This window comes from Rutidosis leptorrhynchoides, chromosome 6 (assembly GCF_046630445.1).
Source record: "Rutidosis leptorrhynchoides isolate AG116_Rl617_1_P2 chromosome 6, CSIRO_AGI_Rlap_v1, whole genome shotgun sequence".
Taxonomy (NCBI): Eukaryota; Viridiplantae; Streptophyta; class Magnoliopsida; order Asterales; family Asteraceae; genus Rutidosis; species Rutidosis leptorrhynchoides.
Window position 1 is genome coordinate 406,781,413 of NC_092338.1, and position 72,089 is coordinate 406,853,501.

The following is a 72,089-nucleotide window of genomic DNA, read 5'->3' on the forward strand; positions in this document are numbered from 1 at the left end:
CTATGGTCATGGTGAATCGAGTTAGGAATTCTTTCGGATTGTTTGGTTTTGATGAATAATGGTGTTACCGGTATTTGAACTAATGGTTGAATGTAATTTTCAGAATGGCTATTGTATCGCCAAACCGAGGTCAAGATGAGGATGATGAGTACGTCCGCACCCCATCCACGGAGTCTATAGAAGACTCTCAAAATGAATCGGAAGAAGTTAACATGCCAAATGACATTTCGGGGCAAATAGGGCAAGCTTTGATACGTTATACTCCAACTTTGTTAGAGAAGATTAAGACGTTGATCAATGATCAATTAGATGAGAAGTTAAAGACTTTTGTTGCTAATAACCCTACCTTAAGAGGTGAAGGGGGAAGTGGAGTAAGGCAAGAAGAGGTAGAAGCCCCGAAAAGAAAGGATGACCGTTTTGAATATAAGAACTTTGCAAATTGCCATCCCCCGGAGTTTCATGGTAAGGTTGACCCTATTGTTAGCCAAAGATGGATTGATGAGATTGAAGAGACTTTCATGTTGTGTGAATGCCCCGAGCATTTAAAGGTGATCTATGCGGCTCATCAAATGAAGGGTAGTGGTTATGAGTGGTGGAATTTTATAGTTAAGTCTCATGGGCGAGACGTGGCTACGAGTTTCTCATGGGACAAGTTCCGTGAAATGTTTATGACCCAATTTGCTCCACCCGCCGAGGTTAGTAGGTTGAAATCCGAGTTTATGAATATAGAGCATGGAAGTAAGTCGGTGACCGAGTTTAATGCCGAGTTTAATGATAAGTCTCGTTTTTGTCCGGACTTCGTGTCAAGTCCCAAGTTGATGATGGACCATTATCATGAAAAGTTGAATCCCGAAATAAGTGAGTTTATCGATAAGAGTACTTATAAGACTTTAGCCGAGATGATGAATCGAGCACTTGTTAGAGAACATGAACTTAGGAAGAAGGCGGCGTTCAAGCGGAAGTTAGACCAAGACTCTAAGGCAATGCAAAATGTTAGTCCGAAGAAGGGTAAGTTTGGTTCCGAATCCCCGCACAAGTCAAAAGGGGGTTTTGTGTCGGGTAAGAGCGGTGGGAAAGAAGCCAAGTTGTGTACTAGATGTGGTAAAAATCATACGGGTGAATGTAAAGCAGGTACCTCCGATTGTTACTCTTGTGGGAAGCCGGGACATAGGGCCGCCGAATGTCCCAAGAAAGGTAAGCAATGTTATTATTGTTTTGAGAAAGGTCACTTTCAAGCCGAATGTCCAGAATACAAGAAAGATTTAGCTAGTGGTAGTGTTAAGAAAGAGGTTAAGACGGAACCGAAGACTAGTGATAGCCGACCAAGGGCCCGAGCTCATCAGATTACCGCACTCGAAGCGAAGGAGTCCCAAAATGTGGTGTCAGGTACCTTTATTGTAAACTCTTTACCTGCGCATGTTTTGTTTGATTCCGGTGCTACGCGGTCGTTTGTATCATATTCTTTTTGTAAGCATTTTAATATGACCCCAAGTATGTTAGAACACCCATTAGAGGTTGAAATAGCGGATAATAAGACTGTGATGGTGTATAGTATCATTAAGGGGTGTGAAATTATTTTGGATGATGAAAAGTTTGTCATTGATTTAATACCCATGCATATGGGGGAATTTCAAGTAATAGTGGGCATGGATTGGCTAGACGACAATGAAGGAATAATTTTGTGTCGTAAGAAAATTGTGTTAGTTCAATCACCTAGTGGGAAGGTTATATGGATTTATGGGGAAAGAGCTAGGCGTGCTATTCCTATATGCACGTATGCTAAGGCTAAAAGGTTTTTGTCTCACGGGTGTTGTGCGTTTTTGGCACATGTTGTGGATAATTCGAAAAAGATTGTTGATTTAAATGATGTACCGATAGTTAACGAGTTTCCGGATGTGTTTCCAAGTGAATTGCCCGGTGTACCTCCCGAGCGTGAGGTAGAGTTTAGAATAGATTTGATACCCGGGGCCACGCCAATTGCCAAAGCTCCATATCGATTAGCCCCATCGGAAATGAGAGAAATGATGACTCAATTGCAAGATTTGATAGATAAAGGTTTTATACGTCCTAGTAGCTCACCTTGGGGAGCTCCGGTTTTATTTGTGAAAAAGAAGGATGGAACTATGAGAATGTGATGTTTGATTGGTAACATGCTTGTTTTAGAAAAGATGAGTTCAAAGTTAGAAAGTATGAATGAATGTATGTTGTGATTAGGGGGTAAAGTGTAAGTGTAAGTATGAATGACGTAATGATTCAAGAAAGTTGTGATTTTGATTTAGTTATGTGATTAATGAGATTAGCTCATGTATAGGTGCTAATCAAGGAAAAGAAGTTACAAGTGACCAAGGAAATTCAATTAAGCAAGGTGAGTTTATAGGGGGTAATATGGGCGGGTCAAGAGTGGCTTAGTGTTCTCGGATTGCATCCGTGCAAGAGAGTAACGACTAAGTGCACTAGTTACGTAGCTTAGATAGAACTATTGGGTTAGCTCAATAGTTGTGTCTATGGATGATGCTTAGCTTAGGCAAGGTTATTACATTGCTAGTAATCTTGCCTATGGTTCATGTTAGCTTAGACACTTCGGGTGTCTATGTATGAGATGATGATAGCTTAGGCATATTTAGTATGTCTATGGTTAGCTTAGACATGATTATTAGGTTCGGCCTAGTAAGTCATGTCTATGGTATGAATGATTGGATCCGAAAGTATGCAAGCAACCTAAGGGTTGAAGGATAAGTGTTTCGATTATGCCCAAATGATTTATGTTTATGTTTTATGTTTGTTGCTTTCCTATAACTCACTAAGTGTAAAAGCTTACCCCCATGATGTTTTATGTTTTAGGTGCTAAGGTTCATCGAGAAGGTAAGGAACCCGTGTGAAGAGCTGGAGGAGTATTGGCATTGGTGTAAGTGGTATTGCAAGTCCCTATTTGTAAACACGCTCTACGGTTACCGCTTATCAACGCCTAGTATTTTGAATGTGTCATGTTTGTTATATGTCAAGTTTTGGGACAAAAGTATGGTTTAGATCATGAAAATATGTTTTGATGTTTAAAAGATGTTTGTGAATGTTTAGTGGTATTTGAAACGGATTTCTTAAGTTTGTGTACGATTTATGCAGTTTTGCTTGTGTTTGAAAATGAGAAAATGTGTAAAAATTTGGTGTTAGTAAAATGTTGCAGGTAGGGTCCTGGACCCGTGTTATGTCGCGCCGCGGCCAGGGGCTCCGCGCCGCGGCAATGCACTAAGGTTGATAACAGAAGCTGAGTTAAGAAACATAAGTTTTCCCGTGTTGTACCGCGCCGCGACAAGGCTCGCCGCGCCGCGGCATAAGCCTTGTCCAGGCAGTAACTTAACTTTTCAAAAAAAAAAAAAAAAAAAAAAAAAAAAAAAAAAAAAAAAAATTTTACTCGAATCAAGGCGTTAAACAAGGTGAGTGGAATAAGTATACATGTACGTATATGATGTGTTTACTTGTAGAAATGGATATGTGTTGTCCAAGTTAGTGATATATGCATTGTACGCTGACGTTTTTAAGAACGGATATATGTTGTCCAATTTAGTGTTATATGTGTTGTACACTAATGATTTATGAATGGATATGTGTTGTCCGATTTAGTGTTATATGTGTTGTACACTAACGATTTTATAAATGGATATGTGTTGTCCAAGGGTTAGTGATATATGTGTTGTGCACTAACGGTTGTTGTGAACACCAATGGGAAATTAGAGTACCATTCCTTTTACGATTTGGTTAGCCATGGTTGTATGAATTGTGCATTAGCATACTTAAATATGAACTATATGCTTTTGTTATTGCTAGCTCAATGTGAATTGCGGTTATTGGTATATGCATAATGTTTTGCATGGTTGTCGAATTGCTAGCTTGTGTACGGTATTGTGTAAGTGTTTGCAAGTAGATATATTATATATGTGTGTATGTATAATTATTGCATTCACTAAGCATTAGCTTACCCCTCTCGTTGTTTATCCTTTTAGTTGCAGGTGCGGATAAGGGCAAAGGGGTTATCGGGCACTAGGTGGCCTTTGATGATGTTTTGTTGAAGTTTGAAAGTTGGCCTAACGTTTTGGGTAGTTTAGTCCCAAACCATGCTCAAAGGGTCGTTTGGATTATAAACTATTGTTGTAGTGGGTCAAACTTGTATTGAACTTAATTAATGGCCTTCGTGCCTTTTGTAAATATTTAAATTGTTGAACGTTTAAATGGAACTTGTGGATTGGTTTACATATTTTATTGGCGCGTAAATGTGTAGTATATAAAAAAAAAAAAAATTATCGTATGGAATACGGGTTGGGGTGTTTCAAGTGGTATCCGAGCATGGTCTAAGGGATTTAGGAGACTTGAGATAGGTGCCTAGACTTAGACTTTATAGTGCATGCGCTTTTATGCGGGACTTGTAGGACTTTGGGTCTAATCGGGAATTGTTAGTGCTTTGGTTTATGTGAACTAACCTGGTGCTAATTGTTTTGTGTTGTGTTAAGCAATCATCAAGCAAGACGGACGTTGTACTAGCAAGTTAATGCGACGTGTTCGCGTAACAATGATTAGCTACCATTGTTACGGGTGCAAATCGTGTCAAACAAGTAATGTACGACGATTGTTGAGTAAGATGGAGTAGTGTGGGGTATACGTATATGTATACGTGTTATGTCCTTTTGTTTCGTTCGTTGTTTAATCTTTTCCGTTTTATAGAATGAAGATGAGAAACGGACACGACACCGAAAAAGGGGGTACGAGTGAGGACGTTGAGTTCACGGCCAAAGTTGAGGCCATCTTTAAACGTCAAAAGGCGGAGTTCCTCGAGGATGTTAAGAAAATGTTTCTAGATACGATTGACGAGCAATTAGTCAATGTAGTCAAGGAGCAAGTGAAGGCCGTTCATCAAGAGGATAATGTGGGGAGACGGGACTTCTTTTATAATAATTTTAAGGATTCTCAACCTCCCACCTTTGAAGGTGAACGAGACCCTCTCAAGAGTGGCCGATGGATCTCCGATATGGAGGGGGCTTTCTGTACTTGTGAATGTCCTCTTGATAAGAAGACAATGTATGGTTGTAGCATGTTAAGGGGTGACGCTAAGCTATGGTGGGATGCGAAAATCCAAGTTTATGGTGAAGGACAATGCATGGATTTTACTTGGGATGAATTCAAGGTAGAGTTTTTCGATGAGTACCGAACTTTGGCCGATCTAACTGAAATATCCCGTTCTTATTGATTAAAAACGTTCCATATTAATTGATTTCGTTGCGAGGTTTTAACCTCTATATGAGACGTTTTTCAAAGACTGCATTCATTTTAAAACAAATCATAACCTTTATTTCATCAATAAAGGTTTAAAAAGCTTTACGTAGATTATCAAATAATGATAATCTAAAATATCCTGTTTACACACGACCATTACATAATGGTTTACAATACAAATATGTTACAACAAAATAAGTTTCTTGAATGCAGTTTTTACACAATATCATACAAGCATGGACTCCAAATCTCGTCCTTATTTAAGTATGCGACAGCGAAAGCTCTTAATAATCACCTGAGAATAAACATGCTTAAAACGTCAACAAAAATGTTGGTGAGTTATAGGTTTAACCTATATATATCAAATCATAATAATAGACCACAAGATTTCATATTTCAATACACATCCCATACATAAAGATAAAAATTATTCATATGGTGAACACCTGGTAACCGACATTAACAAGATGCATATATAAGAATATCCCCATCATTCCGGGACACCCTTCGGATATGATATAAATTTCGAAGTACTAAAGCATCCGGTACTTTGGATGGGGTTTGTTAGGCCCAATAGATCTATCTTTAGGATTCGCGTCAATTAGGGTGTCTGTTCCCTAATTCTTAGATTACCAGACTTAATAAAAAGGGGCATATTCGATTTCGATAATTCAACCATAGAATGTAGTTTCACGTACTTGTGTCTATTTTGTAAATCATTTATAAAACCTGCATGTATTCTCATCCCAAAAATATTAGATTTTAAAAGTGGGACTATAACTCACTTTCACAGATTTTTACTTCGTCGGGAAGTAAGACTTGGCCACTGGTTGATTCACGAACCTATAACAATATATACATATATATCAAAGTATGTTCAAAATATATTTACAACACTTTTAATATATTTTGATGTTTTAAGTTTATTAAGTCAGCTGTCCTCGTTAGTAACCTACAACTAGTTGTCCACAGTTAGATGTACAGAAATAAATCGATAAATATTATCTTGAATCAATCCACGACCCAGTGTATACGTATCTCAGTATTGATCACAACTCAAACTATATATATTTTGGAATCAACCTCAACCCTGTATAGCTAACTCCAACATTCACATATAGAGTGTCTATGGTTGTTCCGAAATATATATAGATGTGTCGACATGATAGGTCGAAACATTGTATACGTGTCTATGGTATCTCAAGATTACATAATATACAATACAAGTTGATTAAGTTATGGTTGGAATAGATTTGTTACCAATTTTCACGTAGCTAAAATGAGAAAAATTATCCGATCTTGTTTTACCCATAACTTCTTCATTTTAAATCCGTTTTGAGTGAATCAAATTGCTATGGTTTCATATTGAACTCTATTTTATGAATCTAAACAGAAAAAGTATAGGTTTATAGTCAAAAAAATAAGTTACAAGTCGTTTTTGTAAAGGTAGTCATTTCAGTCGAAAGAACGACGTCTAGATGACCATTTTAGAAAACATACTTCCACTTTGAGTTTAACCATAAGTTTTGGATATAGTTTCATGTTCATAATAAAAATCATTTTCTCAGAATAACAACATTTAAATCAAAGTTTATCATAGTTTTTAATTAACTAACCCAAAACAGCCCGCGGTGTTACTACGACGGCGTAAATCCGGTTTTACGGTGTTTTTCGTGTTTCCAGGTTTTAAATCATTAAGTTATCATATCATATAGATATAGAACATGTGTTTAGTTGATTTTAAAAGTCAAGTTAGAAGGATTAACTTTTGTTTGCGAACAAGTTTAGAATTAACTAAACTATGTTCTAGTGATTATAAGTTTAAACCTTCGAATAAGATAGTTTTATATGTATGAATCGAATGATATTATGAACATCATTACTACCTTAAGTTCCTTGGATAAACCTACTGGAAAAGAGAAAAATGGATCTAGCTTCAACGGATCCTTGTATGGCTCGAAGTTCTTGAAGCAGAATCATGACACGAAAACAAGTTCAAGTAAGATCATCACTTGAAATAAGATTGTTATAGTTATAGAAATTGAACCAAAGTTTGAATATGATTATTACCTTGTATTAGAATGATAACCTACTATAAGAAACAAAGATTTCTTGAGGTTGGATGATCACCTTACAAGATTGGAAGTGAGCTAGCAAACTTGAAAGTATTCTTGATTTTATGTAACTATAACTTGTAGACTATATGAAGAACACTTAGAACTTGAAGATAGAACTTGAGAGAGATCAATTAGATGAATAAAATTGAAGAATGAAAGTGTTTGTAGGTGTTTTTGGTCGTTGGTGTATGGATTAGATATAAAGGATATGTAATTTTGTTTTCATGTAAATAAGTCATGAATGATTACTCATATTTTTTGTAATTTTATGAGATATTTCATGCTAGTTGCCAAATGATGGTTCCCACATGTGTTAGGTGACTCACATGGGCTGCTAAGAGCTGATCATTGGAGTGTATATACCAATAGTACATACATCTAAAAGCTGTGTATTGTACGAGTACGAATACGGGTGCATACGAGTAGAATTGTTGATGAAACTGAACGAGGATGTAATTGTAAGCATTTTTGTTAAGTAGAAGTATTTTGATAAGTGTATTGAAGTCTTTCAAAAGTGTATAAATACATATTAAAACACTACATGTATATACATTTTAACTGAGTCGTTAAGTCATCGTTAGTCGTTACATGTAAGTGTTGTTTTGAAACCTTTAGGTTAACGATCTTGTTAAATGTTGTTAACTCAATGTTTATAATATCAAATGAGATTTTAAATTATTATATTATCATGATATTATCATGTATGAATATCTCTTAATATGATATATATACATTAAATGTCTTTACAACGATAATCGTTACATATATGTCTCGTTTAAAAATCATTAAGTTAGTAGTCTTGTTTTTACATATGTAGTTCATTGTTAATATACTTTATGATATGTTTTCTTATCATAGTATCATGTTAACTATATATATATATCCATATATATGTCATCATATAGTTTTTACAAGTTTTAACGTTCGTGAATCACCGATCAACTTGGGTGGTCAATTGTCTATATGAAACATATTTCAATTAATCAAGTCTTAACAAGTTTGATTGCTTAACATGTTGGAAACATTTAATCATGTAAATATCAATCTCAATTAATATATATAAACATGGAAAAGTTCGGGTCACTACAGTACCTACCCGTTAAATAAATTTCGTCCCGAAATTTTAAGCTGTTGAAGGTGTTGACGAATCTTCTGGAAATAGATGCGGGTATTTCTTCTTCATCTGATCTTCACGCTCCCAGGTGAACTCGGGTCCTCTACGAGCATTCCATCGAACCTTAATAATTGGTATCTTGTTTTTCTTAAGTCTTTTAACCTCACGATCCATTATTTCGACGGGTTCTTCGATGAATTGAAGTTTTTCGTTGATTTGGATTTCATCTAACAGAATAGTGAGATCTTCTTTAGCAAAACATTTCTTTAAATTCGAGACGTGGAAAGTGTTATGTACAGCCGCGAGTTGTTGAGGTAACTCTAGTCGGTAAGCTACTGGTCCGACACGATCAATAATCTTGAATGGTCCAATATACCTTGGATTTAATTTCTCTCGTTTACCAAATCGAACAACGCCTTTCCAAGGTGCAACTTTAAGCATGACCATCTCTCCAATTTCAAATTCTATATCTTTTCTTTTAATGTCAGCGTAGCTCTTTTGTCGACTTTGGGCGGTTTTCAACCGTTGTTGAATTTGGATGATCTTCTCGGTAGTTTCTTGTATAATCTCCGGACCCGTAATCTGTCTATCCCCCACTTCACTCCAACAAATCGGAGACCTGCACTTTCTACCATAAAGTGCTTCAAACGGCGCCATCTCAATGCTTGAATGGTAGCTGTTGTTGTAGGAAAATTCTGCTAACGGTAGATGTCGATCCCAACTGTTTCCGAAATCAATAACACATGCTCGTAGCATGTCTTCAAGCGTTTGTATCGTCCTTTCGCTCTGCCCATTAGTTTGTGGATGATAGGCAGTACTCATGTCTAGACGAGTTCCTAATGCTTGCTGTAATGTCTGCCAGAATCTTGAAATAAATCTGCCATCCCTATCAGAGATAATAGAGATTGGTATTCCATGTCTGGAGACGACTTCCTTCAAATACAGTCGTGCTAACTTCTCCATCTTGTCATCTTCTCTTATTGGTAGGAAGTGTGCTGATTTGGTGAGACGATCAACTATTACCCAAATAGTATCAAAACCACTTGCAGTCCTTGGCAATTTAGTGATGAAATCCATGGTAATGTTTTCCCATTTCCATTCCGGGATTTCGGGTTGTTGAAGTAGACCTGATGGTTTCTGATGCTCAGCTTTGACCTTAGAACACGTCAAACATTCTCCTACGTATTTAGCAACATCGGCTTTCATACCCGGCCACCAAAAATGTTTCTTGAGATCCTTGTACATCTTCCCCGTTCCAGGATGTATTGAGTATCTGGTTTTATGAGCTTCTCTAAGTACCATTTCTCTCATATCTCCAAATTTTGGTACCCAAATCCTTTCAGCCCTATACCGGGTTCCGTCTTCCCGAATATTAAGATGCTTCTCCGATCCTTTGGGTATTTCATCCTTTAAATTTCCCTCTTTTAAAACTCCTTGTTGTGCCTCCTTTATTTGAGTAGTAATGTTATTATGAATCATTATATTCATAGATTTTACTCGAATGGGTTCTCTGTCCTTCCTGCTCAAGGCATCGGCTACCACATTTGCCTTCCCCGGGTGGTAACGAATCTCAAAGTCGTAATCATTCAATAATTCAATCCACCTACGCTGCCTCATATTCAGTTGTTTCTGATTAAATATGTGTTGAAGACTTTTGTGGTCGGTATATATAATACTGTTGACCCCATATAAGTAGTGCCTCCAAGTCTTTAATGCAAAAACAACCGCGCCTAATTCCAAATCATGCGTCGTATAATTTTGTTCGTGAATCTTCAATTGTCTAGACGCATAAGCAATCACCTTCGTTCGTTGCATTAATACATAACCGAGACCTTGCTTTGATGCATCACAATAAATCACAAAATCATCATTCCCTTCAGGCAATGACAATATAGGTGCCGTAGTTAGCTTTTTCTTCAATAACTGAAACGCTTTCTCTTGTTCATCATTCCATTCAAATTTCTTCCCTTTATGCGTTAATGCAGTCAAGGGTTTTGCTATTCTGGAAAAGTCTTGGATGAACCTTCTGTAGTAACCAGCTAGTCCTAAAAACTGGCGTATGTGTTTCGGAGTTTTCGGGGTTTCCCACTTTTCAACAGTTTCTATCTTTGCCGGATCCACCTTAATACCTTCTTTGTTCACTATGTGACCGAGGAATTGAACTTCTTCCAACCAAAATGCACACTTTGAAAACTTAGCGTACAATTCTTCCTTCCTCAATACTTCTAACACCTTTCTCAAATGTTCACCGTGTTCTTGGTCATTCTTTGAGTAAATAAGTATGTCATCAATGAAAACAATGACAAACTTGTCAAGGTATGGTCCACACACTCGGTTCATAAGGTCCATGAACACAGCTGGTGCATTAGTTAAACCAAACGGCATGACCATAAACTCGTAATGACCGTAACGTGTTCTGAAAGCAGTCTTTGGAATATCATCTTCTTTCACCCGCATTTGATGATACCCGGAACGTAAGTCAATCTTTGAATAAACAGACGAGCCTTGCAGTTGATCAAATAAGTCGTCGATTCTCGGTAGTGGGTAGCGGTTCTTGATGGTAAGTTTGTTCAACTCTCGGTAGTCGATACACAACCTGAATGTACCATCTTTCTTCTTGACAAACAAAACAGGAGCTCCCCACGGTGATGTGCTTGGTCGAATGAAACCACGCTCTAAAAGTTCTTGTAATTGGCTTTGCAGTTCTTTCATCTCGTTGGGTGCGAGTCTGTAAGGAGCACGAGCTATTGGTGCAGCTCCTGGTACAAGATCTATTTGAAATTCAACGGATCGATGTGGGGGTAATCCCGGTAATTCTTTCGGAAATACATCGGGAAATTCTTTTGCAATGGGAACATCATTGATGCTCTTTTCTTCAGTTTGTACTTTCTCGACGTGTGCTAGAACAGCATAGCAACCTTTTCTTATTAGTTTTTGTGCCTTCAAATTACTAATAAGATGTAGCTTCGTGTTGCCCTTTTCTCCGTACACCATTAAGGGTTTTCCTTTTTCTCGTATAATGCGAATTGCATTTTTGTAACAAACGATCTCCGCTTTCACTTCTTTCAACCAGTCCATACCGATTATCACATCAAAACTCCCTAACTCTACTGGTATCAAATCAATCTTAAATGTTTCGCTAACCAGTTTAATTTCTCGATTCCGACATATATTATCTGCTGAAATTAATTTACCATTTGCTAATTCGAGTAAAAATTTACTATCCAAAGGCGTCAATGGACAACTTAATTTAGCACAAAAATCTCTACTCATATAGCTTCTATCCGCACCCGAATCAAATAAAACGTAAGCAGATTTATTGTCAATAAGAAACGTACCCGTAACAAGCTCCGGGTCTTCCTGTGCCTCTATCGCATTAATATTGAAAACTCTTCCACGGCCTTGTCCATTCGTGTTCTCCTGGTTCGGGCAATTTCTAATAATGTGGCCTGGTTTTCCACATTTATAACAAACTACATTGGCATAACTTGCTCCGACACTACTTGCTCCGCCATTACTCGTTCCGACACCATTTGTTCCTTTCGTTCTATTAGCCCCTGGTCCGTAGACCTCACACTTCGCCGCGCTATGACCATTTCTTTTACACTTGTTGCAAAATTTGGTGCAGAACCCCAAGTGATTCTTTTCACACCTTTGGCATAGCTGCTTCTGATTGTTGTTGTTGTTGCGGTTATTATTGTTGTTGGGATGATTGTTGTAGTTGCTGTTGTTGTTGTTGTTGTTGTTGTTGTTGGGCCGTTTGTTGTAGTTGCGATTGATGTTGCGATTGTTGGGATAATTGTTGCGATTATTGTTGTAATTACTGTTGTTGTTGTATTGGTGATTCTTATCACCGTTTTCCTCCCACTTTCTTTTGACTTGCTTCACATTGGCCTCTTCAGCAGTCTGTTCTTTAATTCTTTCTTCAATCTGGTTCACTAGTTTGTGAGCCATTCTACATGCCTGTTGTATGGAGGCGGGCTCGTGTGAACTTATATCTTCTTGGATTCTTTCCGGTAATCCTTTCACAAACGCGTCGATCTTCTCTTCCTCATCTTCGAATGCTCCCGGACACAATAGGCACAATTCTGTGAATCGTCTTTCATACGTGGTAATATCAAATCCTTGGGTTCGTAACCCTCTAAGTTCTGTCTTGAGCTTATTGACCTCGGTTCTGGGACGGTACTTCTCGTTCATCAAGTGCTTGAATGCTGACCACGGTAGTGCGTACGCATCATCTTGTCCCACTTGATCTAGATAGGTATTCCACCATGTTAACGCAGAACCTGTGAAGGTATGCGTAGCGTACTTCACTTTGTCCTCTTCAGTACACTTACTTATGGCAAACACCGATTCAACCTTCTCGGTCCACCATTTCAATCCGATCGGTCCTTCGGTTCCATCAAATTCCAAAGGTTTGCAGGCAGTGAATTCTTTGTAGGTGCATCCTACACGATTTCCTGTACTGCTAGATCCAAGGTTATTGTTGGTATGTAGCGCAGCCTGTACTGCGGCTATGTTTGAAGCTAGAAAAGTACGGAATTCCTCTTCATTCATATTCACGGTGTGTCGAGTAGTCGGTGCCATTTCCTTCAAAATAGTTAAATGGAACAAGTTAATCATACAGAATATTAAGAGTAGTTAATAGTATTTCGTAGCATAATATGAACTCATTTATAAAAGCTTTTTCTTTATATTAGCGTTTTATAAGTTTAAATTCGGGTAGTACCTACCCGTTAAGTTCATACTTAGTAGCTAATATACAATTCAACTACTACAATTCTATATGAAAAACTGATTGTAATAATATTTCGCGTTCAAACTTTTATACAATATTTTACAAACTTACAATACCGCTTATTTTACATAAAGCATGAAATATAGCACACAATAACTTTGATACAAGATAGTTGTGAAACAATTCTAGCTAGTACACAAGTCGTTCGGCAAAGGCAATAAAGACACGTAATTCATACGTCCAGAAACAAGTCATGCATTCTGGTTTTACTAGGACTACTTCCCATCCTTGGTCTTGTGCAACATAACCGTTATGGCCATTGATAAGACAGCGTGTTGTAACGTCATCAAAGGGACGAGGGTTACGTAATGTCCAACAGTCCCGTAATAATCTAAAAACCTCATTTCTTACCCCAATTACCGACTCCGTCACTTGTGGAAACGTTTTGTTTAATAGTTGTAGCCCGATGTTCTTGTTCTCACTTTGGTGAGAAGCGAACATTACTAATTCGTAAGCATAACATGCTTCTTTATGTTGCATGTTAGCCGCTTTTTCTAAATCACGAAGTCCAATATTCGGATATATTGAGTCAAAATAATTTCTTAACCCATTGCGTAAAATAGCATTTGGGTTCCCCGCAATATATGCGTCAAAGTAAACACATCGTAACTTATGGATTTCCCAATGTGATATCCCCCATCTTTCGAACGAAAGCCTTTTATAAACCAAGGCATTCTTGGAACGTTCTTCGAATGTCTTACAAACTGATCTCGCCTTAAATAGTTGTGCCGAAGAATTCTGACCGACTCTAGACAAGATTTCATCAATCATGTCTCCGGGTAGGTCTCTTAAAATATTGGTTTGTCTATCCATTTTGTGTTTTTATACTGTAAAATAGACAAGAGTTAGATTCATAAAAAAAATACTTATTAATACAAGCAATTTTTACATATATCATAAAGTATAAGCACACTATATTACATATATTACACCACACGAATACAACTATCTTATTCCGACTCACTTGTTTCTTCTTCTTCGGTTTTGGTTCGTTTTGCCAAGTTTCTAGGGATATATGATGTTCCCCTAATACGAGCCGTCGTTTTCCACATTGGTTTAGAAAAACCTGGTGGTTTAGAGGTTCCCGGGTCATTGTTACAACTTAAGGACTTCGGGGGTTGACGATACATATAAAGTTCATCGGGGTTGGAATTAGATTTCTCTATTTTTATGCCCTTTCCCTTATTATTTTCTTTTGCCTTTTTAAATTCAGTTGGGGTAATTTCTATAACATCATCGGAATTCTCGTCGGAATCCAATTCATCGGAGAATTGGTAATCCTCCCAATATTTTGCTTCCTTGGCGGAAACACCATTGACCATAATTAACCTTGGTCGGTTGGTTGAGGATTTTCTTTTACTTAACCGTTTTATTATTTCCCCTACCGGTTCTATTTCTTCATCTGGTTCCGATTCTTCTTCCGGTTCCGATTCTTCTTCCGGTTCCGACTCTTCTTCCGGTTCCTCTTCGGGAACTTGTGAATCAGTCCACGAATCATTCCAATTTACATTTGACTCTTCATTATTATTAGGTGAGTCAATGGGACTTGTTCTAGAGGTAGACATCTATCACATAATATCAAACGCGTTAAGAGATTAATATATCACATAATATTCACATGTTAAAAATATATAGTTTCCAACAAAATTTGTTAAGCAATCATTTTTCAAGTAAACACGGTCGAAGTCCAGACTCACTAATGCATCCTAACAAACTCAATAAGACACACTAATGCAAAATTCTGGTTCTCTAAGACCAACGCTCTGATACCAACTGAAATATCCCGTTCTTATTGATTAAAAACGTTCCATATTAATTGATTTCGTTGCGAGGTTTTAACCTCTATATGAGACGTTTTTCAAAGACTGCATTCATTTTAAAACAAATCATAACCTTTATTTCATCAATAAAGGTTTAAAAAGCTTTACGTAGATTATCAAATAATGATAATCTAAAATATCCTGTTTACACACGACCATTACATAATGGTTTACAATACAAATATGTTACAACAAAATAAGTTTCTTGAATGCAGTTTTTACACAATATCATACAAGCATGGACTCCAAATCTCGTCCTTATTTAAGTATGCGACAGCGGAAGCTCTTAATAATCACCTGAGAATAAACATGCTTAAAACGTCAACAAAAATGTTGGTGAGTTATAGGTTTAACCTATATATATCAAATCATAATAATAGACCACAAGATTTCATATTTCAATACACATCCCATACATAAAGATAAAAATTATTCATATGGTGAACACCTGATAACCGACATTAACAAGATGCATATATAAGAATATCCCCATCATTCCGGGACACCCTTCGGATATGATATAAATTTCGAAGTACTAAAGCATCCGGTACTTTGGATGGGGTTTGTTAGGCCCAATAGATCTATCTTTAGGATTCGCGTCAATTAGGGTGTCTGTTCCCTAATTCTTAGATTACCAGACTTAATAAAAAGGGGCATATTCGATTTCGATAATTCAACCATAGAATGTAGTTTCACGTACTTGTGTCTATTTTGTAAATCATTTATAAAACCTGCATGTATTCTCATCCAAAAATATTAGATTTTAAAAGTGGGACTATAACTCACTTTCACAGATTTTTACTTCGTCGGGAAGTAAGACTTGGCCACTGGTTGATTCACGAACCTATAACAATATATACATATATATCAAAGTATGTTCAAAATATATTTACAACACTTTTAATATATTTTGATGTTTTAAGTTTATTAAGTCAGCTGTCCTCGTTAGTAACCTACAACTAGTTGTCCACAGTTAGATGTACAGAAATAAATTGATAAATATTATCTTGAATCAATCCACGACCCAGTGTATACGTATCTCGTATTGATCACAACTCAAACTATATATATTTTGGAATCAACCTCAACCCTGTATAGCTAACTCCAACATTCACATATAGAGTGTCTATGGTTGTTCCGAAATATATATAGATGTGTCGACATGATAGGTCGAAACATTGTATACGTGTCTATGGTATCTCAAGATTACATAATATACAATACAAGTTGATTAAGTTATGGTTGGAATAGATTTGTTACCAATTTTCACGTAGCTAAAATGAGAAAAATTATCCGATCTTGTTTTACCCATAACTTCTTCATTTTAAATCCGTTTTGAGTGAATCAAATTGCTATGGTTTCATATTGAACTCTATTTTATGAATCTAAATAGAAAAAGTATAGGTTTATAGTCAGAAAAATAAGTTACAAGTCATTTTTGTAAAGGTAGTCATTTCAGTCGAAAGAACGACGTCTAGATGACCATTTTAGAAAACATACTTCCACTTTGAGTTTAACCATAAGTTTTGGATATAGTTTCATGTTCATAATAAAAATCATTTTCTCAGAATAACAACATTTAAATCAAAGTTTATCATAGTTTTTAATTAACTAACCCAAAACAGCCCGCGGTGTTACTACGACGGCGTAAATCCGGTTTTACGGTGTTTTTCATGTTTCCAGGTTTTAAATCATTAAGTTATCATATCATATAGATATAGAACATGTGTTTAGTTGATTTTAAAAGTCAAGTTAGAAGGATTAACTTTTGTTTGCGAACAAGTTTAGAATTAACTAAACTATGTTCTAGTGATTACAAGTTTAAACCTTCGAATAAGATAGTTTTATATGTATGAATCGAATGATATTATGAACATCATTACTACCTTAAGTTCCTTGGATAAACCTACTGGAAAAGAGAAAAATGGATCTAGCTTCAACGGATCCTTGGATGGCTCGAAGTTCTTGAAGCAGAATCATGACACGAAAACAAGTTCAAGTAAGATCATCACTTGAAATAAGATTGTTATAGTTATAGAAATTGAACCAAAGTTTGAATATGATTATTACCTTGTATTAGAATGATAACCTACTGTAAGAAACAAAGATTTCTTGAGGTTGGATGATCATCTTACAAGATTGGAAGTGAGCTAGCAAACTTGAAAGTATTCTTGATTTTATGTAACTATAACTTGTAGAATATATGAAGAACACTTAGAACTTGAAGATAGAACTTGAGAGAGATCAATTAGATGAAGAAAATTGAAGAATGAAAGTGTTTGTAGGTGTTTTTGGTCGTTGGTGTATGGATTAGATATAAAGGATATGTAATTTTGTTTTCATGTAAATAAGTCATGAATGATTACTCATATTTTTTGTAATTTTATGAGATATTTCATGCTAGTTGCCAAATGATGGTTCCCACATGTGTTAGCTGACTCACATGGGCTGCTAAGAGCTGATCATTGGAGTGTATATACCAATAGTACATACATCTAAAAGCTGTGTATTGTACGAGTACGAATACGGGTGCATACGAGTAGAATTGTTGATGAAACTGAACGAGGATGTAATTGTAAGAATTTTTGTTAAGTAGAAGTATTTTGATAAGTGTATTGAAGTCTTTCAAAAGTGTATAAATACATATTAAAACACTACATGTATATACATTTTAACTGAGTCGTTAAGTCATCGTTAGTCGTTACATGTAAGTGTTGTTTTGAAACCTTTAGGTTAACGATCTTGTTAAATGTTGTTAACTCAATGTTTATAATATCAAATGAGATTTTAAATTATTATATTATCATGATATTATCATGTATGAATATCTCTTAATATGATATATATATACATTAAATGTCTTTACAACGATAATCGTTACATATATGTCTCGTTTAAAAATCATTAAGTTAGTAGTCTTGTTTTTACATATGTAGTTCATTGTTAATATACTTTATGATATGTTTTATTATCATAGTATCATGTTAACTATATATATATATCCATATATATGTCATCATATAGTTTTTACAAGTTTTAACGTTCGTGAATCACCGATCAACTTGGGTGGTCAATTGTCTATATGAAACATATTTCAATTAATCAAGTCTTAACAAGTTTGATTGCTTAACATGTTGGAAACATTTAATCATGTAAATATCAATCTCAATTAATATATATAAACATGGAAAAGTTCGGGTCACTACACTAACTAGGCTTAAGGACGAGTTACGTTCCTTGAGGCAAGGGTCGATGGATTTGAACACTCTCAAATCCGTGTTTTTGTCCAAGACCCAATTTTGCCCGGAGTATGTCGGGAATGATAAAATGTTGAAAGAAGATTTCTATCGAATCTTGAATGATAACTATCAAGAGAAAATTAGTGTGAACGTGGTGAAGAGCTTTGATGAATTGTTCAATATGGCGAAGGGTTTTGAGGCGCTTGCGTTGAGAAAGAGTAGTTTTACTTTTGGTAAGAGGAAGTTCGAGAATTCGAATCAATCGAGCTTTTCCAACAAAAAGAACAAGAAGGGCTCCGAAAGTGTTAACAGTGTGAAGAAAGGTGGCTCTGGTGGTCATGTACCCACTTGCTATACTTGTGGGCAAAAAGGTCACATCTCTCGTGATTGCCCTAACTCACCTTCCACACCCAAATTTACTTGTTTCAATTGTGGTAAAGAAGGGCACAAGAGGCCCGAGTGTCCCGAGTTGTGCAATGATAATGTTAAGCGGTTAGAAAAGGCGGCGGGTACGGTTAGGGGTCGAAATTATTTGATGACCAATGATGAAGCCAAACAATCGAACGAAGTTGTCTCAGGTACTTTCATGGTTAACTCTAATCCAGCAACGATTCTATTTGATAGTGGCGCAAATTTGTCTTTTGTGTCACCTCGATTTGTACCTAAACTTAATAAGCTATTAGCTAAGTTAAGTCGTCCGGTAGAAGTCGAAATAGCGGACAGCAAGACGGTGCTAGTGGTTGACGTATGTAAAAATTGTGATGTTGTGTTTGGTGCCGAAAACTTTAAAATTGATCTCATTCCTATGACTTTGGGCGATTTTGATATCGTTGTGGGTATGGATTGGCTCGATCATAATAGAGCCGATATTGCATGTCACGAAAAATTTATTCGTGTAAAGGCCCCAAGTGGGGGAGAGTTAATTATTCACGGCAATAAACGAAGAAGACTTGTGCCGATATGTTCTTTTGCACGGGCACATCGTTTTCTTGTTAGTGGTGGCATGGCTTATCTTGCCCATGTTGTGGATACTCGTGATGAGCCACCACCCATTCATGAAATTTCGGTGGTTAGTGAATTCGAAGATGTTTTTCCGGACGAGTTACCGGGTGTTCCGGCGGAAAGACAAGTAGAATTTCGCATTGAGTTGGTTCTGGGGGCTACCCCCATTGCTAAAACTCCTTATCGTTTAGCACCGACGGAAATGCAAGAGTTGTTAAATCAAACCCAAGAGTTGCTTGAAAAGGGTTTCATTCGACCGAGCTCCTCGCCATGGGGTGCTCCGGTCTTGTTTGTGAAAAAGAAAGATGGAAGTATGCGGATGTGCATTGATTATCGGGAGTTGAACAAAGTGACGATCAAGAATCGCTATCCATTACCTAGGATCGACGATTTGTTTGACCAACTCCAAGGTGCAACGTATTTCTCTAAGATCGACCTACGGTCCGGCTATCACCAAATGCGGGTCCGTGAGGAAGATATTGAGAAAACGGCTTTTTGAACGCGTTATGGGCATTTCGAGTTTGTAGTTATGCCTTTTTGGTCTTACGAATGCACCGGCGGCATTCGTGGATCTTATGAACCGAGTGTACCAACCTATGTTGGACAAGTCGGTGATTGTGTTCATTGACGACATACTAGTCTACTCGAAAAGTATGAACGAACATGAACGTCAATTGCGTGAGGTATTGAAGACATTACGAAAGGAGAAGTTGTATGCTAAATTCTCCAAATGTGAATTTTGGCTAAGGGATGTTCAATTCCTTGGCCACATTGTGAACAAGGACGGTATTCAAGTAGATCCGGGGAAGATAGAGACGGTGAAGAGTTGGAGACGACCGAGTACGCCTACGGAAATCCGAAGTTTTCTCGGATTGGCCGGTTATTATCGTCGATTTATCCAAGACTTTTCTAAGATCGCTTCTTCATTGACGAAATTGACAAGGAAGAACGCGAGGTTTGTTTGGGAGATTGAGCAAGAAATTCTTTTCAATTGTTAAAAGAAAAGTTATGTCAAGCTCCGGTGTTAGTGTTACCGGAAGGGGTGGAAGACATGACGGTTTATTGTGATGCTTCGTTAAATGGGCTTGGGTGTGTTCTAATGCAAAGGGGTAAAGTCATCGCTTATGCCTCTTGACAATTAAAGGAACACGAGACGAGATATCCGACTCATGATCTTGAGTTGGCGGCGGTGGTTCATGCGTTGAAAATTTGGCGCCATTACTTGTATGGTGTCAAGTGTACGATTTATTCGGATCATAAGAGTATGAAACATCTCTTTAATCAACGAGATTTGAATTATCGTCAACGTAGGTGGATGGATGTGGTAAAAGACTATGATTGTGAGATACTTTATCATCCAGGCAAGGCAAATGTGGTCGCGGATGCGTTAAGTCGAAAGAGTCATCACCCGACGTTACGATTGGGATTGTTACGTATAATTATTACTAACGATTTTCTTGAAAAACTCGGCGTGATTTAAATAGAGGCTTACGTTCACAACAAGCATGCGGAGCGAATTGTGGGACAATCGGAGTTCATTACTATGGGCTCGCGTGGTTTGTTGTCGTTTCGAGAAAGAGTGTGGGTACCTAAGATAGGTGGTAACCGATAAGTGCTACTTGATGAAGCACATAAGTCAAAGTATTCCATTCATCCGGGCGTAACGAAAATGTATCTTGATTTAAAGAAAGATTATTGGTGGCCGGGCATGAAACGTGATGTTGTGAAGTATGTTGAGCAATGCGTCACGTGTTTGCAAGTTAAAGCCGAGCACCAAAATCCGTATGGTAAGTTACAACCGTTAGAAATCCCGAAATGGAAATGGGAGCACATTACCATGGACTTCATCACAAAGTTACCTAAAACGGCGAGAACCCAGTTTGATTCGATTTGGGTTATAGTTGATCGACTGACGAAGAGTGCTTTGTTTCTTCCCATTAAGGAAGCGATATCGTCGGAGACCTTGGCTAAGTTGTTTATCAAGGAAGTCATCTCTCGACACGGTGTTCCTATATCTATTATTTCGGATCGAGATACTCGTTTTACATCTCGGTTTTGGGAAAAGTTTCATGAAGATATGGGTACGCAATTGAAGTTGAGCACGGCGTATCATCCTCAAACGGACGGTCAAACCGAACGTACGAATCAAACTTTGGAGGATATGTTACGAGCATGTATTATCGATTTTGGTGGTAGTTGGGACGAGAATTTGCCTTTGGTGGAATTCTCGTACAATAATAGTTATCATACTAGTGTTGGGATGCCACCTTATGAGATGCTTTATGGGCGTAGGTGTCGAACCCCGATTTGTTGGGGTGAAGTGGGACAAAAGGAAATCGGGAGTACCGATTTGGTTTTAGAGACGAATAGCAAGATTGATGTGATTCGAGAGCATTTGAAAAAGGCTCAAGATAGACAAAAGTCGTATGCCGACAAGCGTAGACGAACGATCGAATTTCAAGAAGGTGACATGGTGATGCTTAAGGTTTCGCCATGGAAGGGTATTATTCGATTTCGAAAATGAGGAAAGTTAGCTCCTCGGTTTATTGGACCATTTAAAGCTTTAGCTCGTGTTGGTGAAGTCGCGTATCGTTTGGAATTACCCAAAGAGCTTGCGGGGATCCATAATACATTTCATGTTTTCCATCTCCGTAAGTGTCTCGCAGATGATTCATCTTGGGTGCCATTAGACGAGATCGAGCTAAACAACAAGTTAGAGTATATTGAGGAGCCGATTGCTATACTCGATGAGAAGGTCAAAAGGTTGAGACATAAAGAGGTAAGGACTTTTAAAGTCCAATGGCGTCGTAGTAAAGGTTCCGAGTTTACTTGGGAGCCCGAATAATTCGTGTTGGTTTATCTTCCTTCTTGTCATGCGGCTTGGATCGCGAGGACACGCTCCAATTCAAGTGGGGGAGAGTTGTAACACCCCATTTTTCCTGTATGTATCGAAAGGTACATACTTAATCATTTATACGTTTGAAACTCGCTAGTTTATACGTAATTGTATAGATATGTGTATATATATATATATATATATATATATATATAGTTGATAATGTGTGCGCATACAAGTTTATGCATGGGCCTTGATAGCGTTAAGTCTTAGGAGACTATTATTGAAGGTTAGGCGAATGTAGGAGGCGGGATTTAAGTGTACGAATTAAATAAAATCAAATTTTGTTTAAGGTTGTCGAAGTGTCCAGGTGACGGCCAATGCCGCGCCGCGACAAACTGGGCCGCGCCGCGGCATATAACGCAAATCCAGGTCAGAATGTGGGTTAAGAGAGGTTGTTTTTCCTTCGTAATGTCGCGCCGCGACATATAGCGCCGCGCCGCGGCATCTCTGCTTTTCTGACTCCGATGTTTACTCTATTTGAAAGGGTTTTAGGGGTAATTTGGTCTTTTCGAGTATAGATCAGATTTGAGCATTTAATCACAACCACTTGTTCATTTAATGTAATTTCTTTTCTCTTTTCTTCCCAATTTCTCTCCCAAAACTTAAAACCCATTTGGATTAAAAGTGAGATTTGGAGTTGGAGAATTGTGAATCAAACCTTGGAGCAAGATTTAAAGTTGTTCCTTGTATCTCTAGCTACGCGTTGATAGTCTCGGTAAGTTCTAACTCTAAGTTTTGAGTTTTAATTGATTAATGACTAGGGTTTGGTTACTAGAGACTTGTATGACCCATTTAGGGGTAAAATGGGTGAAATTGGGTTATGTTGTTGTTATAGAACCCTAATAACCATAATCTAGGGTTTGGTTTAATGAAATGGAGTTTGTAGGTGTTAATGGTATTGTCAAGCATTAAACACTTGTTAAAATGTTGTTGAAATGGTAAATAGGTCATGTTTGACAAGTTTGGTAGTGAAAGTGTTAAATGGATCCAAAATGGGCTAGTTGACCTAGTTTGGGCGAAATGGGTATAAATTACCCTAAGTTTGTGTTAATTGAGGTTAGTAGACTTTAATGCACTAGCTTTAGTGGTTAAAGTCGGGTCTTGGCCATTTAAGGGCGGTATTGGTGTGGTTGAGTCATTTAATGCGAATTGGGTCATTAAATGCTCAAGTAAGTGTAATGTGGTTAATTCCACTAGTTGGTGTATTGAATGTGCACTTAATGAATTAGGTACATTGCCTTGAAGTTCGGACGTGCATAATTATCATCCTTGTGTCAAGGTGAGTGGAATAAGTATACATGTACGTATATGATGTGTTTACTTGTAGAAATGGATATGTGTTGTCCAAGTTAGTGATATATGCGTTGTACGCTGACGGTTTTAAGAACGGATATATGTTGTCCAATTTAGTGTTATATGTGTTGTACACTAATGATTTATGAATGGATATGTGTTGTCCGATTTAGTGTTATATGTGTTGTACACTAACGATTTTATAAACGGATATGTGTTGTCCAAGGGTTAGTGATATATGTGTTGTGCACTAACGGTTGTTGTGAACACCAATGGGAAATTAGAGTACCATTCCTTTTACGATTTGGTTAGCCATGGTTGTATGAATTGTGCATTAGCATACTTAAATATGAACTATATGCTTTTGTTATTGCTAGCTCAATGTGAATTGCGGTTATTGGTATATGCATAATGTTTTGCATGGTTGTCGAATTGCTAGCTTGTGTACGGTATTGTGTAAGTGTTTGTAAGTAGATATATTATATATGTGTATGTATAATTATTGCATTCACTAAGCATTAGCTTACCCCTCTCGTTGTTTATCCTTTTAGTTGCAGGTGCGGATAAGGGCAAAGGGGTTATCGGGCACTAGGTGGCCTTTGATGATGTTTTGTTGAAGTTTGAAAGTTGGCCTAACGTTTTGGGTAGTTTAGTCCCAAACCATGCTCAAAGGGTCGTTTGGATTATAAACTATTGTTGTAGTGGGTCAAACTTGTATTGAACTTAATTAATGGCCTTCGTGCCTTTTGTAAACATTTAAATTGTTGAACGTTTAAATGGAACTTGTGGATTGGTTTACATATTTTATTGGCGCGTAAATGTGTAGTATATAAAAAAAAAAAAATTATCGTATAGAATACGGGTTGGGGTGTTTCACAATGTAAGCTATGTTCTCCTTTTTAAATTAATGTCTCGTACTTAAGTTATTATTATGCTTATTTAAGCCGAAGTAATCATGATGTTGGACTAAATATTAAAGACGGGGTTATTGGGCTTTGGACCATAATTGGGGTTTGGACAAAAGAACGACACTTGTGGAAATGGGACTATGGGTTATTAATGGACTTTATATTTGATTAATATAGAGATTTACAATTTGACGTAGTTACATATAACCACATACGCTCGATCGGATACGATGAGCGGGATATTTATAAATACGAATTATTGTTCATTTGACCGGACAAGGGGATGAATTAATAGTCACTGGACTCATTAAAACAGGGGTGGATTACATTCAAGGGTAATTGGTGTAATTGTTAACAAAGTATTAAAACATTGGATTACACACAGTCGATAACCTGGTGTATTCATTAAACAAAGTATTAAGACCTTGTTACAGTTCGAATCCCCAATTAGTTGGAATATTTGACTTCGGGTATAAGGTTAATTTGGCGAAGACCCTCGCACTTTATAATTATGACCGATGAACTATTATGGACAAAACCAGATGGACTTATCGAATAATTCAGGACAAAGGATAATTAACCCAGGGTAATAAATTAAAACGTCAAACATCATGATTACGGAAGTTTAATTAAAGCATAATTCCTTTATTTTATTTCTTATCGCATTTTAATTTTCGCTACTTTAATTATCGTCATTAATATTTTGCATTAGGTTTTAATTGTGGCTTAAAATATAAAATCGACAAACCGGTCATTAAATGGTAAACCCCCTTTTATATATTATTACTATATATAATATATTTTGTACAAATATAATTGTTTAAAAATATAGTGTAAAATAAGTCGTCTCCCTGTGGAACGAACCGGACTTACTAAAAACTATACTACTCTACGATTAGGTACACTGCCTATAGTGTTGTAGCAAGGTTTAGGTATATCCCATCTGTAAATAAATAATTAAAACTTGTGTAATTTGTAACGTATTTCGTATTTAAAATTTATAGTATTTCGTACCCCACCTCGCACACATCAGTATGCTATTTGACTTTAGTACACGTTGGATTGCGTGTATTGTACATGTTGGTTGCATGTATGTTAAAACAGGGGTACTTATTATAACGTTAAAGTTTAGTTACCAGGGTGCTCAATCTTGTAGAATAATTTGATAAACGTTTCGGATGAAACAACTGAAATCTTGTGATCCACCTTTATATACAGATTATGCGCAACATTAAAACTATGAACTCACCAACCTTTGTGTTGACACTTTTAAGCATATTTATTCTCAGGTTCCTAAAAGTCTTCCGCTGTTTGCTTATACGTTATACAAGCTATGTGCATGGAGTCATACATGCTTTATTCGAGAAAACTTTGCATTCACAAAATCATCACCATGTATCTTATTTGACTGTATTGTCAAAGGATGTATTGTTAGAAACTATTATATACGATGATTATCTATACATAGAAATCATCAAACGTCAAAAACCTTGGATTTATATATTCATTTATGGTGTACCTTTTCAAAAGAATGCAATGTCTACAAAACGTATCATATAGAGGTCAAAACCTCACTATGAAATCAATGAATGATGTATTCGTCCAAATGGATTTGGACGGGTCATCACAAATGTCGAACATTATTGTGATAGTTTCTACGTTGATGTTTGGATATTGGTTGTACTTCTTTAATGTTTGATCAATTATCAAGGAGGCCATTGGTCAAATGTTAAAACCATCAGTCGATGGTAAGTGACCATCGATCGAAGGTCCTACACTATCGACCGATGGTCACTGCAGTAGGCTATATATATGGATTACAGGTTTCTTTGTGAGGTTACACACCCTACACATACCCTAGTTGCGTTTTATCGTCTGTAAGTCGATCATAAACGTACTCAACCGAATAACAACACTAGACATCGATCCAATCTCTTGTAGGTTTGATTTATCGATTCCGGAAATCTAAGTTTATTCGATTAAGCTTATTCTAATGTATTTCGCCTCTAGAATGAGTCTACGTTTGTTCTAAGATCTGTTTTGGTGTCAACAGTCTCTACTATTCACTTATTTTATAATTTTTTCCTTTTCGATTTTGTTTTCCAATTTATCCAGCACCTACACACCGCATCTTGCTTGCCTGTTAAATTTATGTGACATGGATCTTCCCTGTCCTCTACGTGTTGACACTTTGATTTCTGAGTATTCTTATATCCTTTTTCAAAAACCTAGCATTCAAAACGAAGAAGATGTTAACGGTGACTATGAAATTGGATATTAAGACTGATTCTAATGGAGCATCAAAAAAATCGGCCAAATGACATGGAATCCGATGTGGCACTAGTTTGACGCCCTTGATGCCTCTAACGGGCCATCATATTTTGACGCCAAGGGCGTCAGTCATAAATTTGACGGAAGAAAAAAAGTGTGTCAAATATTTTCCAGCCAATCAAATTTATATATTTTTAATTAATATATTTTATACCAAGCTACCGATAATATTTTTACCACATCACCACCACAATATTTAACACTCAAATTTAACAATTTCCTTTAAGAAACTTCATCTGTTGACCTTGCCACATCACCAAAAAGTACATCACTTGCTTTTGACGTCACCGCCACGGTTAGAAACAGTCTAATAAATCTATGTGTGAAATTGAAGGTCCGAGATGTCCTGAACCTACTCGGTTCGCCGATTAGGAACGGAATGATCGTTACTCTATTTAGAGATCACAAATTTGTAGCGAATAAAGAGGTTAGGATTTATATTTATTTAATTTGCTTGTTTAATTGGTAGATCTTTTTTCCCATTATGTTACAGTTTCGGCTAGCCATTATTGTTTTTGCTTTTACCGGGTAATATTTAGCTTTTAATTTGACGTCATGTTTGTTAGTTGTTTATGAAGTTGCTTGCTTCCTTTTGTGTGCGTGTTTTTTCTTTCTTTCTTTTTATTTTTTTTTTATTTTTTTTTGCAGTGATTTTTTGTGAAATTAAATGGATCTCTATCCTTTTGAAGGACATATTTTATGCTGTATTTGGGGTTTTCAAGTTGATTATGGATGTAGTTTGTGCTCGTCTTTAGGGATTCAGGGTTTAATCGTTTTGGGGTTTCACTTTTTTTTTTTTGGTGGTGGTGGTTGCAGGTCTAGGATCCTTCGTTACGTTTTGTTCGTTTCCTCGATTTAGGTAATGTTTTGTTTTTTTCTATTGTTTATGTTATGTTGCTCTTTTTCGTTGTTGCTTATGCTCATTATGGTATGCACATTCAATCAAGCGAAAGCAAAATTGTAATAATCGGTAGAATGCTCAGGAATTAAGTCAATGACGATGCTCTTTCATCGAGATCAAAGTGAATCAATAGACCATGCTACTTGTAATCCAGTGTGTTTCGTATGTGTTTAAATGGTTATCGTTAACCATTGTTGTTTGTTGACGTTGGTTACTTGAGTTTTTTCTTCCTACAACTTTCAATAGTAAGTTTTCTTTTTGATTTAATTTTTTTTCAAAGAACAATTAACTCATGGAATCCATTCAAGCGCACGAAACTAGTATTAATTATATTGCTAAATATCACAACGACAACTAGAAATAGGCGAAAGAAAGGTAACACGAGTAATGATGTATGTGTCTTCGATGCCTCGATTGAGGTTGCTGATGATATGTGTGAGACTTCTTTTTCTACAAAGCAATGTGCTGCAACACATTAGTTGTCTTGATTTAATGTGCCGTGCCTCGGTTAATGGTTCCTCATCGCGTGCTACTTCAATTGTTCTTATTGCTTTTGTTGGGAAGCTATCTCATATGAGACAAAACTAATGTATGCATATAAGTTTAAGGAAAAGTCCCTCTATCACGAATTGGTTATAGAAAAGGATGGACTCTTGAGCATATATTGTAAAACATGTTGTTGGGTTGGGGAAGTTATCCTACATCGATAATGAGACAAAACAAATGTATGCACATAAGTTTAAGGGAAAATCCCTCTATCACCCATTGTTATCAATTTTGTCAGCTTTATTATGTGACTGTTTCTTTTTATATATGTATATGTATTGGTTGGTAGTTGAAGCTAATGGCTTCCATTGTATTAGTTAAGGGTTAATAAATGAAAATAGTGAATCCAGAATGATACGATGTCAAAGGACTGGGTTAGTGAGTTATGATATTTCTTCCATGATTTGGTAAAGATTTTTATATATGTATTGGTTGGTAATATCAAGAATGATGATGAACGTTTTATTGTTTGAGATAAATAAGTATGATTTTATAGAAGATGTTGCAAGAAAATATATGGTACTGATACAAAACTAATGATGGAAAACCGTGTGTACTTTTACATTCAGATTAACGCAGCGGATAGTTAAAATAAACTTATTTTACATTATAAAACATGCACACGATTGACGGTTCCAACAAGATCCAATTACACCACTAATAATTGTCAAAATATATAAATTCACAAAGTGAGTAAACGATATACCTTTTCTGAAGAAACGGATTGTAGGAGAGAAACTTACGATCAATGGTATGACCGTCTCTTTGGATAGTCCACACTACACTTCAAACAACCGTCAATGGATGCTAGTCCAGACCCCAAGTAACTTATTATAATAATCAAATTATTATAATAACTAAATAAATATACTCCGTATATGTTACGTAGTATGTGTTAGTCTTCAAAGAAATCAAAAGAAAAATATGGATTGATTTTGATATTCATGCGGCAAGTTGAAAACAATTCCTTTGAAGGTTTTTCAGTAGTTAACTTACACACCCTCTCCTACTGACATTAGCCAAGACAATATATATATTGGTTTTTTTTTCACTGACTTTTCAATCATATTCAACTACTACCTCACTAGCTTCAATATCTATATAATAATACTTGGTAATCGACATCATCATTTCCTCCACAATTTCTCAATTATTCCTTCACCACTTGCACATAATATTATACATGTATCTTTTAAAAAGCAGATTTCAGAATCATATTTATTAATTAACTAATTGCTCAATTTACTAATTAATTTAAGCTAAGTGTATTAGTTTGTTTTGTTACTCGGGTAATATATATACATCATATATATACGTTTGACGTCTAGGTGTATATGTGTGTGACCCCGAAGGCTCAAAAGAATTTAGCCATATAGTTTTATGTTGTACCTTGCACATTAATCCTACAGACTCCCACTTGTGCATGGTACAACACCAGGTAACTATACAAACAATGGATAGCGTCTAGCAACACGTCATTGTCTCCAAATTCATGTGAGGGTAGTTTCTCAATACTGCTTGTAGTAAGTGTTCAATGTCATTCGTCCTTTTGTTTCAAATACTTTAGTTAAACTTGAGATATGGATCATCGGTCATTCTCATTCATTTAACAATTTTATTTCTCGATCTTAGAACTGAATTAGATCACCAAATTAATTAAGTATCATCTTAATTACATCTGGGTGCGGCCACACAAATATCTTATTCATTCATCGAGGAGCTCAAAAGTATCTAACTCCAAACATTTTGGAGGAACAAATCCTATATTGCATACACGTGTCTCTCACGAGCTTTACATTATACCCAATAATGTCCTTTATTGCAGCCTTATTCAGGACAGCATTTAACCATATCAAAGTACAATATTTCACACATCAAAACCGGCGTGCATCTCAAGTCTAAGGACATAAAAACATAATCACTAAAAGATTCACTACTGACAACCATCCATGTAGTGATATCTCGGTTGGGTCATTCCAATATTCATCATCAATGAATACATATGAATTTTGGTCTCTACAAGTTAACTATTTATCATCAATAAATATAAACCAAAACTTCATATTAATCTTAATTCATGTTATTCCCATAACATGATCGATTATGGAGATTTTGAATAATCAACAATTACTCATGGATTAAACATGCTAATATAGAACATAGTGATATAAATGAAAATGATCATACCATCAATATATCAATTCATTATGATAAAACTGTTTAATGTTCCAAAAATATCCAAATACTAAATTACAAATTAAAAAGATCAGCAGCATAACGAAGTCCAATACTACTAGCATGATCATCATGCTTGTTGTGTGTCATGGGCTTCGTGAACGGGTCAGCCACATTATCATCTGTATGAACCTTAAGAATACTAATATCATTCCTCTCAACGACTTCTTGAATGTAGTCAAACTTTCGAAGAATGTGTCTGCTACCTTTACGTACACGTGATTCTTTCGCAAGTATAATAGCACTTGAATTATCACAGTACATTTCCATAGGGGATTCAATGCTGGGAACTACTCCGAGTTCAGCAATAAACTTCCTAATCCAGACAGCTTCTTGAGCAGCTTCTGAGGCAGCAATGTATTCTGCTTCCGTTGTAGACTGTGCAACTGTGGTCTGCTTTGAGCTTCTCCAATCAACTGCCCCGCCATTCATGACAAAGACATACCCTGACTGGGATCGGGAATCATCTCGATCAGTTTGGAAGCTAGCATCTGTATAACATCTAATACTCAACTCTTCTTCCATACCACCGTAAACCAAGAACATATCTTTAGTTCTCCGCAAATACTTAAGAATGCTCTTAACAGCAATCCAATGTTCTTCACCTGGATTCTGTTGATAACGACTCGTCAAACTCAAAGCTAACGAGACATCAGGTCTAGTACATAACATAGCATACATAATGGATCCTATAGCCGAAGCATAAGGAACACATTTCATTCGTCTTATCTCATCAGGTGTGATAGGACTTTGAGACTTGCTCAAGGTTATGCCCTTTTGCATGGGCAATGCTCCGCGCTTGGAGTTTTGCATGTTAAATCTTCGTAAGATTTTGTCAATGTATGTACTTTGACTCAAACCAATAAGCCTTTTGGATCTATTTCTATAGATCCTGATTCCTAAAATATACTTAGCTTCTCCAAGATCTTTCATGGCAAAACATTTTCCAAGCCAAGATTTGACATCTTGCAAAGTTGGAATGTCATTTCCAATAAGTAGTATGTCATCAACATACAAGATCAAGAAGACAACTTTGCTCCCACTAGCTCTAATGTAAACACAGGGCTCATCTTGGTTTTGAGAAAAACCAAACTCTTTGATTTTCTGATCAAACTTAAGATTCCAGCTCCTGGATGCTTGCTTTAATCCATAAATGGATTTTAGAAGCTTGCATACTTTATTAGGATGCTTTGGATTTACAAACCCTTCCGGCTGAACCATATATACGTCCTCACTTAGGTCGCCATTTAGGAAAGCGGTTTTCACATCCATTTGCCATATTTCATAATTATGAAAAGCTGCTATGGCAATAAGTATCCTAATTGACTTAATGCTCGCGACTGGTGAATAAGTTTCCTCATAATCAATTCCTTGAGTTTGAGTATAACCTTTTGCCACCAATCGAGCCTTAAAAGTGTTTACATTACCGTCCATGTCAGCCTTCTTCTTGTAGACCCATTTACACCCAACTGGTTTACAATTGGGTGGAAGATCAATCAAGTCCCATACTTGATTTTCTTTCATGGACTGCATCTCTGTATTCATAGCATCTCCCCATTTTTCAGATTCTAAACCTGATATGGCCTCACGGTAGCTAGAGGGTTCATCATAATCCCCTAGATGAGATTCATCTGAATTAATCAGAAGATTTAACTTCTCAGGTCGATGAGGAGTTCTACTAGATCTACGAATTATAGGTGCAACACGTTCTGGCTCATCAACAATGTGCTCAGCTTCAACGTGTGGATAACTAGTGCCTTCAAAAGGTATGTTACCTTGTGATTCTTGAATTTCTTCAAGATCTACTTTACTCCCACTGACTTCTTGTAAGAGAAGATCTCTTTCAAAGAATTCAGCAAACCGAGCAGTAAACACTTTGTTTTCAGCTTGGTAGTAAAAGTAGTAACCCATTGTTTCCTTTGGGTATCCCACAAAGTGACATTTGATACCTCTGGGTTCTAACTTGTTTGAAGTGTCACGTTTCACATACGCTTCACAACCCCAGACTTTCAAATAAGACAACTTAGGACTCTTTCCATGCCATAACTCATATGGTGTCTTATCTACCTTCTTGGTTGGAACCATATTGAGTATGCGTGCAGCAGACTCTAATGCATAACCCCAAAAAGACATCGGTAGAGTAGTTAGACTCATCATAGATCGAACCATATCAAGTAAAGTTCGATTCCTCCGCTCCGACACACCATTGTGCTGTGGTGTATAAGGTGGAGTGAATTGTGAGACAATCCCACAATTCTTCAGGTGGTCCAAAAACTCTTGACTCATATATTCCCCTCCCCGATCAGAACGAAGGGCTTTAATGGTCTTTCCAAGTTGATTCTCTACTTCATTTTGGAAGATTTTGAACGTTTCAAAAACTTCATGTTTATGTTTCAGCAAGTAAACATAACCATATCTACTATAATCATCAGTAAATGTAACGAAGTATGTTTCACCATTTCTAGATATAGTTCTAAAAGGGCCACATACATTAGTATGTATCAGTCCTAAAAGATCTTTAGCTCTTTCACCTAAACCGGAGAAAGGAGCCTTTGTCATCTTTCCACATAAACATGACTCGCATACATCAAATGACTCAGAGCCAGTTGATTCCAAAATCCCATCAGATTGGAGTTTTGAAATGCGTTGTTTGTTTATATGACCAAGACGACAATGCCATAGATAGGTATTATTCAAGTCTTTCTTGACTCGTTTGGCAGTACATGTATATACATAATTATTATTTGAAATTACACCATGCATATCAATTTCAAAAATACCATCACGTGGAATAGCATTAAAATAAAATACATTATTCTTAGAAACTGAAATACCAAAGTGCGTAAATGTAAGTTCAAAACCAACATTTTTCAAAAGAGAAACTGAAATTACATTGCTCGTAATACTAGGAGCATAATGACATTGTTCCAACAAAACAATAAGACCACTAGGTAGAGTAAGCTCATAGGTGCCAATAGCTTCGACTGCAGCTCGAGCCCCATTGCCCACTCTTAAGTATAGTGTGTTGTTCTTCAGTCTCTTACTTCTTCTCATTCCCTGCATATTGTTACAGATGTGAGTACCACAACCAGTATCAAAAATCCAGGAATCACTAGAAAAAGTATATAACTGTATATGAAATATACCTGATTTGCTAGTCTGGCCAGCTTTGCCTTTTCTCAACTCAGATAGGTAGGAAGGACAGTTCCTCCTCCAGTGGCCAACTTTTCCACAGTGGAAACATTCGGCGTCTTTCGCTGGGTTTTCTTTCTTGGGAGGTGGTGGAATCTTTTTCTTAGCAATTGACTTGCCTTTTCCTTTTCCCCAAGTTTTTGGCTTATTCTTTCTCACTCTACCTTCCCTAATCATAAGGACACCTGGATTGGAAACCTTATATGGAATATCCTGTTCAGCAGTTTTGAGCATCGAGTGCACCTCTGCCAGAGATTTCTCCCAACCTTGCATATTGTAATTCATCACAAATTGGTGATACGATTTTGGTAGTGAAACCAAAACCGTGTTCACGGCCAAGTTAGGCGGCAAGGTAGTTCCAAGTTTTTCCAATCGGTCAATGTAGCTTTTCATTTTTAAGACATGAGAACTTACTGATTGACCCTCCTCCATTTTGCATGTTTGAAGAAGCTTATAAGTTTCATATAACTCTTGACTAGCCTGTTTCTGAAACATATTTTTCAGCTCAGTCATCATATCATATGCTGTACGATCTTCCATTTCCTTTTGGAGGTCAGAAGTCATACTAGCAAGCATGATTAAAGCTATCTTCTCTTGCTCATCAAACAACTTCTGATAAGCATTCTTTTGAGCAGCAGTAGCTGTCTCAGGAGGAGCTTCGGGTAAGGGTTCTTCAATTTTGTTCAACTTCCCTTCAAATTTGAGAACAATTCTCAGGTTGCGGTGCCAATCGAGAAAGTTTGAACCATTAAGTTTCTCCTTCTCCAACAAAGAACGGAGGTTGATTTGGTTTACGTTTTGATTGTTTGACATCTACAAGAGAACAAGATTCAATTTTAGTATTTTCGATATTGTACTTTAATAAATTAATTACCCAAGTTTTAATATATTTAAAAACAATTAATTTACGAAAGCCTAAGATCCACATAGAGGTTCCATAACTACATCTGTTGATCAGCTAGCAGTTATAGAGTCTACTGGTAGGTAGCGAGTACCAATTGCATCACAGATGCAACTCTTAGATCTTTATGGGACCCTGAGATATGTGTAGTCTAACAAACCACTATTATCTATTGGCATGTTTGTCCCATCCTTGCCTCGATCTCAGGTCTCACCGTGAATACGATTAAGTCGTCCAATTTGGAAACAGTGGAAATTCAGCCTAGTCTCACTCGTAACTGAAAATTCACCTCGTGGCTATAATTCGATTAGGTCTCACCGTAATCAAAAAATAACGAGGAGTGTTTGCAAGCTCATTGGATGGCATGACTTAAATTTGACGGGTATTTTAAAAATGTTTGTGTTAACGAATAATGCATGCACACAAGATTCGCTACAATTTGTTAAAAAAAAACATTTTAACCAATTTTATATATGTCGATCGTGTTTATGCGTCAAGTTTGTTATTTTATTTTATATAAAAAATAACAAATACACACTGTGTATCATTTTAAAACATTTTTAAAAGATGTTGCTCATATATATTATTTGAGTTTCAAAAATATTTAACTTTAAACTCGTTAGAGTTTAACTTTTTAAAATCATCAATTTTAACCTTTGAAACTCGTTACTAGTTTTATTTGATGTTTTCATCAAAAAACATTTAGCATATATTATAATCAACAATTAAATATAAATGCGTAAAAATAAAACACAACCATACCATGCATCACACACACATAGCCTAGCCCAAAAATCCTATGCTTGATCCCATGAGCCGACATGGGATCAAGAGGTCAAACTAAGGGTAATATCGTAGCTCCCACTTGATTCAAGAATCAAGTGAAAACTTGACAAACGCCATTGTTGTCAACTTGACCTGTTCGCCATCTTCTAAGCCAAAAGCATGTTGTATTTTATCTTCAATCTTCATCTTGTTACATTTATTTAAATTTGAAAATACAACAAAACTAGTACTTTTATAAATTGAAATAAACTTAAATACAATACTATGAAAATGGAAAATAAATATAATACAATTTTGGCTTCAAAATGGCCTTATAATACAAATAATCAACATGACACAATATTGCTGTAATCAACAATCACAACAATCATACATAGGCCGGGGCATTATGGGCTATGTGTGCAATCACAATTCTAATAACTACATTATTAAAAACTACATATGGCTTGTCCATGGTTACAATGCATGTGTACAACTATGGAATGAAATAAACAACAATTATTCAAGCCATAATAAATAAATTCAAAATTTATAACAGTGATATTTTTCAGATCTTATTTGTGCGTCATGAGATTTAATTTAAAACAAACATGTTGAAATTGTAAAAAAAAAAGTTTTTACTTTTTACCATCTCACAAAACTAGATCTGAGAAAATCACGTGACAATTAAAATGGTGTAAAAGCGGCTCGGATACCACTGATGGAAAACCGTGTGTACTTTTACATTCAGATTAACGCAGCGGATAGTTAAAATAAACTTATTTTACATTATAAAACATGCACACGATTGACGGTTCCAACAAGATCCAATTACACCACTAATAATTGTCAAAATATATAAATTCACAAAGTGAGTAAACGATATACCTTTTCTGAAGAAACGGATTGTAGGAGAGAAACTTACGATCAATGGTATGACCGTCTCTTTGGATAGTCCACACTACACTTCAAACAACCGTCAATGGATGCTAGTCCAGACCCCAAGTAACTTATTATAATAATCAAATTATTATAATAACTAAATAAATATACTCCGTATATGTTACGTAGTATGTGTTAGTCTTCAAAGAAATCAAAAGAAAAATATGGATTGATTTTGATATTCATGCGGCAAGTTGAAAACAATTCATTTGAAGGTTTTTCAGTAGTTAACTTACACACCCTCTCCTACTGACATTAGCCAAGACAATATATATATTGGTTTTTTTTTCACTGACTTTTCAATCATATTCAACTACTACCTCACTAGCTTCAATATCTATATAATAATACTTGGTAATCGACATCATCATTTCCTCCACAATTTCTCAATTATTCCTTCACCACTTGCACATAATATTATACATGTATCTTTTAAAAAGCAGATTTCAGAATCATATTTATTAATTAACTAATTGCTCAATTTACTAATTAATTTAAGCTAAGTGTATTAGTTTGTTTTGTTACTCGGGTAATATATATACATCATATATATACGTTTGACGTCTAGGTGTATATGTGTGTGACCCCGAAGACTCAAAAGAATTTAGCCATATAGTTTTATGTTGTACCTTGCACATTAATCCTACAACTAAGACTATCAAATTATGAATTCCCTTAATGGAAATATTTTATTAAAAATAACATTCGTTGTATCTTATTGACTTTGCGAAAGCTGCTACCGAACCAGAAGAACCATGTAAAAGTTTTATCAACAGTTTACGAAAAATAATGCAAGTTTCCTCAAAAACTCGCCACTGTTATTCAGTTATAATTACACATCTGCTCTCATCTGCTATATATAAAATACACTAACCACATACGCTCTCTATTTTAAATCACGTCTTACATTTATCTATTAAGGTATCAATCCATTCGCAAGAAACTACTAGAAATAAGCTTCTTCCACAATCAATCGGGGGCTTCGTATGGTGAGCTAAAAGATAAGACTACCGGTGACAGTGGGACTAACTAACCGTAGTATAGACCTTCATATTGTTCGTTTCCCGATGTGTGCTGAAGATGTGGAATCGATTTGACCATTCTTCGGTGCTATGCAAGTATGCGTTCAAAGTATGAGAGAGAGTTTATCGATGGTGGGGTATTAAGAACTTCTCTATTACAAGCACAAATGATTTATTTAATGGAAATGTTAGCAATTTTCGAGATGCGGAGGGCAAATTGATATGACAAGCTGTTGAATGAGTTTGTGGGTACTTGTTGTGGAAGAACCGAAATCAAAAAAGTTTCCAAAACACATTTCATCCGGGATCTACGCTTCTCAATAATATCCAAATAAATTTTTTGTAAAGGATTTCAAAGAGATCTAAGAAGCGTAACATTGAGTGACAACAATGGTTGACAAATCCCTCTTTCTATGTGTGTGATAACATTGCTAGGACAGAAGTCGGTTGAGTATGTCAACTTCTTTGATTATCAATCTCCTAGTGTATCATGTATATTAGCTAGTATCCGTGATATCTGATATATACTCGTTGTCGATAAACCTAGGTTGTGGGTTTTTTGCTTGGCTTCCAAGTTGCTGGTGTACCTCTTGTAATTCTTTCTGTTAATAAATAATAATTTTTGGCTTTTCAGAAGAAAAAAAAAAGTTAGAAGTAGAAGCAGAGGGCGTCGTACTGAAGAAAAAGTAAATACGTAAAAGTATTATATTGTAAACACAAAATACATCTATGTACCAAGTGACACCAAACAAAATGTAGCCAACTAAATAATGCAAAACACATGCATTCCTGCTATTAGTTACAACAACCTCATTCATCTATGTTTGTTTGGTCTTATTCGCCCAAGACTTCACCTCGTAGCGGGATGTAGTAACACGACGAGTCTGCTAAACACTTCATTATATGCTATTGGTATTAACATCACCGTTATTGTAGGTTGTAATAACGTGATAATTTGTAATAGCAGCTACGAATAATTAATAAGTAAAAAACGCAGCATGAGTATACACCTCGCAATTTCGCACAACGTAGCGTGGCTACCCCATCTATAGTTTTATCTATTACCAAAAACATATACACTCACAAGCTTCAAATGAGACTCGAATTCACAACTACTTACTCCGTAATTGACAAGTACCTATGATATAACTAGGCCAAACAGATTATATTAATATTCTAATAGACAGACTGTGCGTACCGTTCAATTTGGAGTTTATTGTCATCTCACATTTACTTATTCTTAATCCAGAGATTTAGATTAAACACAACTTTCACACACCACCACTAAAATTGATCCATCGCCGCTCCACCTCTAGCGACCTCCATCCACCACTAAAATTGATCCATCGCCGCTCCACCTCTAGCGACCTCCATCGCCGCCGCCGATTGCACTGTCATTGGATTTGAACTATTCCAAGTAAGATTGACTAGATTTTCAAAACATTGTCACCAATTCAAACCCATGTATAAACATCGAACACATCGAATTGTAAGTTTACATACTGAAATTCCATTGCCTCACTCTTTGGGGTCGACACTAAAGAAAAAAATTAAAAACAAATGAAGAAATAAATAAGAGAAAATTAACCAAAACTCCTACTTTTTGAACAAACTATAACGCTACGCCTAAAAGGTGCAAAAGTGCCCTCTCAGCTTGCATGGCACCTTGCGATTTCGCAAGATGGGCTTGCGACTGACCTGTACAAGGCGAACTCAAAACTTTGAAAAGTAATAATTTTTTATCTGTAGCTCTGATTTAGGCACCATCTTTTTGTCCCAACAATATTTTTACAATTCGGTCTCGAAGACTTTCAATTTTTCCATTTTTTGTTGATTTAGTTTTTTAAACGTACTTTAACTACTCATAACTTGCTATAGAAGATTCAAATTTGTGATTTGTTTAATTCTACACCATTATTGACTAAACCTAAAGTGTAGTTTGTTTTTTAAGATGTTGTCTGAAGATCGGCGAGCCATGTCTGTAGAGAAGATGTTGTCTAAAGGTCTGTATGCTGAATATTGAAGACTGTTTCTTTTTATGTCTGCAGAATAATCTAATTCTGTCTGCAACACTAAACATATTTCTAAGTAAGCGAACTTTCAGATATAATAAGAAATTATTTTGTATCATGTATTTAGAAAAACGAACAGTATGCAGTAAAAATGTCTACGGGCACACAAACATAAGAAATAATAAGATCTGTAGACTGAAAAACAAACACCACCTAAACACCACCTTGTGTTGTAGCTCATGTAGTAGTGGTCTGCCTCTCTTAGCGAGAGTTCATGAGTTCGACTCCCGTGGAGTGGAACATTGCACACAAGGTTGCCCCTTAACCCTTGAATTCCACCCAAGGGTGCCTTCAGCACATCGCGTTGCGGGGCAACGGGGGAGGGGGTTTTACCGCCCATGCACTCGGATTAGGTTGAGTTTCCTCTTAGACAGCAGTTGTAAGCGGGTTATGCAACTACGGGATATGAACGCATGGGTGGTTTAGTCCCCCTGGGTGATCCCGAACTGCTGTTAAAAATAAATTACACAACAAATCGCAAATCACTATATGTGGTCGATTTTTAAATAAAAATCGGGACTTCGGTTTTAATTAAGACTTATATTTCTTTTAAAAATACATACGTTTAAATAAACGATGCAAAAATATGAGCTGCGGAACAAAACATATCGCGATCTGAAAATTTTCGTTCGTGCCATATTTAGCCCAGTCACAATCGCAGGGTCACAATATATCTTGTGACTTAGGGGGGGGGGGGGTCATTTTTGTAAAATAAAGAAAAAAGGCTTATCGTAATAATTTTTTCTTTTAAAGAAATGGGCATTTTGGTTAATATCCTAATAAAGAATATGAATCCCAAATTCAATTATTCATACGGGCTCAGAATTGGGCCATTGGCCTATGCTAAGTTGATACTATGTCCACTCTTAGTATTGGGTTAACGGATCAAGTTCATAAGACTCATCCCATTTTAGCAAGGGCGTTAAAATCTGATTCTGATTATTTATTACGAGTAAAAATTAGTTAAATTTTAAGGAGTATTAGATTATTAAGGATTCAAAAATTGAAGAACATGGCCATTTACCATAGTTCAGTTATATATTAATTTTATATCTATATAACTATTTTAAGTGAAATTGATCGCATATAATTAGACATGTTAGTTATTGTTTATGTATCGTGAATACATTTAAAATAAGACGGGCATCCCGACTTAGGCTAGTTGCGGATCAAGTAGATAAATGAGATAAGCTTGTCCGAAAAACTTGTAGTAAGCTTGGAGAGTATAATTAGCAATCCTCTACAAAAATAATTACGAGTATGATTTAGCTAACTTCTTTTTAGCAGTGTTTTGACTACCTTTGAATTAAATCATTTAGCATTGAATCCATAACTATTTAATATTCAATGTGTTTGTTTGTTTGTAATCTTTTCTATACCGTAATAAATTATACTAGTTTAATGACTCGTGAAATTACGGGTTTGTTTAAAAAAATCATTTAAAATACTAATTATAGAATTGTAATAATAAAACATACATTATCATTTATCATTAAAATTTATAAGTGGTGTGAAAATATAATACCAATATACTTTACTACAATAAACAATACAAACTATCAAAACCTTGGTAGCACTTCTTTATAGAATACATTGTACTGTAGTACTACTAAGATCATTATCACATATAAATATTTTTGATTCCTAGTTACTTTTTACTCTTGAAAAAGCAAACATGTAGCTAACCATAAGTAAAAATACGACGGAGTAAAAATAAACCTACCTAACATATATATGATAGTGATTGATTATGAATTGAAAATCACATTGAAATTGAAATTTGTAAATATCTCAAATATAATCATATTTTTCTCTCTATTGTTTGATATCAGTAAGGAAAGTTGTCAACATCATACGACAATGGCAATTTCAAGTTTTTGAGCCATTTACCTACAAATGGCCAATCAATATGGGCTATGTTATAACCGACAATGGCTAATGAACAATGGATCAAACAACTTATTATAAGAGATTTTAACAACTAATAAAAGTGACGGGTAAAATTGTTTGAAAAAATTCAGCTGGTTACAGAATCCAAAATGTATTCAATGGCATATCTTTTTAAAACTATTTCTTAAGAAATGGCATATTCTCTTCACTTGATAAATGTAAGCAATCTATCAACTAAACAACCAATTTACCTGAGCGTTGATTTTCACACTAAAATTACATTCGCAAGAACCCTTCCAATAAGCTCCAACGTTAAAATCCATCACATAAAAAAAGAAGTTGTTGAATTAAGTAAATCAATGACTACAATCAATAGTTAGTTAATACGTAATGCATTATATATGTTTGGATCAACAAATTAGTACCAATGTCATAATTTGTAGCAGGAGCTTTAATACTTCGAGCTGATTAAGGAACATAAGGAACATCAGTAAGTTCCATTTTCATACTATACTGCATAGTATACTAATTAGTATAAATAAATTGATTGTATATATAAGAATATATTTTGTTCATTTGTCACATGTGATCTAGGTGAAAACTTGTGATTGAGTCTTTTAGTAAAAATCAACACGCATCCCTCACAATAATCAAGACCAGATTTTCGATGTTGAACCTCCCAGAATTTAATCGATAAGAAGTCTAAATGAAAACATAAAAGGGGTTTAATTTATATAGTTTTTTCAGTTTAACACAAGCTACAACATATTCAATCTTGTTGATTGGTACATCACTTTGATTGAAAAAAGAAAATCTCACAACTATAATAGTTATAACAAAAATAAAAGTTGTGTATTAGTATTAGGAGACATACCAGTAATGTATATTAAAGACACCATGTTATTTCTTTGATTCAATATAAAAAATGCATAATCAGCTAACATTAATCAATTTCATCTCTGTCATTTTATCAAACACCTTGTGTGCGTCAACCATAGCATTTTTTCTTCATCTAGCTCCTGCATCATTCGTGTACCGAACACGTTAATTCATAAAACTTAAAAAATACTAACATCGACCTTCCTTGAATATACAACACGAATGATTAATCTCTAACTAATAAACCTAAATCAAAATTGTAGAATAACACCATCATCATAATCAACAAAGTTGTCAATTAACATTTTGAAAGAAAAGAAAGATGATGAATGTAGTGACCCGAACTTTTCCATGTTTATATATATTAAATGAAATTGATATTTACATGATTAAATATTTCCAACATGTTAAGCAATCAAACTTGTTAAGACTTGATTAATTGAAATAGGTTTCATATAGCAATTGACCACCCAAATTGACCGGCGATTCACGAACGTTACAAATTCGTAAAAACTATATGATGTTATATATATAGACATATATATGGTTAACATGAAATTATGATAAGTAAGTATCTCACTAGGTATGTTAACAATGAGTGATATACATAAAAATGAGTTTATTGAATTAAGAAACTCGAAACGATATATATAACGATTATCGTTATAACAACGTCTTACTAAATACATATGAATCATATTAAGATATTGTTACACTATGTTTAAATATGATAAATGATAATTAAATATATCATTAAGTGTATTAACAATGAACTACATATGTAAAGACAAGACTACTAACTTAAGGATTTCGAAACGAGTCATATATGTAACGATTATCGTTGTAACGACATTTAAATGTATATATATCATATTAAGATATATTCATACATCATAATATCATGATAATGTAATAATTTAACATCTCATTAGATATTATAAACAATGGGTTAACAACATTTAACAAGATCGTTAACTTAAAGGTTTCAAAACAACACTTACATGTAACGACTAACGATGACTTAACGACTCAGTTAAATGTATATACATGTAGTGTATTATGTTGTAATAATACACTTTTGCAAGACTTCAAGACACATATCAAAGTACTTCTATTTAACAAAAATGCTTACAATTACATTCTCGTTCAATTTCATCAATAATTCTACTCGTATGCAACCGTATTCGTACTCGTACAATACCCAGCTGCTAGACGTATATACTATTGGTATATACACATAATAATTCAGCTCTTAGCAGCCCTAGATAGTCAACAAACATGTGAAACCAACAATTAGACAACTAGCATGACTTATGAGAAAGGAAACAAAAACAAGAACTCCTTTTAACCCCACTCACCTTCACCACTCACCACCTACTCCATTTCACTTCCAATTTTCTTCCCAATTCTCTCTCAAAACACACACACTCTTCCATGAACGTCTAAGTTACTATTTTTCTAGCAAAAATCATCAAATACAAGCTTTTGTTATTATCTATAATCATCATAAAAATAATTACTCAAGAACACATCAAGAACACTTCCAAGTTTACAAGTTTACTTCCAAGTTTCCTAATCCATTCCAAGCAATCATCTAAGATCAAGAAACCTTTGTTATTTACAGTACTTTATCTTTTTAAATCAAGGTAATATTCATATTCAAGCTTTGATTCAATTTCTATAACTATAACTATCTTAATTCGAGTAATAATCTTACTTGAACTTGTTTTTGTGTCATGATTCTATTTCAAGAACTTCCAAGCCATCAAAGATCCTTTGAAGCTCAAGTTATTTTTTCATCATTTCCAGTAGGTTTACCTACTAAACTTGAGGTAGTAATGATGTTCATAACATCATTCAATTCATATATGTATAACTATCTTATTCTAATATTTGAACATGTAATCACTAGAACATAGTTTAGTTAATTCTAAACTTGTTCGCAAACAAAGTTAATCCTTCTAACTTGACTTTTAAAATCAACTAAACACATGTTCTATATCTATATGATATGCTAACTTAATGATTTAAAATCTGGAAACATGAAAAATACCGTAAAATCGGACATACGCCGTCGTAGTAACACCGCGGGCTGTTTTGGGTTAGGTAATTAAAAACTATGATAAACTTTGATTTAAAAGTTATCCTTCTAGGAAAATGATTTTTCTTATGAACATGAAACTATATCCAAAAATCATGATTAAACTCAAAGTGAAAGTATGTTTTTCAAAATTGTCATCAAGACGTCGTTCTTTCGACTGAAATGACTACCTTTACAAAAACGACTTGTAATCTGTATTTCCGACAATAAACTTATACTTTTTCTGTTTTGATTCATAAACTTAAGTTCAATATGAAACCATAGCAACTTGAATCACTCAAAACGGATTTAAAACGAAGAAGTTACGGGTAAAACAAGATTGGATAATTTTGCTTGATGTAGCTACGTGAAAATTGGTAACAAATCTATATTAATCATATCCTAGCTAACTTATATTGTATCATACATGTATTCTAATATATTATGTAATCTTGGGATACCATAGACACGTATGCAAATGTTTTGACATATCATATCGACCCATGTATATATATTATTTGGAACAACCATAGACACTCTATATGCAGTAATGATTGAGTTAGCTATACAGGGTTGATGTTGATTTCAAAAATATATATACTTTGAGTTGTGATCTAGCCTGAGACGTGTATACACTGGGTCGTGGATTAATTCAAGATAATATATATTGATTTATTTCTGTACATCTAACTGTGGACAACTAGTTGTAGGTTACTAATGAGGACAGCTGACTTAATAAACTTAAAACATTAAAACGTATTAAAAATGTTGTAAATATATTTTGAACATACTTTGATATATATATGTACATATTTGTTATAGATTCGTGAATCGACCAGTGGCCAATTCTTACTTCCCGATGAAGTAAAAATCTGTGAAAGTGAGTTATAGCCCCACTTTTAAAATCTATTATTTTTTTGCGATGAGAATACATGCAATTTTATAAATGTTTTACAAAATAGACACAAGTAATCGAAAATACTTTCTATGTTGGATTATCGAATCGAATATGCCCCTTTTTAGCTTGGTAGCCTAAGAATTAGAGAAATGGCCCCTAATTGACGCGAATCCTAAAGATAGATCTATTTGGCCCAACAAGACTCATCCAAGTTACGGATGCTTTAGTACTTCGATTTATCATATCCGATGAGAGTCCCGGAATGATGGGGATATTCTAAATGCATCTTGTTAAGGTCGGTTACCAGGTATTCAACATATGAATGATTTTTATCTCTATGGAGTTTGCAAAATGCCTGATATGAGATGTGTTATAAAAATGAAATCTTGTGGTCTATTATTATGATTTGATAATATGTAGGTTAAACCTATAACTCACCAACAATTTTGTTGACATTTTAAGCATGTTTATTCTCAGGTGATTATTAAGAGCTTCCGCTGTTACATACTAAAATAAGGACAAGATTTGGAGTCCATACGTGTATGATATTGTGTAAAAACTGCATTCAAGAAACTTATTTTGATGTAATATATTCTTATTGTAAACCATTATGTAATGGTCTTGTGTAAACGGTATATTTTAGATTATCATTATTTGATAATCTACGTAATGCTTTTAAACCATTATCGATGAAATAAAGGTTATGGTTGTTTTAAAAATGAATGCAGACTTTGAAAAACATCTCATATAGAGGTCAAAACCTCGCGACGAAATCAATTAATATGGAACGTTTATAATCAATATGAATGGGACATTTCAGTTGGTATCCGAGCGTTGGTCTTAGAGAACCAGAATTTTTACATTAGTGTGTCTTACCCAGTTTGTTAGGATGCATTAGTGAGTCTGGACTTCGACCGTATTTTTCTTCAAAAACGATTCCTTAACATTTTTTGTTGAAAACTATATATTATTAACATGTAAATATTATGTGATATAGTAATCTCTTAACGTGTTTGATATTGTGTGATAGATGTCTACCTCTAGTACAAATCCCATCGACTCACCTAATAATAATGAAGAGTCGAATATATTTTGCGAAGATTCACAAATTCCCGAAGAGGAACCGGAAGAAGAGGAACCGGAAGAGGAGGAACCGGAAGAAGAGGAACCGGAAGAAGAGGTTCCGGAGGAGGAAATATTAGGAACCACGGAAAAATAGATAAATAAAAGAAAATCCTCAACCAATGGACCAAAGTTAATAATGGTCAATGGTGTTTCCGCCAAGGAAGCACAATATTGGGAAGATTACCAATTTTCCGATGAATCGGATCCCGATGAGGATTCCGATGATGTTATAGAAATTACCTCGACCCAATTTAATAAAGCAAAAGAAAATAATAAGGGAAAAGGTATAAAAATAGAGAAACCTGATTCCAACCCCGATGAACTTTATATGTATCGGCAACATCCGTATTTTCTAAATTGTAACAATAACCCGGGAACCTCTAAACCACCAGGTTTTTCTAAACCATTGTGGAAAACGACGACTCGTATTAGAGGAACACCATATATCCCTAGAAAATTAGGAAAACGAACCAAGTCCGAAGAAGAAGAAACCAGTGATTCAGATTAGAGGGTTGTAATCATGTTGTGTATTATATGTATTGTAGTGTGCTTGTACTTTTATGTTCTATGTAAAAATTGCTTGTATTGTTTGTTAATTATCTTTTACGAATCTAATCCTTGTCTATTTCACAGTATAAAAACACAAAATGGATGTTAAGGGTAGACAACCAAATATTTTAGAAGACCTACCAGAGGATATGATTGATGAAATCTTGTCTAGAGTCGGTCAGAATTCATCAGCACAATTAGTTATGGCGAAATTAACTTGTCAAACATTCGAAAGACTTTCCAGAAATGTCTTAGTTTATAAAAGGCTTTCCTTTGATCGGTGGGGTATATCACATTGGGGAGATCGTAAGTTACACCGTGTTTTCTTTAAAGCGTTAAGTGCGGGGAACCCAAATACAATTTTACGCTACGGGTTAAGAACCTATTTTGACTCAACATATCCCAACATAGGATATCGTGAGTTAGAAAGAGCTTCTAACATGCAACATAAGGAAGCATGTTATGCTTACGGGCTAGTGATGTTCGCTTCTCACCAAAGTGAGAAAAAAACATCGGATTACAACTTTTAAATAAAACTTTTCCACAAGTGACGAATTCAGTAGTTGGGGCGAGAAACAAGGTTTTTAGATTATTACGGGGCTGTTGGACATTACGAAATCCTCGTACCTTTGATGACATTACAACATGCTGTCTTGTGAAAGGTCACAACGGTTATGTTCCACAAGACCAAGGATGGGAAGTAGTCTTAGTAAAACCAGAATGCATGACTTGTTTCTGGATGTATGAATTACGTATCTTTATTGCCTTTGTTGAACGACTTGCGTATTAACTAGAATTGTCTTCGCAACTGTTTTGTATCAGAGCTTTTATGTGTTATATTTCATGCTATATGTAAAATAGCAGTATTGTAAGTTTGCAAAATATTGTATAAAAGTTTGAATGTGAAATATTATTATAATCAATTTTTCATATAGAATTGTAGTAGTTGAATTGTATGTTAGCTACTAAGTATGAACTTAACGGGTAGGTATTACCCGAATTAAAACTTATAAAACGCTAATATGAAAAAAAGCTTTTATAAATGAGTTCATATTATGCTACGGAATACTATTGACTACTCTTAATATTCTATATGATTAACTTAATTCTTTTGGCTATTTTTGAAGGAAATGGCACCGACTACTCGTCAGAACTTGAACATGAGTGAGGAAGACTTCCGTGCTTTCCTTGCAGCAAACATAGCCGCAGTACAGGCTGCAATGCAAAACAACAATAACTCAGGGTCTAGCAGTGGAGTTAACTCCACAAGAAACCGTGTAGGATGCTCCTAAAAGGCTTTCACTGCCTGTAAACCTCTGGAATTCGATGGAACTGAAGGACCAGTCGGACTGAAACGATGGACCAAAAAGGTCGAACCTGTGTTTGCTATAAGAAAATGTGTTAAGGAATATAAGGTAAAGTACGCTACGCATACCTTCACAGGTACTGCGTTAATGTGACGACCCGGGAATTTCCGACTAAATTTAAACTTAATCTTTATATGATTTCGATACGATAAGCAAAGTGTGTAATGTTGAGTCTAGAAAATTTTGAAACGATGTTCAACCTTTGACTATTCCCGACGATTCACGAACAATTATGTGTAAATATATATGTAAATATATATATATATATATATATATATATATATATATATATATATATATATATATATTCCATACATAAGGAATGTTATATATATTGTAAATAATAAATATTAAAGATCCAATATATTATAATTAGTAAAAATGATAAAATTTATAAATTCAATTATATTAAATATAATTACAAGTTAAAACATAAATATTATATTAATAATGTTATTATTACTATAAAAACTTATTAAGAATATTATATATATGGATATAAAGTTTAATACATGTAAAATGTTATATTAATGTTATTATTATTATTATTATTAGAAAATAATAAAAATTATTTTTATTTTTATCATTAATAAGTAATATGATATATATTACAATATATATAAAATGTATAATTAATATATGTTATCATATAGTATTACTAATCAAATTCAATTACAAGATTGAATATAGTTGTTATATTAATGTCATTAACACTACTTTCATTATAAAAGATAATATTAATATTTGTACTATTAATATTAATATAAAATATATATGTATGAAGATGTAAAATTTGATATATACAAGTATTATTAATATTATTATTGTTATAATTATAATTAAAAGACTATAATTATTAAAATAAATATTTTAAATATAAATGTTAAAAAGGATTAAAAATTATAATTAGTACTAGTACTACTTTTATATTAATAGTACTACTTTTTATTAACATTAAAAATCATTGATATAGTTATATTATTATTATTATTATAAAAAATTTATTATCATTAATAATATTATTATCATTTCTATTATCATTACTAGTCATTATTATTATTATAAATATTATTAGTAGGCATATTATTATTATTATTATTATTATTATTATTATTATTATTATTAATATTAATATATTACTATATTAAAAAAATTTATTATTTATTATTATATTTAATATGTTTATTAATTATATTTATTAAACCTTATATAGATATAGAAACAGATTACGCGTCATTTTATATCACCATCAGGTTAAATCCTTTTTCATCTTCTTAATCTGTTACTCTATTATACCCGTGAATCCATGTCAACCTCAATCAATCGCTACAAGATATCAATTAATCAATCTGCTGCTTGAAACATTCGAATACACACTATCATCATCACCTACACGATTGATAACCTCGTTTGCTATTCAAAAATCAGATTGAAATTTACAGAAATAGATTGTTTTCCTTTTCGCAACCTGATTTAGTCAATAACCTAATTTCGAACCCAAAATCAAAAATCTAAAAATGCTGTTGCGTTTAGAATCACTTGGTCGAACTATCTACAAATTTTCAGTCTTTATTTCCTCCAATTGATTTCAAATTGTGAAGTCAAAACTTAAAATCAAAAAGTCAAACAGATAAGAATCATTCAAATTCATGACCTGTATGTTAAGTCAGATCAAAAAGAGGTATGTCGAGCATTACTGGAATGATTTCAAAAGTTTTCTTTGTTGAAATAATCAGACGAAACACACTAGATCTCGAATTCAATTAGCAACTCTGTGAAGAACTATCTGCTTTTATTCTTGTAAATTGCAGCCATATGCTGTTGTTCAACCAAATTCACTTCAACAAAACAGTTAAACGTTACTTATAAATAGCCTTTCTATTGATTTCTTCTTCAAATAATCTCTATTTATTGCTCGATTTCAATCCAACCTGAACCTCTTGTTAATTTAATAATCACAGCTTATCATATAATTTAATTAGATAAAGTTAAATCCTTACCTTCAAATAATCATCATCAAGAACCGCTAGAAACCATTGCTGCTGATCGACTAGAAACTAGATGAGCGATTTGATTTCACGCCTCTGCTTGTTGCCTCTGTTTACGATCGAACTCAGGAACCGACACCAAAGTCCATCGGCCAGAGTATATAAAACATGATATTGGGCTTAATGGATCCAATTAACAAACACAGTTGGGCTTTGGTTTTGGATTTTTTTTACAGATTCTTTTATTAATTGAGGTATAAATCTTAATTATTATATTTATTATTATAATTATTATTATTATTATTATTATTATTATTATTATTATTATTATAATTATATTATTATTATTATTATTATTATTATATTATTATTATTATTATTATTATTATTATTATTATTATTATTATTATTATTATTGTTATTATTATGATTGTTAGTGTTATTATTAGTATTATAACCATTATTATTAATATTATTATAAATTTTATCATTTTAGGATTATTATTATTACAATTACTAATATTATAATAATTATTAGTATTATAATTTTTATTGTAAGTATCATAAATGTTATTATTATTATTATCATAATTATAAATATCATATTTATTATTGTTATGAGTATTAGTTATGATATTATTATAAATTTTAATACTTTAATATTATTATCATTATGATGAAAAGGTTTATTATTATTATCATTATGAAAATAATACCAAATTATTATTATTTTCGTAAATATTAGTATTAGTATCTTTGTACAGATAATAGAATTGTTAATATTAACATAAGTATATTATAAATGTTATTATCATTATTGTTACTAATATTAACTAGGTATAAATTGAACTACTCAACAAATGAAATACATAAATATATATATTTAACACATATAACATAACAAAATATTTTATTATAAAAAAAGGAATATATGAAATATAAATATATTATTAATATAAAAATAATGTCATTAATAGATTTATATATATATATATATATATATATATATATATATATATATATATATATATATATATATACTTATTCGATTACGATTATGTGTATTAATATATATACACAAATGATATAGGTTCGTGAATCCAAGGCCAACCCTGCATTGTTCAGATTCGTCATATGTATTTTTACTACAAAATACAGTAGAGTGAGTTTCATTACTCCCTTTTTAAATACTTTTGCAATATATATTTTTGGGACTGAGAATACATGTGATGCTTTTATAAATGTTTTACGGAATAGACACAAGTAATCGAAACTACATTCTATGGTTGGATTATCGAATCGAATATCACCCCTTTTAGCTTGGTAGCCTAAGAATTAGGGAACAGACACCCTAATTGACGCGAATCCTAAAGGTAGATCTACGGGCACTAACTCCCCCCATACTGGAAAATGGTATTCTTTAGTACTTCGAGTTATTAATACAGATGGATTTCTGTTTTGGGGATATTCTATATGCATTTTGTTAATGTCGGTTACCAGGTGTTCAATCCATATGAATGATTTTTAAACACTTACGAGTGTATGATTATTGAATAAAGAAAATCTTGTGGTCTATTAAAATTATGGAAATGATTGATTACGATAAACTAATGAACTCACTAAGTTTTTGGTTGACATTTGAAAGCATGTTTATTCTCAGGTATGAAAAAAGTCTTCCGCTGTGCATTTGCTCATTTTAGAGATATTACTTGGAGTCATTCATGACATATTTCAAAAGACGTTGCATTCGAGTCGTTGAGTTCATCAAGATTATTATTAAGTAAATTATTAGTTGGATATATTATGAAATGGTATGCATGCCATCAACTTTCGATGTAATGAAAGTTTGTCTTTTAAAAACGAATGCAATGTTTTTAAAATGTATCATATAGAGGTCAAGTACCTCGCGATGTAACCAAATGTAATGTATTCGTCCAGATGGATTAGGACGGGTCATTAGAGTTGGTATCAGAGCGGTGGTCTTAGCGAACCAGGTCTTGCATTAGTGTGTCTAACTGATAGTGTTTAGATGCACTAGTGAGTCTGGACTTCGACCGTGTCTGCATGTCAAAAGTTTTGCTTATCATTTCGTGTCGAAAATTACCTACTTTTCATCCTTAGGAAATTACCTGCTTATCATTCTTAGTCTAGACACGTTTTACTGCAATGACTGCATGAATAGTGTATAGACAAAATTCATATCTTAGCGTATCTTATAATTCATATCTTAGCGTATCTGTTACTGTAGACTTTGCTTGACAGCTTTCGTAGATTCCTCTGTAGCTTATGGGATTTTAGTATTATATATGTATATGTAAATTATGTATTGCAGGGTACTAATCTACATCCTATAATCTATTTCTTATGGAAAATCCTTCAACTGATCGTACGAGATGAATTCCTCAACCAGTTTGAATTCCTCAGATTCCGACAGCTATTCCGATATGGAGTTTCACCTAAGCTCCGAAAGCAGTGTCACCAGAATGAATCAACCAATCATCCATCCCCAATTCATCATATGAGTTCGTAGTCGACTTAATCAACGGAAACGAGAAGAAGGCAATTCCTTTCCACCAACCAAATTTCCCTCTTGACGATGAACCTGAAGCACTTCCCGGCAAAACTGTTCGAAGACACTATTTTCTCTTTCATTTCCAGAGTATCTCGTCACGACTATATACTATCTCGAATTCTAAATCTTATTCATCCACTCGTCCGAACTGACAATCATCCCAGTGTAATAGAAGAAGTGAACGAGCTTCGCGCTCAAGTAATCAATTTGGAGAATATGGTGCAAAAATTACCAGCTTCAGCAATATCACCGGCACCAACAGTACCACCAACAGTTTCAACATCACATGCCTCAACATCTCATTCTGTACCTCGAGAATAATCATCGTTCTACATGACGTTCTACATCATTTATCTTCGTTCTACATGATGGTTATGTAACCTCTAATGTTTTAGAGATTATGTACTCTAGTTCTAAACATAAACTAAATGATTTTAATATCATATTAACTCATTAAATCCATGATTACATCTGAATAAAATATATATGTATATATGTTTTCATAAAGATTATAATTAAAAATTCTTTTGTACAAACTGTTAATGGTGAAAATATTTTAACGGGTAGGTAATACCCAAGGAATATTTAGATTTCACCTTAATAAGTTACACTGTACATTCATCGAAGCTGATTCAACAGTCATTTACTATCCTACTTACAACCACCGATATACGTATCCGTTCACCGCAGAATAACCATTTTCATTCAATTTCATATTTGGATTTTGACCTATCAAAATCCAACAAATGGCATAATGAAGAAGACATATGACAAAATAAAATTTGTTAGAAACAGACAAATTAACTATGAGAAATTTTGTTAAGAATCCACGCTAACTGTTCCTAGCTAAATGATTACATTTTATTTATCGCAATTTAATTATCGTAGTTTATATTCTTGCAATTTTATTTATTGTCATTTAATTTCTGTTATTTATTTTACGCACTTTAAATATCGGGACACGTATACAAGGTTTTGACATATCATATTGACGCATCTATATATATTATTTGGAATAACCATAGACACTCTATATGCAGTAATGCTGGAGTTAGCTATACAGGGTTGAGGTTGATTCTACAATAATATATATACTTTGAGTTGTGATCGAGTCTGAGACATGTACACGGGTCATGATACGTATTAATTCATTCGAATATTATAAATTAAACTATATATGAATTATTGGACTGTTAACTGTGGACTATCGACTGTGGACTAATAACATTGGACAATTAAAATGAATTAAAATATTGATTATAACATATGAAACTAAACATTTCTTCAAGTTTGCCACTTAATTTCATCTTAAACCTCATTGGTATTTTGACGATTACAATCTGCGTTCAAACCTTTGATGATTCGTAAAAACACCTCAATCGAGAGGATGAACTAACCGCACTTCATCTATGAAAAGAAAAGATTGATGCATATAGTTATGTACCTAAAAACACTCAGAACCTGAGTAACCATTTAACATGTATCTATGCTAGCTCCTTTGGTGATATTATTACCCAAACTAACATTGCAATTCTCTTTCAAATTAGCCAATTTTGTCACAGCTCCAACAAGTCAACTTTGACTTTTCATTCTAAACAACCTTATTATAACTTTGATATATGTGTGTGCTCTTTTATTGTTACCAGAGAACCTTTTATATTCCACCATAATACCATCAGCGTTTAATCATCTAAAAACACAATTCTCTTGAAACCACCTAGGATTGATAACCGATGAATCAGATATGGTAGCATTAAACGCAGAGGAAACAGCAAAACCGTAGATGGTCTAAACGGTCAAAAGTTTGATAATAAAGAATGGAATGTTGGGAACACTCGATAGAAAATTTAGTATCGAAAAGCGGATTATGCGAAACTATGAAGGAAGTCGTGGACAAATCACAAAGACTAAACTTGCCTTCAAGGAATCCAAATGATTCAATACCTGCTGAAGCCTTTAGCAAATATCTTGCTCCTTACTCTAAACCCTTGTGGATGATATTCTTCATCATCCTTCGATATTAGGAATTCCAAGATATCATCGTATCTTTCATTATAAATATCCTCGATATTTCTGAAGATATTTTCATAACTATTCTTATCTAAAATTATTTATCTCTTCGCGATATCAGTGTTACATCAGAAAAGAAACTGATTTAGTTTCTAAATTCTGATAAATTTGAACTTAAAATATGAATGTTATTGAAGTGGTGTTGGAAATTGATGCATGAATTAGTATAATATAATGACACTTGATCAACGTGATTATATTACAGTAAGTCATGCTGAGTTTCTAAATGGAACGTGATGATTCACAGACCATAACGTCATCATGTGCCATGTTACATAACTCTTTCATTCTGCTTAATTTCTGGACATATCAAGAAAGTATATTCTTGATAGTTCTGTTCTCAGTGATTCAGATAATTTGACAAATCAAATCGTGCTATTACGTTCTTTCTTGTTTAGAACATTAAGTCATTCGAAACTCCATACCTACGAATTCTGAACCATTACTCGCTTTACTAGAGGTCAAGAAGAGAATAAAAAGGCAAAGAGCTCCAAAATATAAGAGAAAATATAAAGCCCAATAATAACACGGAGGTTACAAACTGTGGATATTAATACGAATAGCAATATAAAGACACGGTAGAATTAAGAATAGTATCACCCCAAGGTAATAGTAGAAGTAAACAAATTCTTCTGGTGGAAGTTGAAAAGAAGGATGACGGAAATGATAATTAGGAAAATATTAAGGATTAGAACTGGATTAAGCATTTTCACAATCTTTTGGAAGTATGAACTAATAAAGAAAGTATAGGAATGGTGAGAATAATGGAACGGAAAAAGTTTAATTTATAAAGGAAATATCAGACAGTGTAATCAAGACAGATCACCGCATTTAATTATAGAGATCTTGATTTCCTTATTCGCCGAAGAATCAAATCTTTTAGATTTCGAAGATTTACTCTAAATTCCTTGAAATTCGAAAATCCACCGTGATTACGACAAAAGTTAAATCTCTATCCCTATCTTTTGTGATAGCTTCACTCAAACGCTTCGAGAAATCGAATCGTTTTATCTATATTATTCAATGATGATAAAACTTGATTTATCGACTCATATTCGTCATGAAAACATTCTTAGTGTTAGCCATGACGACCTCACTCAAATTTCGGGATGAAATTTATTTAACGGGTAGGTACTGTGACGACCTGGGAATTTCCGACTAAATTTAAACCTAATCTTTATATGATTTCGATACGATAAGCAAAGTGTGTAATGTTGAGTCTAGAAAATTTTGAAACGATGTTCATATATTTCAAATAACCTTTGACTATTCCCGACGATTCACGAACAATTATGTGTATATATATATATATATATATATATATATAAATTCCATACATAAGGAATGTTATATATATTGTAAATAATAAATATTAAAGATCCAATATATTATAATTAGTAAAAATGATAAAATTTATAAATTCTATTATATTAAATATAATTACAAGTTAAAACATAAATATTATATTAATAATGTTATTATTACTATAAAAACTTATTAAGAATATTATATATATGGAAATAAAGTTTAATACATGTAAAATGTTATATTAATGTTATTATTATTATTATTAGAAAATAATACAAATTATTTTTATTATTATTATTAATAAGTAATATGATATATATTACAATATATATAAAATGTATAATTAATATATGTTATCATATAGTAATACTAATTAAATTCAATTACAAGATTGAATATAGTTGTTATATTAATGTCATTAACACTACTTTCATTATAAAGGATAATATTAATATTTGTACTATTAATATTAATATAAAATATATATGTATGAAGATGTAAAATTTGATATATACAAGTATTATTAATATTATTATTGTTATAAATATAATTAAAAGACTATACTTATTAAAATAAATATTTTAAATATAAATGTTAAAAAGGATTAAAAATTATAATTAGTACTAGTACTACTATTATATTAATAGTACTACTTTTTATTAACATTAAAAATCATTCATATAGTTATATTATTATTATTATTATAAAAATTTATTATCATTAATAATATTATTATCATTTCTATTATCATTACTAGTCATTATTATTATTATAAATATTATTATTAGGCTTATTATTATTATTATTATTAATATTAATATATTACTATATTTAATAAATTTATTATTTATTATTATATTTAATATGTTTATTAATTATATTTATTAAACCTTATATAGATATAGAAATAGATTACGCGTCATTTTATATCACCATCAGGTTAAATCCTTTTTCTTCTTCTTAATCTGTTACTCTATTATACCCGTGAATCCATGTCGACCTCAATCAATCGCTACAAGATATCAATTAATCAATCTGCTGCTTGAAACATTCGAATACACACTATCATCATCAACTACACGATTGATAACCTCGTTTGCTATTCAAAAATCAGATTGAAATTTACAGAAATAGATTGTTTTCCTTTTAGCAACCTGATTTAGTCAATAACCTAATTTCGAACCCAAAATCAAAAATCTAAAAATGTTGTTGCGTTTATAATCACTTGGTCGAACTATCTACAAATTTTCAGTCTTTATTTCCTCCAATTGATTTCAAATTGTGAAGTCAAAACTTAAAATCAAAAAGTCAAACAGATAAGAATCATTCAAATTCATGACCTCTATGTTGAGTCAGATCAAAAAGAGGTGTGTCGAGCATTACTGGAATGATTTCAAAAGTTTTCTTTGTTGAAATAATCAGACGAAACACATTAGATCTCGAATTCAATTAGCAAATATGTGAAGAACTATCTGCTTCTGTTCTTGTAAATTGCAGCCATATGTTGTTGTTCAACCAAATTCACTTCAACAAAACAGTTAAGCGTTATTTATAAATAGCCTTTCTATTGATTTCTTCTTCAAATAATCTCTATTTATTACTCGATTTCAATCCAACCTGAACCTCTTGTTAATTTAATAATCACAGCTTATCATATAATTTAATTAGATAAAGTTAAATCCTTACCTTCAAACAATCTTCATCAAGAACCGCTAGAAACCATTGCTGCTGATCGACTAGAAACTAGATGAGCGATTTGATTTCACGCCTCTGCTTATTGCCTCTGTTTACGATCGAACTCAGGAACCGACACCACAGTCCATCGGCCAGAGTATATAAAACATGATATTGTGCTTAATGGATCCAATTAACAAACACAGTTGGGCTTTGGTTTTGGATTTTTTTTTTTACAGATTCTTTTGTTAATTGAGGTATAAATCTTAATTATAATTATTATTATTATTATTATTATTATTATTATTATTATTATAATAATATTATTATTATAATAATATTATTATTATAATAATAATATTATTATTATTGTTATTGTTATTATTATGATTGTTATTGTTATTATTAGTATTATAACCATTATTATTAATATTATTATAAATTTTTATCATTTTTGGATTATTATTATTACAATTACTAATATTATAATAATTATTAGTATTATAATTTTTATTGTAAGTATCATAAATGTTATTATTATTATTATCATAATTATAAGTATCATATTTATTATTGTTATGAGTATTAGTTATGATATTATTATAAATTTTAAAACTTTAATATTATTGTCATTATGATGAAAAGGTTTATTATTATTATCATTATGAAAATAATACCAAATTATTATTATTTTCATAAATATTAGTATTAGTATCTTAGTACAAATAATAGAACTGTTAATATTAACATAAGTATATTATTAATGTTATTATCATTATTGTTACTAATATCAACTAGGTATAAATTGAACTACTGAACAAATGAAATACATAAATATATATATTTAACACATATAACATAACAAAATATTTTATTATAAAAAAAGGAATATATGAAATGTAAATATATTATTAATATAAAAATAATGTCATTAATAGGTTTTATATATATATATATATATATATATATATATATATATATATATATATATATATATATATATATATAAATATATATATATATATATGTATATATATATATATACACATATATATTATTAGTTATGATATTATTATAAATTTTAAAACTTTAATATTATTATCATTATGATGAAAAGGTTTATTATTATCATTATGAAAATAATACCAAATTATTATTATTTTCGTAAATATTAGTATTAGTATCTTTGTATAAATAATAGAATTGTTAATATTAACATAAGTATATTATTAATGTTATTATCATTATTGTTACTAATAATAACTAGGTATAAATTGAACTACTGAACAAATGAAATACATAAATATATATATTTAACACATATAACATAACAAAATATTTTATTATAAAAAAATGGAATATATGAAATATAAATATATTATTAATATAAAAATAATGTCATTAATATATATATATATATATATATATATATATATATATATATATATATATATATATATATATATATATATATATATATATATATATATATATATAAACTTATTTGATTACGATTATGTGTATTAATATATATACACAAATGATATAGGTTCTTGAATCCAAGGCCAACCCTGCATTGTTCAGTTTCGTCATATGTATTTTTACTACAAAATACAGTAGAGTGAGTTTCATTACTCTCCTTTTAAATGCTTTTGAAATATATATTTTTGGGACTGAGAATACATGCGCTGCTTTTATAAATGTTTTACGGAATAGACACAAGTAATCAAAACTACATTCTATGGTTGGATTATCGAATCGAATATTACCCCTTTTAGTTTGGTAGCCTAAGAATTAGTGAACAGACACCCTAATTGACGCGAATCTTAAAGGTAGATCTACGGGCACTAACTCCCCCCATACTGGAAAATGGTATGCTTTAGTACTTCGAGTTATTAATATAGATGGATTTCTGTTTTGGGGATATTCTATATGCATTTTATTAATGTTGATTACCAGGTGTTCAATCCATATGAATGATTTTTAAACACTTGCGAGTGTATGATTATTGAATAAAGGAAATCTTGTGGTCTATTAAAATTATGAAAATGATTGATTACGATAAACTAACGAACTCACCAACCTTTTTGTTGACACTTGAAAGCATGTTTATTCTCAGGTATGAAAGAAGTCTTCCGCTGTGCATTTGCTCATTTTAGAGATATTACTTGGAGTCATTCATGACATATTTCAAAAGACGTTGCATTCGAGTCGTTGAGTTCATCAAGATTATTATTAAGTCAATTATTAGTTGGATATATTATGAAATGGTATGCATGTCGTCAACTTTCGATGTAATGAAAGTTTGTATTTTAAAAACGAATGCAATGTTTATAAAATGTATCATATAGAGGTCAAGTACCTCGCGATGTGACCAAATGTAATGTATTCGTCCAAATGGATTAGGACGGGTCATTAGAGTTAACATGGTGGAATACCTATCTCGAACAAGTGGGACAAGATGCTGCTTACGCATTACCGTGGTTAGCATTCAAACACTTGATGAACGAGCAGTACCGTCCTAGAAACGAAGTCAATAAGCTCAAGACAGAGCTTAGAGAATTACGAATGAAGGGATTCGATATCACCACATACGAACGACGATTCACCGAGTTGTGTTTATTGTGCCCAAGAGTGTTCGAAGATGAAGAAGATCAGATCGATGCGTTTGTAGAGGGGTTACCAGAGAGAATTCAGGAGGATGTGAGTGCAAGCGCGCCCACTTCAATGAAAAAGGCAAGCCGAATGGCTCACAAACTTATAAACCAGATCGAGGGAAGGATTAAAGAGCAGGCGGCCGAGGAGGCCAAAATGAAACAAGTCAAGAGAAAGTGGGAAGAACCCAGTGACAAGAGTCACAATTTCAATAATCAACACCACAATCACAACCACAATCGCACCATTTTTCGCAACACCAAATGCAACAAAAACCATACCAACAACAACAACTACAACAATCATCCCAACAACAATACCAACATCAACAACAAAAATCCCAACATCAATCTCAATAACAACACTGGTAATCAAAATCAGAAAATTCTGTGTCTAAGGTGTGAAGGGTACCATCCAACTAATTTTTGTCCAGCAACATGTACCAAATGTAATAAAAAGGGTCATGATGCAACGAAGTGTGAAATTTATGGACCATCGGGTAAAGGAACAAGTAACGCCCACATTATTTGTTATGGATGCGGGAAGAAGGGCCACTACAAAACTGCATGTCCAAACCTGGAAAATAATAATGGGCAAAGCCGTGGGAGAGTTTTTAACATTAATGCGAAAGAAGCGCAGGAAGACCCGGAGCTTGTTACGGGTACGTTTCTTATCGATGAAAAACCTGCTTATGTTTTATTTGATTCGGGTGCGGACAGAAGTTATATGAGTAGAGATTTTTGTGCTAATTAAGTGGTCCATTGACGCCTATGACTAATAAATTTTTACTCGAATTAGCAAACGTTAAATTAATTTCGGCAGATAAAATACGTCGGAATCGAGAAATTAAACTGGTTAGTGAAACGTTTAAGATCGATTTGATACCAGTAGAGTTAGGGAGTTTTGATGTGATAATCGGTATAGACTGGTTGAAAAAGGAGAGAGCAGAAATCGTATGTTACAAAAATGCAATTCGCATTGTACGAGAAAAAGGAAAACCTATAATGGTGTACGGAGAAAAGAGCAACGCGAAGCTAAATCTTATTAGTAATTTGAAGGTGCAAAAACTAATAAGAAAAGGTTGATATGCCGTTCTAGCACACATCGAAGAAGTCAAACCCGAAGAAAAGAACATCAATGATGTTCCCGTCGCAAAAGAATTTCCCGATGTATTTCCGAAAGAATTACCGGGACTACTGATGTTAAAGCAGAGGGGTACGAAATAGTTATATTTTTATTTCGAAATACTATTAAATACGATACAATTTTACACAAGTTATTTATTTATTTATAGAGTGGATATACCTAAACCTTGCTACAACACTTATAGGCAGTGTACCTAATCGTACAGTAGTGTAGTTTTTAGTAATTCTGGTTCGTTCCACACGGATACAGTAACCAAGTTTAACGCTATAATTATTTTAACCTATAATTATAAAAATATAAATATGTATATATATAAGTAGTATTATTATTATAAAAGGGGGTTTTTACCGTTTAATGACCGGTTTGTCGATCTTATGTCTTAAGTCGCAGTTAAAACCTAATGTAAAATATTAAAAATAAATATAACTTAATTTAAAGCGTAAAGTAAATGACAATAATTAAAGTGCGATAAATAAAATGACGATAAATAAAATTGCGATAATTAAAAAGTACGATAATTAAAAGTGCAATAAATAAAATGACAGTAAATAAAAGTGCGATGAAATATGAAATAAAGGAATTATGCTTATTTAAACTTCCGTAATCATGATGTTTGACGTGTTGATTTTAATTTATTACCATGGGTTAATTGTCATTTGTCCTAGATTATTCGATATATCCATCTGGTTTTTGTCCATAACAGTCCATTAGTCATAAATATAAAGTGCGAGTGTCCTCGTCAAATTATCCTTATACCCGAAGTCAAATATTCTAACTAATTGGGGATTCGAACTGTAACAAGGTCTTAATACTTTGTTTAATGAATACACCAGGTTATCGACTGCGTGTAATCCAAGGTTTCAATACTTTGTTAACAATTACACTAATTACCCTTGAATGTAATCCACCCCTGTTTCAACGAGTCCATTGACTATTAATCCATTCCCGTGTCCGGTCAAATAAACAATTATTGGTATTTATAGATATTCTGCCTACCGTACCCGATTAAGCGTCTGTGGTTATTTATAGATACGTCAAATTATAACCTTTATATTAAATTAATAAGATATCATTTAGTTAATATAAAACCCATTAATAGCCCATAGTCTAATTTCCACAAGTGTCGTTCTTTTGTCCAAACCCCAACTATGGTACAAAGCCCAATTACCCAATCTTAATATTTAGCCCAACATCACGATTACTTCGATTTAAATAAGCATAATAATAACTTAGCTACGAGACATTAATTTAAAAATGTTGCACATAACTTACAATGATTAATAATAGCGTAGCGTTACACGGATAGAATTTCGACTTACACACTTACAACATTCGCTAACATAACCTTATTATTATTAATCTTAAATTAAAATTATAATATATATATATATATATATATATATATATATATATATATATATATATCGTGAGAGAGAGATTGAAAAAGGAGTAAGGAATCGATCAGAATGCGCGGCCTTTTATAGGCCCACGTTTCACTGTAGAGCTCCGCAAGTGCGAATCTTTTGTTCATCACAACTCCGCGAGTGCGGAGGTCTGGAATTCAGCTCATAGATTAAATCCAAAACGTGGGCTGCGTATAATTATAATATATAATAATATATATAATTAATTATATTATATTATATTCTTGTGCATAGTTGACTTGTAATTTTTGGTCCGTTGCGTCGCGCGATGAAAGTTAGTTCATGTCTCGGTTCCGGATTTTCGAACGCCTTTTCGTACAATTTAATATCTTGTACTTTGTGTTTCACAGCTTGTACTCTTGTAACTTTTAAACGTTTTTTATCAATAAATTGAACCACTTGAATTGTACTTTGTACTTTTTAGCGTTTTGGTCGTTTGCGTCTTCAAATTGTCGAATCTGTCTTTTGTCTTCACCTTTTATTATTTAAACGAATATCACTTGTAAATAGAACAATTGCAACTAAAAGCTTGTCTTTCTTGAAGGATAATGCTATGAAATATATGTTCGTTTTTAGCATTATTAAATATTCCCACACTTGAGCGTTGCTTGTCCTCAAGCAATATAGTCTTGAAATAAAATAAAAACTAGAATCACTTCTTTATTCTTCACACTTTGTACATCAGTGATTTCTATATGGCGGTATGAACAATGGTAGTAACATTGTGGTTTACAGTCCCACATGACTATGAAAATTTAGATCCTTTAAGAAAATTGGATCTTTATGAAAATATTTGATCTTTTTGAAAATTCAATCTAGCTTTTACCCTAGATAAGTTTTCCGGAATAACCCTTCACCGGTGTTTGCAAAATGTTTTTGTGGGTTTTGTGGGTTTCAGATTTGAAAATTTTAGCTCAAAACTTATGGTTTTGTGTCACCCACTTGCTAATCTTGTATTGGAAAAGCAACACATCCAGTTTACTTGCTCCGTATATTACCTTTCGGTAAACTACCGTTCGGTTGTAAAGGAAAGCGTTGAACAAGCAACTGTTAAGGCAATGTCCCGTGACATGCTTTTGATTATGGTCTATAACGTATCGGATGCAATTACTATCCTTTGTTAGAGCAATAGTAAAGATCACCCTATAGTTTTTCAGTCTGGCACAAGGTCCTGTCTTCGACCATGCTATGCTACCACCGTTCTTACAGTTGACACCTGATTTGGTTCAAGTGACCTAATGAATTCCAGGTGAATTCCTAGGATTTTACGTTCAATGGTAATGAACACATTGAAAATGGGTTTTCAGAAAATAAATCGGTTTGTAATTTGATCAAAATATTTTCTCGTTCAAGCTCGAGTTTAGATATCATTGAATTCCATGAGTTTGTAATTCTCAATCTTTAAGGTCAATCTCAAGGATTGAGTAATATCAGGCTTAAAAGCTGATTTTTGATCTTTAAGGAGATTATCCTTTCTGGGAATCCGATTCATTAGTCTTATAAGCTAATTTTCACGATGCCCCCCCATTGTACGAGACAGATCCTCTCATGGTTAGGATAAGTCTGACCACTTGGCGACCGTGTTTGATGCTGAGGTCCGTGGATTTCCAGCTGATTTTCGAGAAAACTTTTCAAGGTTTTTCGTAGACTCTACAACTGGTCTGGATGACAACTTCCTGACCTAAATCAAGAAGCGCGTGTCTTTTTCTCGGAAGACTTTTACTTCCTTTTAAATCAAGTGACACATTTCTTTCAAATATATTATAAAAAATCGGGTAAAACTGATAAAATTGTCCAAAATAAAAGTATCTTCAATTATTTGTACACAAATATGTGATATATGTTTTAAATAACTTGGTAAATTTTTCCCACACTTGGCTTTTATTTTCCTTTCTTTGCCTTTTTATTTTCCTCTATTCTATTTTAAATGAATTCTAACATTTTGGGTTGTTTCTCAATTTATGTCCTTTTCGAGGTAACAATAATTTCGGTGTTAACACCTAGTTTTATCGTTCATAAATATGTATAAACATAATTTTGAGTTCATTTACTTGAAAATTTTGAAAATTTTTACTAGAAAAGGGTAGTCAGTATATAAGACTATGGCTGTTCTTTATTATCAGAGAGCACTAGATTCTAATACAACTACTGCGTTACTAGTATTTTTAATGATAACCAAGTATTTAAATTTAAAATTTTAAAAATCCGAAAGAATTTAACCCCTTCCCGCACTTAAGATCTTGCAATGCCCACATTTGCAAGAAATCAGTACAATTTAAATTATTGAGGGTGATTAGCGTATAAAAATGATTAAATTTTACCAAAGTTTCCAAACATATTGGATTTTTTTTTATATATAAAATCTTTAATAATAAAATAATTAATTAAATTTAAAATTTTGTTTTCCTTTTTATTTAGGACGAGGTTGTTTCGGTACGTTTACCTAGTCCGTCCCTTGACAAAATTTTAAAATTTGTCATTTTAAAGCGATTGTTTTAAAAGCAAAGATTTTTGGGTTTTTTTTTAAATGTTTTTGGCATACTTTAAATCAATAAGATTAAAAATAATGATAATAAAATTTCTCGTCCCCCCCTTGGGTAAAGCAATTTCGGTTCAACGACCTAGTCTTCAACTCACGACGAATTTTAAATATCAAATATTTAACTTAATGAAATAAAGTAAATTTTTGTTTTTAAATTCACACCAAACTTAAATTTAAAATACATAAAATTAAAAATTCATATTAATATTATTAATATTTTTATACATTAATTTTATAAACATTATATTGACAATATTAATTTCTTAAAATATATAAAAAACTTAAATATATTGATTTAAAAAGATTTACAATAATAATTTAATATTTATATATTAATTTTAAAAATATGGTAAAAATAAAATTAAAAATCTTTTTGGTCTTTTATCCCACTTTAATCAATCAAATATTATCAAAAATATACACCCCTCTTTTAGGTAAAGTAATTTCGGCTATATTACGTAGTTTTACTCCTGACGAATTTCTAAAATATTTTGGATTGATTGATTAAAGATATTTATACCTTAAGAATAAACGGTAAATTTCGCAGTGATGTAATAAATTTTTGTATGATATCAATAATTTCGATTTCGCATACCTAATTTTATTGAATATCAATTTAATACTTTATAGCGAACGATTCAGCATTTATTATCAAATGGTTAAAAGCAATAAATAAAAACAAAAATAAAAACTGTACATACTTACCTATGAGAAAGAATTCTCAGAGACCTGCTTTAGCCGACTCATAGGAGAGTCGTGCGATTTGGTTTTCTATAGCTACATAAGCGTAACCTCGATTCTTTAATAACTTTTCTTCTAAACATATGAATGGTCCTTCTCTGCATAGAGTAACAAATTCGGTATTTGAATATGTTTGATTGTTCGAACATTTACCTTCATGTGACCATTTTCCGCATTTATGACATCTTTCAAGGTGTCGTGCTCTTCTTTTTGTTGCGGATTTTGATTTTCCTTTACCAAAATGTGTCTTATGATGATCTTTCCTGAGTTCTTTCCTCACTTCGTCCATTTTTCCTCTTATGAAGGATACCAGTTCACTCGGGAAAGTGTTATTATTACGTTTAGTAATCAAAGCGTGTAGTAGTAGACCATGGTTCAGATCAAAGGAATTCTTCATCTCGTAAAACCTAAAAGAAATAAAAATTCAGAATGGAGGGAGAAGACTAGTTCTTTAGGGTCTGCTAGGGAAAGACCATTCGGATTCCATTCTCGAGAACTACACGAAAACAGAAAATCTAACTCTAACAGAAATACATATTACCCTTAAAAGATTCGAATTTTCCCACACTTAGTTAGCTGTGGTATCGAAATTGTGATTAACTTCATCTTCAACTTCCATTGTATTATCTATGTAATGTTTAACTTTGTGACCATTAACCTTAAATTCAATCCCATTTGAATTTATTAATTCTACTGTTCCGTATGGGAAAACACTTTTGACTATGAATGGTCCAGACCATCTTGATTTCAATTTTCCAGGAAATAGCTTGAATCGTGAATTGAAAAGAAGGACTCTGTCTCCTTCCTTAAATTCTTTTGAACTTCTGATTCTTTTATCAGGCCATTTCTTCATTCTTTCCTTATAGATTAACGAATTTTCATATGCTTCATGTCTTAATTCTTCTAATTCGTTTAATTGACTTAACCGTAGACATCCGGCTTCATGCAAATCAAGATTACATGTCTTTAAAGCCCAAAATACTTTGTGCTCAATTTCTACTGGAAGGTGACATGCTTTTCCGTAAATGAGTTTAAAAGGTGTGGTTCCAATTAGAGTTTTGTAGGCTGTTCTAAAAGCCCAGAGTGCATCCTCCAATTTCATGGACCGTTCCTTCGGATTTGATCCTACGGTTTTTTCTAGAATACGTTTTAATGCTCGGTTGGTATTTTCAACTTGTCCACTTGTTTGTGGATGATAAGCGGTTGAGATTTTATGAGTCACTCCATATCTTTTGAGAACTTTCTCAAGTTGATTATTACAAAAATGAGTAACCCGATCACTTATTAAAGCTTTCGGTGTTCCGAACCTAGCAAAAAGATGTTTTAAGAAGTTGACTACAACTCGTGCATTGTTAGTTGGGAGAGCTTGTGCTTCCGCCCATTTAGATACATAATCAATAGCAACGAGAATGTAGAGATTATTATGAGATTTTGTAAATAGACCCATAAAGTCAATACCCCAAACGTCAAATACTTCACATACTTGAATGACATTTTGTGGCATTTCATCACGTTGACTTATTTTTCCGACCCTTTAACAAGCATCACAAGATTTACAGAGAAGGTGTGCATCTTTGAAAATTGTAGGCCAATAGAATCCAGCATCGTAAACTTTTCTTGCTATGAGTTGAGGCCCATAATGCCCTCATGTTGGTCCTGTGTGACAATGGTTTAAGATTTGACTGGCTTCATCCCCGAATACACATCGGCGTATTATTCCATCGGGACAACTTCTAAACAAATGTGGATCTTCCCAGAAATAGTGTTTTATATCACTAAAGAATTTCTTTCGTTTTTGGTACGACAATCCTTTTTCAAGGAATCCACATACTAAATAGTTTGCATAGTCTGCAAACCATGGAATTTCATTATAATCGATCTTCAAAAGATATTCATCAGGAAAGTTATCTTGTATAGCCGATTCATTTAGAACTTCTAATTCGGGATTTTCAAGAAGAGAAAGATGATCAGCGGCGAGATTTTCTTGAAATGTCCCGTTCTTATTGATTAAAAACGTTCCATATTAATTGATTTCGTTGCGAGGTTTTGACCTCTATATGAGACGTTTTTCAAAGACTGCATTCATTTTTAAAACAAACCATAACCTTTATTTCATAGATAAAGGTTTTAAAAAGCTTTACGTAGATTATCAAATAATGATAATCTAAAATATCCTGTTTACACACGACCATTACATAATGGTTTACAATACAAATATGTTACAACAAAATAAGTTTCTTGAATGCAGTTTTTACACAATATCATACAAGCATGGACTCTAAATCTCGTCCTTATTTAAGTATGCGACAGCGGAAGCTCTTAATAATCACCTGAGAATAAACATGCTTAAAACGTCAACAAAAATGTTGGTGAGTTATAGGTTTAACCTATATATATCAAATCATAATAATAGACCACAAGATTTCATATTTCAATACACATCCCATACATAGAGATAAAAATCATTCATATGGTGAACACCTGGTAACCGACATTAACAAGATGCATATATAAGAATATCCCCATCATTCCGGGACACCCTTCGGATGTGATATAAATTTCGAAGTACTAAAGCATCCGGTACTTTGGATGGGGTTTGTTAGGCCCAATAGATCTATCTTTAGGATTCGCGTCAATTAGGGTGTCTGTTCCCTAATTCTTAGATTACCAGACTTAATAAAAAGGGGCATATTCAATTTCGATAATTCAACCATAGAATGTAGTTTCACGTACTTGTGTCTATTTTGTAAATCATTTATAAAACCTGCATGTATTCTCATCCCAAAAATATTAGATTTTAAAAGTGGGACTATAACTCACTTTCACAGATTTTTACTTCGTCGGGAAGTAAGACTTGGCCACTGGTTGATTCACGAACCTATAACAATATATACATATATATCAAAGTATGTTCAAAATATATTTACAACACTTTTAATATATTTTGATGTTTTAAGTTTATTAAGTCAGCTGTCCTCGTTAGTAACCTACAACTAGTTGTCCACAGTTAGATGTACATAAATAAATCGATAAATATTATCTTGAATCAATCCACGACCCAGTGTATACGTATCTCAGTATTGATCACAACTCAAACTATATATATTTTGGAATCAACCTCAACCCTGTATAGCTAACTCCAACATTCACATATAGAGTGTCTATGGTTGTTTCGAAATATATATAGATGTGTCGACATGATAGGTCGAAACATTGTATACGTGTCTATGGTATCTCAAGATTACATAATATACAATACAAGTTGATTAAGTTATGGTTGGAATAGATTTGTTACCAATTTTCACGTAGCTAAAATGAGAAAAATTATCCAATCTTGTTTTACCCATAACTTCTTCATTTTAAATCCGTTTTGAGTGAATCAAATTGCTATGGTTTCATATTGAACTCTATTTTATGAATCTAAACAGAAAAAGTATAGGTTTATAGTCGGAAAAATAAGTTACAAGTAGTTTTTGTAAAGGTAGTCATTTCAGTCGAAAGAACGACGTCTAGATGACCATTTTAGAAAACATACTTCCACTTTGAGTTTAACCATAATTTATGGATATAGTTTCATGTTCATAATAAAAATCATTTTCTAAGAATAACAACTTTTAAATCAAAGTTTATCATAGTTTTTAATTAACTAACCCAAAACAGCCCGCGGTGTTACTACGACGGCGTAAATTCGGTTTTACGGTGTTTTTCGTGTCTCCGGGTTTTAAATCATTAAGTTAGCATATCATATAGATATAGAACATGTGTTTAGTTGATTTTAAAAGTCAAGTTAGAAGGATTAACTTTTGTTTGCGAACAAGTTTAGAATTAACTAAACTATGTTCTAGTGATTACAAGTTTAAACCTTCGAATAAGATAGCTTTATATGTATGAATCGAATGATGTTATGAACATCATTACTACCTTAAGTTCCTTGGATAAACCTACTGCAAAAGATAAAAATGGATCTAGCTTCAACGGATCCTTGGATGGCTCGAAGTTCTTGAAGCAGAATCATGACACGAAAACAAGTTCAAGTAAGATCATCACTTGAATAAGATTGTTATAGTTATAGAAATTGAACCAAAGTTTGAATATGATTATTACCTTGTATTAGAATGATAACCTACTGTAAGAAACAAAGATTTCTTGAGGTTGGATGATCACCTTACAAGATTGGAAGTGAGCTAGCAAACTTGAAAGTATTCTTGATTTTATGTAACTAGAACTTGTAGAATATATGAAGAACACTTAGAACTTGAAGATAGAACTTGAGAGAGATCAATTAGATGAAGAAAATTGAAGAATGAAAGTGTTTGTAGGTGTTTTTGGTCGTTGGTGTATGGATTAGATATAAAGGATATGTAATTTTGTTTTCATGTAAATAAGTCATGAATGATTACTCATATTTTTGTAATTTTATGAGATATTTCATGCTAGTTGCCAAATGATGGTTCCCACATGTGTTAGGTGACTCACATGGGCTGCTAAGAGCTGATCATTGGAGTGTATATACCAATAGTACATACATCTAAAAGCTGTGTATTGTACGAGTACGAATACGGGTGCATACGAGTAGAATTGTTGATGAAACTGAACGAGGATGTAATTGTAAGCATTTTTGTTAAGTAGAAGTATTTTGATAAGTGTATTGAAGTCTTTCAAAAGTGTATAAATACATATTAAAACACTACATGTATATACATTTTAACTGAGTCGTTAAGTCATCGTTAGTCGTTACATGTAAGTGTTGTTTTGAAACCTTTAGGTTAACGATCTTGTTAAATGTTGTTAACCCAATGTTTATAATATCAAATGAGATTTTAAATTATTATATTATCATGATATTATCATGTATGAATATCTCTTAATATGATATATATACATTAAATGTCTTTACAACGATAATCGTTACATATATGTCTTGTTTAAAAATCATTAAGTTAGTAGTCTTGTTTTTACATATGTAGTTCATTGTTAATATATTTAATGATATGTTTACTTATCATAGTATCATGTTAACTATATATATATATCCATATATATGTCATCATATAGTTTTTACAAGTTTTAACGTTCTTGAATCACCGGTCAACTTGGGTGGTCAATTGTCTATATGAAACATATTTCAATTAATCAAGTCTTAACAAGTTTGATTACTTAACATGTTGGAAACATTTAATCATGTAAATATCAATCTCAATTAATATATATAAACATGGAAAAGTTCGGGTCACTACAGTACCTACCCGTTAAATAAATTTCGTCCCGAAATTTTAAGCTGTTGAAGGTGTTGACGAATCTTCTGGAAATAGATGCGGGTATTTCTTCTTCATCTGATCTTCATGCTCCCAGGTGAACTCGGTTCCTCTACGAGCATTCCATTGAACCTTAACAATTGGTATCTTGTTTTGCTTAAGTCTTTTAACCTCACGATCCATTATTTCGACGGGTTCTTCGATGAATTGAAGTTTTTCGTTGATTTGGATTTCATCTAACGGAATAGTGAGATCTTCTTTAGCAAAACATTTCTTCAAATTCGAGACGTGGAAAGTGTTATGTACAGCCGCGAGTTATTGAGGTAACTCAAGTCGGTAAGCTACTGGTCCGACACGATCAATAATCTTGAATGGTCCAATATACCTTGGATTTAATTTCCCTCGTTTACCAAATCGAACAACGCCTTTCCAAGGTGCAACTTTAAGCATGACCATCTCTCCAATTTCAAATTCTATATCTTTTCTTTTAATGTCAGCGTAGCTCTTTTGTCGACTTTGGGCGGTTTTCAACCGTTGTTGAATTTGGATGATCTTCTTGGTAGTTTC

The 72,089-nt window shown here is 33.3% G+C and overlaps 1 protein-coding gene and 1 long non-coding RNA gene across 2 annotated transcripts; one reads left to right on the plus strand and one right to left on the minus strand.

Moving 5' to 3' along the window:
• Positions 1 to 27,156: 27,156 nt before the first annotated feature.
• LOC139852218 (uncharacterized) lies at positions 27,157 to 27,895 on the plus strand. Its single transcript, XR_011760966.1, has 3 exons — positions 27,157 to 27,210; positions 27,600 to 27,642; positions 27,767 to 27,895. It is a non-coding gene; the product is annotated as an uncharacterized lncRNA (long non-coding RNA).
• Positions 27,896 to 33,264: 5,369 nt separating this feature from the next.
• On the minus strand, positions 33,265 to 34,051 carry LOC139851571 (uncharacterized). The gene is made up of 2 exons (XM_071840654.1): positions 33,612 to 34,051; positions 33,265 to 33,522 (listed from the first exon to the last, which is right to left on the minus strand). Exons 1-2 carry the CDS (start codon positions 34,048 to 34,050, stop codon positions 33,506 to 33,508), a joined length of 456 nt encoding a protein of 151 aa, XP_071696755.1. The 5' UTR covers position 34,051; the 3' UTR covers positions 33,265 to 33,505.
• Between the last annotated feature and the right edge of the window lie 38,038 nt (positions 34,052 to 72,089).

Excerpts from the sequence above, each read along its gene's own strand:
- LOC139851571 (XM_071840654.1), bottom strand. The coding sequence starts at position 34,050 with ATGAAAAGCTACATTGACCGATTGGAAAAACTTGGAACTACCTTGCCG.